The 72089-nt window shown below is 49.7% G+C and overlaps 1 pseudogene; it reads right to left on the reverse strand.

Annotated features, from left to right (window-relative positions):
• Nucleotides 1-8488: 8488 nt before the first annotated feature.
• On the reverse strand, nt 8489-16226 carry LOC140594480 (RNA-binding protein with multiple splicing-like; annotated as a pseudogene).
• Nucleotides 16227-72089: the final 55863 nt, after the last annotated feature.

Genomic DNA, 72089 nt, shown 5'->3' on the forward strand with positions numbered 1-72089 from the left:
TCCACTCCCCAGCTGCCAGGCTGTCCTCCTACCTGCCCCCAGCGGCTCAGCCTTCGCCACCCAGGCCCCATACCCCGGGCCCCCAGCATGGGCCACCACAGGGCTTGCATTAGTCACGGCAGCCGGACCCCCACCGGTAGCCAGGCCGTCCCGCCCTCAGTATGGCCTCAGTTATAAAACAGCCCAGCTTGAAAGAGGAGGAAGTGGCTGAGCTGGGGCTCAGCCTCCTCTGTCATCTGCTCTTCAGAAACCCGTCGGGCCTTGTTAGAGACTCCAAATTAAGACCAAATGGGGATGAGATTTCTTTTCAAGAAAACGTCTATTTGTTTCCATGCCTGCTTGAACACAGTTTGGTGTGGCTGCCTGGAGAAGGACTTTCATTGGTTTTGAAACAGAGCTCCATGGAATTCTAGGTTTCTCTGGAAGCACCTGTTGGGAACGTCTCAGCGGAGGGGAGATGCCCAACCCACCTGGAGCTGCTCTGCCTTCAGTGGCAGCACAGATTTGTACACCGTGACTGCATACCATTTTATTTGGGGACAAACAACAGAAGGTTTCTTCTGCTTAAAAAGGGTAACAACTATTAGATCATTTCCACCAAATGTTTAGTACCTTCAAGGGGGAAAAAAATGGCACTTTGGCCTATTCATTCTAAGCTAAACTGACAAGGAACGGACTCCTGGCTCTTCACTGCCGCCCCTCCTGGTCCAGGCAGGAGCTCCACTGCGAAGGTGACACCACCGCCAGGACCTTCTTCCTTGGACCATCCACATGGTGGTGCAGGTGTCCTGTAGGAAGGACCTCTGTCCCTGGAGGCCACACCCAGCATAAAGGTCAGTCGTTACAACAAACAAGAGTCTCCAAGGAAAAGAGATTAAGATAAAGCACACGTGCAGCAAATAATTCTGTGGGCTGCCATGCCCAAACCGAGGTCCCCGGAGGCAGTGTTGAGACACCCATCTGCCCACCTTATGACACCTTACGACAGCTGCCAGTTAGGGCCGGGCAGCAGCTTGGCCCCCTGGGAGCTCCCAATAATAAATGCCCACCTTGGCTGAGAGGGCCCGGCATGAGGGCTCTCTAAGCACTCGAGAAAATAAATGATGGATGAGAACCACAAGGTTCAGAGCAGCTTCACTTGGGGTAAAGGGTCTGAACATGGTGACTTCTCCAGCCTGAATTGGTTTCGCGGCCTCCTGTGCTGAAAGCAGGGTGGAGAGGTGGAGAACCTAGCATTGACTATCGTCTAGGCATGTGCTAGGTCCTCTGCACATGTGGACATGAGTCGTCCTTGCAAACTTTCGATGAGGCAGGCGTTAGGATTTCCATTCCCGTCCCTTTGCTTTAAGTCATTTGCAAGGCTTTAAGGCTGAGGGAGAGGTTGGAAGATTTGCCTGTGGTCTTGCAGCTAGCAGGTGGCAAAGCCAGGCTCCCTGTAGCTCTGCCTGGCTCCAAAGCCAGGGCTCACCCTGCTGCGCTCAATTCCCTGCTCTGGCTTCCCATGCTTTGTTGTCTCCAGGAAGATAAAGTGGCCAGGTAAGCGGTGCCTCCCATAAAACACGGCCCACCCAACTCCTGACCGGCTTCGACTTCCCATGTGTGGAATGGGGACTCCCAGGAGACAGAACCCAGCCAAAGCCTCAATGGTCACTCGAAACATTTGGTTTCCAACGCTGCCTAACTAGGGCCCCAGAACCAGTGAGCACTGGGAATGACAGATTTGAACCTGGCCTTTATGGTGACCTCTGTCTACACTGTCACCCCTGAAACCTGTGGCTGGCTTACATCATGGATCCCATTCTGCTCATATTGGAAACTCACAGTAGAAAGAAGTCAAGAGTTAGAGGGTCTGAAACCAAAGTCTTACTCCTTGTCACATCCCTTAAGTCACCTAGGTTAGATGGCAGCCGGCTCTGCCCATGTCACTGCTACCTTGAAGAAGCAGTAATGCATTCATTCATTTATTCGGCAAGCACTTACTATATACCAGGCAGGTACCAATCACTACACACTTACAAGATACTCAAGAAATATGATCTGAATTGATCTGAATGCACAGTGCAAATCATATTGCTATACCAATGTACTTAATTCACAAGAGTTGGCCTGGAAGGACAAAAGAAGTGGTTTACATTGGACCCATACTTTTTTATAAGACAATAAAGTACACTGGTGTCCAATATAACACTTGATAGATTATTCTTCAGCTCAAACTGAGAGCGTAAGCCTGGAAACACAAGAGGAAGCGCAGGTGACAAATGGTATTTCATGCCACTGCGAGGTCAGCCCCAGAGTTAGCCAAAGTAGGAGGGCAGAGGGCGAGGAATAGAAAGAGAAATAATGTTTTGCTACTACTTTAAATATGTCTTTAACCCTGAATGACTCTCATTTGGGGAGGCAGGCCCAGCCCGGCTAACTGACTTGTATGACATCATACACCCCAAGATGGCAAAACACTGGACTCCAAGGCCCGTCGATTTTAACTCCTACAGTTAAAGGGCCGAGCCTTTCTTAAAAGAGGAGGCCTTAGGCAAACCCCTGAATTTCCCCAAGTCTCGGTTTCTAGAAGAGCGGCACTATAGCTTTTGACAGGTGTGGCTCTGCTGGTGACCTTGGTTGAATCACAGTCTCTGGGCACTTCAGTCCTTATTTCTAAAACGGGTGTGCTACGGACTACCTGACAGCCTGTTACCATGAAACGGGACCGTACGGAGGGAATAATACCTCAACACACGGCCTGCCTCCTAGTACACGCTCGGTGCCCATCCGCCCTTCTTACCCAAGGCTGAAAGCAAAGTGTGTAAGAGCCCTGGGACGATCCTTCCTGAATTTACCAGCCCCATCACGTACTGCCTGAGGGACCCTGAACAACTTCCTTAACCCTCCGTGACTTGTTTTACTCACGCTTCAAAATGGGGATAATGAGAGGATCTGCCTTAGAGGATTATTATGAAGATTAAATAAGACATGCATATGAACTGCCTAGTGTAGTCTGGTAGGTGGTGAGTGTTCCTTAAAGAGCACACATGAGGGATCCCTGGGTGGCGCAGCGGTTTGGCGCCTGCCTTTGGCCCAGGGCACGATCCTGGAGACCCGGGATCTAATCCCACGTCAGGCTCCCGGTGCATGGAGCCTGCTTCTCCCTCTGCCTGTGTCTCTGCCCCTCTCTCTCTCTCTCTCTCTCTCTGTGACTATCATAAATAAATAAAAATTAAAAAAAAAAAAGAGCACACATGATTAACTCCAAATGGGGTCAAAGTTACTGAGAAGTTGGCCGTTAGGTCTGCACAGTGAGGGAGTGAGCTCCCTGTCGGTGGTGGTGCTCAGCCAGGGGCTAAAGACCATCTGCCGAGGGTTGGGTGGAAGGGATTCCCATACGAGGTCAACGGCGGGCCTCGCTGACCTCTGAAACCCTGCCTGTCGCTCCCATGCTGTGACTCTCAGTTTGAATTAATAGAGAAGACACCGACCCATCAGTCCCAACAAATCCAAAGTGGAGAAATCACTTCCCGGCTTAGTTTTAAAAATCAAAGCCCCCTTTTCAGCCAAAGGCAATTACAGAGTGATCCGCAGTAAGGGAGAAGCATATTTCAATTGAAAAATGGCATCTTCCTAGCTGTTGCCATATGGAGTCAGGACACCAGGTGGCCCAGGGCTGAGACCAATCACAGGGTCCAATTGGAACTAAATAAAATGACCCCCTGGAGGAAATGGCTCCAGCGAGGCCCACAAATCCCCATGACATGTCATCTTGGCATGTCCCACGTCAACCCGGACCTCGTGCTCTGCCTGACGCCGGAGGCTCCGTCCCTTCCCTCGGGTGGGACAAAGAGATGCGGGGCCTCAGCTGTGAGTGCCTCCCAGTGTAGAGGGGGAGGAGCCCCCGGGCACAGCGGAGGAGCCCTGGCCTCAGCCTGCTGCTGTCGAGAGCCCAGGGACAGCTGGGCCCACCTGGGACTCCGCTGTGGGCCACCAGCCCAGAAGGGGACCACAGGACCCAACGCTGTCATCTGCAGGACAACTCTGGGCCCGGTGAATTTCAGCTCCTTCTCAGGGACGTGAAGTCTCAGGACAACCTCTATCTCTCCGCCCTTGTATTCTGGAACAATTTGCCTCTGCCCCATTATGGGAAAGCAGGTCACGTGTTGGGTGTACAGGGTGGGACAGTAGATGCTGGAAGGAGGAGCCTTGTGCACTCTCAGAGTGTCGTGAGGGGACGTGGCTGTGCTGCCCTCGTCAGCCCCGCAAACCCAAAGCAGCAGGCGGCAGCTCTGCCTCCATCGCTAGCTTAGGAAGGTCTGAGGGCAAGAGCGGGACCCAGCTAGATTCCTCTGGCTGGCCTCCCTGCATGAAGACAGTGTGGGCCAGCGCTTGACCAAGGGTGATCGGGGTTGTGCAAAAAAGGGATATGTACCTGGTATATGATGAGTTCAGCAAGCTCACAGGTTTCCTTCTTGCAGGACTTCCAGAACTTTTAAGAAACGAAAGTGCACTGGGAATCTCCAAGAAAGCGACTGGGGCAGAGCAAGCAGGTCTCTTGCAGAGCCTTTCTCAAACTTTGTCTCAGAGTGTCTTGAGGGAAACACTAGCAGAATGCGGAGTGGCATTTGGACACTGAGTGGCCCTGGGGGTTTGAAACAGTCCGACAACCTACCAGATGCCTGGCTTACCTGCGGCTCTGTTCTACCTTGTGTAGTGGGACCAACTGTATTTACCCTGCAGATTACCAGGAGCATTTGTAGCTAAATGCGTCAATGTATATAAAACGCTTAGTGCCCGGGCTAATAATAAGTGCTCAATAAATGGTTGAGATTCCTATTGTTGATACTGGTAGGATTTCATTGTGAAAGCAAACTAAAAAAGGGTCTTTGGTTTTGTCTTTAGAGTGAGAAGCAAGGAGGACAGGGGGTGGGAGGACTTCCTGCAACTAGTCTTGGCTGTCACTTCCGGAGATGCCCCAGAGACAGGTGGCCCCTGGAGGTGGGGGTGGCAGCCTCTGAAGAAGAAGGCAGGCCACGTCCTCCGTCCTCTGTCCTTCAGCTCTGCAGCCTAACAAAGAAAGGGCTGGGATGGGGGCTCAGCCGGGCCCTTCATGGATGGTGGCTGGGAATAGCCAATCGTGTTTACCCTCTCAGTTGCTGGGAACAATTGTCCCTCTCAGACGGCCTATTGTCTCCAGTAACACAGGCACATAACTCCCATTGGCGCTGATGGGATTATGCGTTCCTATCGGGCAAGAAACAGAGCCCAGGCTTGGATAAGGGATGGGGGTGCACTGGGTCCCCCCTGCGACCTATCTCAATGTAGCCATTCGTTTGATTATCAGCTGAACACAGTGAGGCCTCTTTCAAGAGAACTATTCAACCCTGAGCATTTGTAGCCTGGCTGCTTCTTGATAACTTCTCAGGGAGTAGACTAATTGCATCAAATTTGGGATGCAGTAAAAATGCTTCAAAATGCCAATGACATTAAATCTCGAATCAAAATGGCAGCTGATAATGGCTTTCCAAATGGCTGTGTTGTGTCAGTAGTCTTCAATCTTTTTGCTCCCGTTCCCCCTACAAGAATGTTGAAAAAAAAAAGTGTGAATTATTAGACTGATTATCTAAAAGTTGTCATCATTCATGTACACAGGTTTACTTTGTGTGACTAGGAAGGAGAAAATAGGGATCCCTGAGTGGTGCAGCAGTTTGGCGCCTGCCTTTGGCCCAGGGCGCGATCCTGGAGACCCGGGATCGAATCCCACGTCGGGCTCCCGGTGCATGGAGCCTGCTTCTCCCTCTGCCTGTGTCTCTGCCTCTCTCTCTCTCTCTGTGTGTGACTATCGTAGATTTAAAAAAAAAATTCAATTAAAAAAAAAAGAAAATAGTATGTGTTTTATAAGATGAAAACAGAAGTAGGTATAATTGGAATAAGTATTTCGGGTTGTGACAAAAAAAAATAAGTTTGAATAACCCTAACAGAATAAAGCACATCAAATAGGAAAGAGATCACGTATACTTTTATCCATGGATTTTACCATTATAGCTCAAAAGAAAATGGTAGTCTTGAAAAACATCCAAGCACCTGGAGAAGATCAATACTACCAACCTGTACTGCTTTGTGTGTTCTGGATTCAAAGCATCTCAACAGAAGCTCAAAGACCTCTATTTCCAGCACTATGCTTTGCCTACAACAGGAATGTGCACAGTTCAGGGAAAGACAGGAAGCTCTGATTAACTAAGTATTGGTATTACTAATACTAATACTTAACTGTGTATTAACACACTTAACTGTGTATTAACTACTTAGTATTAGTATTACCAATGGTTTGAAATCCAAGGGCAAAACATCCTAGTAAGATTTGGGATGAGAGGGGTCCACTTTTTGTCAAGCGGGAGAAGAGCCTCCATGAACCCTTCTTGGAAGGTCTCCTTCTTGGGCAGATCAGTCTCGGAAGAATAGAAAAAACAAGCTGAGTACCTGGCAATTGATGCCCTTCAAGCGATCCGTGCATACTCACCCCTGGAAAAATCTTTACCCCAGCCTGAAGACTAACTATCACAATGAGACTCAGCACACAGAACTTAGAGAAACTTGTGACTTTTCAGAGGTAAGGCTGCCTGGGTATCACAGAGGAGACACTTAAAGACTGAGTGGAGAGAACGAACAGATGAAAAATGACACAGGGCTCTTGCGTTACATTTTTAAATTCATATAGTTAGTTAGCAAACGTTTACTAATACCCTTCCGTATGTCAGGCACGGTTCCAGATGTTGAGAATATTGTTCTGAACAAGTCAAAATCACTGATGCAATGGCCTTATTTGCTAAGGGAAAGAAAATTTTTAAAAGATTTATTTGGGAGAGCGAGCATGCACAAGCAGGAGGGGCAGAGGGAGAGGGACAGACTCTCCTCTATGCGGGGCTCAATCTCAAGACACGGAGATCATGACCTGAGCCAAAAACCAAGAGTCAGATGCTTAACCAACTGCATCACCCAGGTGCCCCAGAAAGATATTCTTTTTTTAAAAAAAGATACACAATGTCAGCATATTAGTTGTGATTTTACACTACAATTTTGCATGTTTTGAGCATTGGGGGACGCTGGATAAAGGGTAAAGAGGACCTCTCTGTATTATTTCTTAGAGCAGCATGTGAATTATTTCAAAATAACAAGTTTAAAAAAGATAGACATTAAATAAATAAAACGCTATGACATGAAGCATAAAGTATAAATAAGAAAGCTGTAATTGGAAAATAAAACAGAGGCCTGTATTAGGATGGGAACAGTGAGCTTCCAAAGATGGATTGGCCAGAGGAGACCTCTCAGGAAAGGTCACAGTTAAGCTGAAAGATAGATGAGAGCCATCCGGGCCAGGCCACTCTCGAGAAGTCTCAGCTTGGCTGGGTCACTGGACCTCACCTGGGCCCTTCCAATGTCAATGATATTTAAAGACAATGGGAACGAAAAAGCAAAGCAGGATTCTCCAACCGGCTGAGCTGCTTTCTGTATGGCATTTTCACATCAAACCCACAGCAGAGCACAAGTATTACAGAAGGTGCTATAAGGTAAGGGCCCCGGGTCCGGGTTCTGGCCCCTCCTCTGAGGAGCCTCATAACCTTGCCAAGTTGCTCCTTTCTCGGAACTCATGTGCTTTCCCAGCAAAATGCAAACCCCAGGCCAATTCTTTCACACATATTTTACCTCTCAATCCTCATAGCACCCCTGAGGGAGGTGCTCTCATTATTTCCATACTTCCATAGACAGAGAAGTAACTCGCTGAGGCCACACCAAAAAATCCTGGCAAAGCCAGGACTTGAACTCAGGATGATTTGACTTGAAAAAGGCACCTGGACTAGATCTGATACAGCTGTGAGTTTGTGTCCAGAACTCGAGAAAGTCGGCCTGGAAATGGATAGTAAAGGTGACCACATCCAGAATTCACATAAGAGCGGGAGGGAAAAGACAGAGTCTGCTCGGTGGCTGCTGACACATGGCCAATTCTAAAGCCCCATCCCTGAAACACTGAAATGTAACCGTCAGCCTCAATGGCATCGCCAACAGAAGCCAAGCGGCAGGAGGGGCAGGGTGCTGTGGAAACAAAGGACACTTGGAGCCCGCCTGGGTGGCTCAGTGGTTAAGAAGGAAGGAAGGAAGGAAGGAAGGAAGGAAGGAAGGAAGGAAGGACACTTAGGAGATGGGTGTGAGTCGGGGCTCCACTATTTATCAGGTCAGGTGCCTTGGGCAAGTCACTTACTCTCCCTGAGTCCCCCTTTCCTCAGCTGTAAAATGGGGGTGATAAATAGACCTAATTATAGACCTTCCTCATGAAGTTTTAGGAAGCTGGCTTAGAGCATCAGCTGGCCCAGAATGGGCAGTTTCCTCATGTTGGATGCTATTATTACTATTAATATTACATGTTGCTGTTATTACAGGGTCGGCAAGAAATAAATAAATACTGCATGTGGCAGCACCCATACCAGCATTCGCCTGTGGTTCTGTGGGCTTTCTTTTTTTTTTTTAACTTGAAATTTCTCATTTTATTTTTCTAGCCTTATTGAGCTAAAATGGACATACACCATTATATAAGTTTAAAGTGTATGATGTAATTATTTGATGTCCATATGTATTGCAACATGATTACCGGGATAGGTCTAGTTAGCATATCCATCACCTCAGGTGGTTATATTTTGCATGTGTGTGGTGGGAACTTTTAAGATCTACTGTCTTAGCAGCTGTCTACTATACATTATACCACATGGTTAACTGTGGTCACCACCCTGTCCATTACATCCCCAGGACTTATTCATCCTAGAACTAGAAGTTTGTACCCTTTGATCACCTTCACTCACTCCCTCCATCCATCCCCCATTTCCCACCCCCTACGTCTGCTAACTACCAATCTGTTCTCTATGCGTTTGATTTCTTCAGATGCCACACATAAGTGAGATCATACAGCATTTGTCTTTGTCTGATTTATTTTACATAATATAATGCTCTCAAGATCCATCCACAGTGTTACAAATGGCAGATTCCCTTCTCTTTTATGGCCAAATAATATTCCAGTGTGTGTTTGTGTCTGTGTGTGTGTGTCTTTATCCACTCATCCATCAATAAACACTTGGTTGTATATTGTAAATAGTGCCGTAGTGAATATGGGAGTGCAGATATCTTTTCAGGTCAATGTCTTCTATTCCCTTTGGATAAATATCCAGGAGTGGAATCACTCAATCATATGTTAGTTCTAGTTCCAACTTTTCGAGGAACTTCCATACTGTTTTCTATAGTGGCCATACCAGTTGACATCCCCATCAATAGTGCACAAGGGTTCCCTATTCTCCACATGCTTACCGGCACTTGTTATCTCTTGTCTTTTTGATAACAGCCATTTTAACAGATGTGACGTAATACCTCATTGTGCCTTTGATTTGCATTTGGCCTGATGGTTAGTGAAGTTGGTCCACTGGCTTTCTTGTTCAACACAAATGAGAAGTTGTTACTAGACCCCTAGAGACTCCTTTTATAAAAATCTCCTTTCCACTACGAACCTTGCAATTTGAAAGCCATTGTCTCCTATAATAAGTCAATTTTTGGAAGGTAATTAATATTTCCATTTTTCATTAATCAAGGATATACGATGGCCAATCCAAACTCCTGCTCTCCAGGGAATAACCTGTTTCCATGCTGGCCAGTTATAATTCTTGCCAAAAGCAAAGACATTTATCGCCCAAGTTCATGTCCCTACAATCTGACTAGGATAAAGTAGAAGATACCAGTCGGGCTTTGGGGAATGCCAGAAATGGTTTCCAGTAGCTACTGCCTTCATCCTGAAGCCCAAGGACACCAGCCTAAAAATATGGGATAATCTTAGACCTTAACTTCTAGAATCCAGTTCAGGGCCAAGGTTAGGGACCACATCTGGATTCTGACACTAACTGCATCAAAGACCTGGGAGAGGTCACCTAACTTTTCCATGTTTGTTCAGCTGGAATAACACTGACCTTGGAAGGCTCATGAGGCTTTAGTAGTAGGTACCAAACAAATATCAAATCTCTAATTTGTTTCCCAAACTTTAGTGAATATTGGAACTACCTGAGGATCTTGTAAAATGCAGATTCTTTACATGTTTGGGTTGGGGACGGAGATTCTGCATTTGTAACATGAACCCAAGTGAGCTGATGGCACTGGTCCCTGGGCCACAGCTTTGGTAGCAAGGTTCCCATATACCCTCCAGATAGGGTCTTAAAAGACAGGTCAGTGGGGTTCAGTCCAGGAGATCCTGGTTCTAATTCAGACAGCACGGTGCAGTCAACAGAGAGAGAGGTCTTTGAGATTGGACAGACCTTGATTTTAATGCCAGTAGAACTCTTGCCAGTTGGGTAACATTAGGGAAGTTGGTTAATTTCACCAAGACTTGGTTTTCTCTCCTGGAGACTGGAGACAAAACTATCTACACCTCATTAGATGGCTTGGAACAGTCCCAGGGACCATGTACATAAGGCCCTTAACATAGGACTTGGCACATACTAGATGCCCAAGGAAATGTCAGTCTCTGTTGAATCCCTAACCTTCGACTCCCTGCATTTGCAACCTGAATCAGGTTACTTAACCTTTCTTGGCCTGGGGTTGAAGCCTGTGAGCTATGCCACCAGCTTCTCTGCTTCTGTTTTCCTAGCTATGGTCCTGGGTCCTAATACACCTATGGCTACAGCCTCAGGCCTATCTCCCTAATTTAGGTACTTCCTCAAAAGGTCTGCCCCGAAGGGGCCCATGCTCTTGACCTCAGAGGCACATATGCCGTATGCTCACGGGGGCCCTACTGGGCAGCAAGAAGATGGATCTCTGCGTTGTTGGGAGCTGAGTTGAGAACCCTAATTTTCAAACCCCTAGTTTGGGCCTGTTACACCCTAAATGTCAACATGGAATGGAGTTCAGCTCAGAAATGATGAGACTCTGTGATCAAAGGAGGTGGATGAAACTACTGACATATAATTTATTAATAAGAGATAAAGAGAATGCTAATTAGGGCAGAGCTTGCAAGAAGGCGAATTCCCATAGTAAAACTTTAAGGAATGCTCAAATGATTACCATTTTAATTAAAAGCATATCACCCATGCAAACGGCAAGCCACCCCTTCTCCGGTGAGAACTGCTGGCTGCATCTTCCAGGCACGCAGAGGCCATCAGCTGCCCACATCGGGCCGAGCAGCAGTCCCCACCTGGTCCTCACCGAGGTGTCCATTAAACCGAGGTCAGACGTGGGAGCTCCTCCTCTACCCTGCGCCCTTCCTTTGAGGGGCAAAGTATGGCCATACCTCATGCCCCAGTAGATATTCCAGGTCCTAAGGGGACACATGCCCCCCTCCCCAGCCTTCCTTTCCATTCCAGCAACTTCCTAACTGTTCTCCCTGCTTCCCATCTCACCTGCTGTTCCCGTGGTTGCCTGAGCGATCTTGCTAACGTGCTAATCTAGCACATCTCTCGTCTGTCTGGAAAACCTCTAGTATCTCCTTGTTAACCACACCGGTAGGAATAGCAATGAGTTCCTGAGTACTCTCTATGAGCCAGGCACTGTACTAAGCACTCATTTCATATTCACAACAACCTAACAAGATAAATGTTAATCCCATTTCAAAAATGAGAAAATTGAGGTTAAAAGGTGTGACATTTCTGGGACAGTCATGCAGTTCGGTAGCGTCAGAGTAAGGACTTGAACCAGGATCTGAAATGAACTTCAAAGCCTACCTTCTTAACCATTAGCCTGTGCTGTCTCTGTGGCTGCTTTTTGCTATGGGGTAAAGTCACAGTTTCCTCATATGGGAGTCCAGGCCTCTCACAGTTGGCCTCACATGCTCCACACCCTCACCTCCTGTGGGTCAGACATTGCCTGGTGCTCCTGCAGCACAGAGCTGTGGGCTATGCTCCTGCCCTCTGGCCTCGGTGTCATCCATGACCCCCCATATCTCCAGGACTGTGCAGATGCTCTGCATTCCCACTTTCCCTCTAACTTCCTCCCCAGAGATCTTTCCTCACCTACCAGGCAGGTTTACCCTTTCCCTTTCCATGCTCCTATACTACCCTACCCTTGCTCCCTGCACAGCTCTCCCTCCACAAGGCACGGAGTTCCCAGGAGGCAGGGACTGTGCTATGCACCTTGGCATTCTCAGCCCCTAGCCCAGTGCCCGGTACCGAGTAGGTGCTCTGTAAGTGTTCACCAAAATTGTTCAACCAACAGTTAGCCATGCACTGCAGCTGGCACTGTGGATACAGCAAGGAACGGACTAGACCAGGTCTCTGTCCTTGGGCAGCTTACCAGACAGCGGGAGGAGGAATGCAAGAGACAAATAAGAAGATTAATGAACAAGATGATACTAGAGGATGGAAAATGCTCTGTAGGAGCTCAAGCAGAGAAATACAATAAATTGTAACCAGAGTAATAACCAAGAAGGGCCCACAAGATGGTGCAATGTAAGTAAGAGACCTGAACGATGAGAAGGAGACACACAGCTGGGGGGGATCTACAAGTGCAAACGTCCTGGGGTGGGAACACATTCGGTGGGCCTGAGGATAAGAAGAAGGTACCTGGTAGGGATAGAGAAGAGGGAGAGAAAGCACCTGTCCCAGAGAAGGTTCCACTGTGAGCTGGTTCCAGGGAACAATTATCAAGAGGATAGAGAGAACCTGGTTATATTGGAGTCCAGCTTTCACTCAGCCCTGTGGTCACATACCACACGGAGAATTCCCAGGAAGTCCCCAGGACATGCAAGGAAGCGGTTAGCTGATGACCTTCTTAGGAAGGTGAGGAAATTGTTCACACCAATGGTTCTCAAGCCTGGGGAAGGGGTTGGTTCCTCAGGGAACACTTGGCAATGTCTCGAGATATTTTTTGTTCTCTCACCTGGGGTTGTGGGTAAAGTGCAGAGATGCTGCTAAACATCCTACAACGCACAGGACAGTCCCCAGTGCCAAGAGTTACACTACAGCCTTAACTCACTGAAGGGCTCACAGCAACGGACTCTGGTCAGCTCTGTGACTAGGCCTGGGCCAATAGCCAGCTCTGTCCCATCACTCAAACTCACTCAAATTCACTTTTCCCTCCCACCTCCTGCTCAAGAAGCCTTCTCATGGCAACAGAGAAGACCAGACAACCTTTGCCAGCCCCTCTCTGATCAAGGGAACTCCATTCAGCACCACTCTGGGTGGACACCAGCCCTTGACATGCAAAAATGTGGTCTAAGAGATCACTGGACTCTGAGTCCACAGGATTGGGTATGAGTTACCTCCACACCCAAAGTCAGAGGTCTCTCTTCCTATTGACCTATCCAGGGGCCACTCCATTTCCCATAAGAGCATAGGAGACCCTGAAACAAATTATCTTCCTCGTTTATAAGGGGCAACATGATTCGTCATATTATGGGAAGGGGTTGCCCTGGGGCTCTTGAGTTCAAGAAGTTGCCTGCAGTGCTACTACTAAGTTTAGTTCAAGAATTACACATCAGTGCTAGCAGGGAGGTAGGGGGCTTGGTGGAATCCAGAGCTCTTGCCTTTATTTTTATTTTTTTAAGATTTTATTTATTTGAGAGAGAGAGAGAGAAGCAGACCCCCCACTGAGAGGGGGAGCCCTACCTGGGGCTCCATCTCAAGACCCCGGGATCATGACCTGAGCCCAAGGCAGAGGCTAAACCAAATGAGCCACCCAGGTGCCTCTGGAGCCCCGGGCTTGAGATACTTTGCTTTGCAACCTGGTGCTTCTCAACCTCAGCTACTTCATTTATGAAATGAGACTAATAATATATCCTGAACGCCCCCCCCCTTTTCTTTAGTGTAAAAGAGTAAAACATTTTTATTGTATTTTTTTTTCTTCTGAGAAAAACAGATGTGTGATAAAGGCTGTGTGTGGCAAAGTCTTGAAGGGATCAAAACTGGGCAGGGTTTTTCCAAGCCAGCATGCTCCAGTTTTGTAGAACAGCTTGAGAACAGCAGCCACCCTTGAAGATTGCATTAATACCCACCAGACAGATTGCAGCCAGCATCGCACACCTGGATCATAGCATTTCAGGCCTTCCAGCCCTGAGAGGGAGCCTCGGAGGGAGGGAGCCAGTGCATCTGGACATGCAGCGAAGCAGGATAGGGGGAAAGTGGGAGGAGAGAGAGCAAGTGCTAACTGTGATGGGGACACAGGGTAAGGGGGGCCCACGCATTGTTGGGGCTACTTGGGCGGAGTGTAGGCACTTGTAGGCTCATATGCTGCCCGGCAATGAACTGAGTGAGGTACGGTGTTGGGCAGGGGGTACTGGGGTTCGGACTCCCTGCTAGTTTGTTCTTGGCCATCTTCAAACTCCTCTTGTAGTGTTTGAGGAACTTCAGGATGGAAGAGGACGCCATTCAAAGCATTCTTGGCCACGTCTGCTTCTGAGCGACTGGAAAAACTGGCAAAACCTACAGGCTGCTTAGATGTGAGCTTTGCAAGAGGACCGCCCCAGCACTCACACAGCCTGGAAAGTAGAGAGCTCTCGAGGTGGGATACCCAGAGGGAGACCACTGACAAACAGGGTCTGGACAGGTATTTGGGTTCTTGGCCCTCTGGCCTTCCCCGAGATGACCAAATAATGGTTTATGATGATTAGCGATTATATACATCACCTCGCAGATGCACAAAGCGCTGCCGCTAGTATTATTGTCACAAAGCCTGAATGGGAAGGGGGCTTCCAAAATCCTGCCCAGTTTTGATCAAGACTTTGCCACACACAGCCTTTATCACGCATCTGCTTCTCTCAGAGGGAAAAAAAATACAATAAAAATGTTTTATTCTTTTACTCTGTCCAACAGCTTCATTTTGTTGGTGCAGGAATGGAGGCCCAGAAAAAGAAGAGACGGGCTTGTTTTCTGGGCTTGAGGAGGGTAGGGCAGATGTTATATGCATGTAGCACGGGTAAGGAAACCGAGGCCAAGCCTGACCCCAGGGGAGCCTTCCTGGATGACACCACGTCATAGCAGGTGGCAGGTGATGTCGTGTGTGGTACCGCGGGCCCTGACTCTGAGCTCCACATTCTGGGGCTGAAACCTCTCTCAGGGAGGGATGCAGTGGGATCTGCCTGTGAGGAGGAGCTTTAGCTGTGCAACTTGGCCTTTGGCTGGAAGGGGGCCACGCTCACGCCGGCTTGGAACTTTGCTGTCCAGTGGGTGGAGCCTTCATATTTCCATTTCTGGTCTCTCTGGGCTCCCTCCCTCCCTTGGTGACTCCATTCCCTCCCACCACCTTTAGTTCCACCTCTATACTGGAAACTCCCAAACTGACTATGTCCTGCTGATTCTGAGACACATTCTAATATCTTTGAAGTTGGGATGTGCCCCAGTTCAACTAGCAGCGCTCTTTCATAGGAGTCCGTAACATACTGGTGGTCTCACAGTCAGCGGCGTCTTATAGGTGATGAAATGTGGTGCATATTGACTGCAGATCGCCGTCTGCACTCCAGACTCATAAATCACGGTGGCTTTTCAACATCTCCCCTTGCATGGGGAATAAACACTTCAAACACAAATAATAAGATTGAATTCCTGACCTGCTGGCCCTGCCCATCTCAACAACCGGTAATTCCATCCCTACAGTCATTCAGGCCAAAATCTGGGAGTCACCCTTGACCTCTCACTTTCTTTCCCAATCTACCTCCAATCCATCAACAAGTCTTGCTGAGTCACTTCAAAATAAATCCTGAATCCGCCCACCTCTCACCCATTCACCACCACTGCCCTGATCAAGCCACGCCCGTCCCTTACCTGGATTCTAGCAATCGCCTCTGCCCGGGACCACGTCCAGTCTCCACTCAGTGAGCAACCAGAGGGGGCCTACGGTTAAGACAGCGCCCCCCACCCCACAACCTCCCCAGCTCTGTGCCACCTTCACCCCTGTCTCGTTACTCTGTTTAATTTTTAACATCATTAGCTGAGATTGCACAAAGTCATTGCTTTTTGCATTTACTATTTTTTCCATCAGAATGTGAGCCCCGCAAAGATGAGGATTTTGTCTCTCTTGTTTAGTGCCTAATCTCTACCCTCTGAAACAGTGCCTGGCGTGTAGCAGGTGTTCTATAAAGATTGCTTGAATGAACTGTTTCTCACAGGATGATGCTTTTGAGGGAGCACTGAAGTCAGACCAACCCGGGTTCAAATTCTGAACCTACCGCTCTGTGGCTGTGGGACTTGGGCGATTCATTCGGACTCTCTGAGCCTGTTTCTCACCTGCATGACGGGGATGAGAATACGGACCTCTCAGGGCTGACGTGAGGATTAACTGAGTTAATGTTCACAAAGCATCTGCACAGGGCCTGACGCTCAGCAGGCACCCCCTTGTCACTTATTACCAGTATTACTATTGTTATTCCAACCTCTAGAGCTGGAGCACTGGGGCTTGTCACCAAACCAGGGCACATCTTAGGGGGAGGTGAGCCCGGAGGTGTGCGTGCCCTGAGTAGGAGGGAGGGAGGGCAGGCTGGGATCCGGGTCCCCACGATGTCATACATCAGCAGCGTGACCTCGGGGGAGCTGTCTCGCCCCTCTGAGCTTCGGTGTTCTCACGCATGAAGAGGAGATAATGACCGCATCTATTTTCTCCGATTGTTACGAGCATCGCTGGTGCACGCACGCAGCACATGGCAAATTCTAAGCAAATATTAACTCACATTATTACCATCTAACCAGCTTCTCCCACAAACACAGAGCCCGCTCCCGGAACCTGATGCCCAGGGCGGGGCTCTGACCTCCCGCCAGCCTGCCTTCCTGGACCTCCCACGGTAGAAGGAGCCTGCAGTCACTTTTCTGTAGCTACAGCAATCCCCCAAGAGACAACCTCCCCGGCCCCAGGCCCCCCCCCCATACAGAGGCAGCCCCCGCACCTGCCTCCTTGCCAGGGTGGCAGGGATGCGAATGCTGGGCTCTGGTCCTCCTGCCTGCGACCTCCCCCACCATTTCCGGCAGCAGCCTGGTGAGGGTGGTCCCCCTGCGGCCACCAGCGTGCTTCGCTGGGCTCCCCGACTTCCACCGGAGGAAGGGCAGTGGGGAGCCTCTGAGTTTTCCATTCTAAATTATTCCCCATGACCTTCCAGCAACCTCTACATCCTCAGCAAAGGAGCTAAATGGCAGAAAGCAGATCCCCCCACCCCCTTCCTCTAAAGAAACACTATTGTTCCAAATTATTTTCCTCACTGGAACTCCAATGACTCAGAAACCAAGTCAGCCATTTAAAGGAGAGTGTCTCCCAACCTCCTCACCTGACCACTGGGTGATTTAAGGAGGTTGTGCACAGTGTGAGACCCAGGGCACTGGGGCCCTGCATCCCAACCCCTGTGTCCCAACCCCAGGATCCCACCCTCCCCCAACCACCCTAGGGGAGCCCCCCCCTTGGAGCCCCCCCTTCCTCTGCAAGGGAGCTCCAGCGGTGAATCAGGCAGGAAAGATTCGTGCACTCCTGGGGCTTACATTCTAGAGAGCAGGGATGGGCCACAAAGGAAGACACAAAGACATAAACAAAGAAATGTCCACGAAGGCAAGAGCTCTGATGAAAAACAACAAAGGTGACGTGTTAGAGAATGACTGGGAGTGGTGAGGGGTGAGGGGCTCAGCTGCCACTCTGCGTGGGGGGGTCTGGGAGGGCCTCCCTAAGGAGGTGACATTTCCATATCCGTCACTTAAGTGCGCACTCCCTCGAGGTCGGGGAGCCAGGTGTATCCCGCGCCGGCCCAGGGCCCAGCGAGAACCAGGCAGTCCACGCCCGCATGTTAAACATTGACGTCAGTAAATTGAGCGAGAAGCAGCTGTTTGCAAACCTGACTACACTTAACCTAGTGACGAATGTGGCAACTCCAGCTCGCGCTTTCCAAGCTTTAATCCAAGAACAGGCTCCAGGGAAGTCTTAACGTGTCGCCAACAAGATGAGAAAAGTAAGGACAGTGGTGGGAGTTTTCACACAAAAACCTAAATTCTACTTAGCGCAAAGGGCTATTGTTTGCTCTGAGACCAGGTTCCTTCCTCCTTGGTGTCCGAGCGTGTGTGTGCATGTGTACGTGTGTGTGTTCTAAGATGCCCTTTCTTATATGAAATGATGGTGCTAGGAAATGGTCATTTTTAAGGCTTCTTTTTTCTTCGATGTCCTTGGTTGGCAAAATAAGTTTCCTTCCCGTTCTTAAAAAAATTTATGGGTCTGTGAAATCCAAAGACACGGGAACCCCCGCCCTCCTAGGCCTTCTCCTTGGCAGCCTCAAGGTTAGAGGAAACAGGCTCCATTCTGGACGGCGACGGTGAAGGCTCCTGGATGCCTCTGCGCACCTGCCAGATTCGTCCCTGGCGTGGGGCCGGGCTGCTGGGGCTGCAGGCCTGTGACGGCAGCCGGTGCACGTGAGAGGTACGGTCCTCTGCGGGCTGAGCAAAGGGTGGAATAAAAGATGTGACCCTGTGCACCGCCCACTCGGCAGCACCCCTTACGCTGCAAAACACTCCTCGTCGGTCCCCAGCTCGGGGCAGGGCGACACGCCGAGTCCCCCAGGCAGATTTATAGGGGGCTCATGCCAAAGGTCTTCCTCTAAAGCACCCCCCTTCTTGTTTTCTCGTTCTGTCATTGCTTTATCACCCCCTTGCTGCTCCCTGGCCCCCTCCTAGATCAGAAAAGTGCAGCTGGGGGTGTTGGGGGGCAGGCAGTAGAGCATGCTGCGTGCTGTTTCCTTGATGCCAAAGTTACTGACCCTTCAGAGCTGCCACCATGCCACGGAGCAGCGAGTGGCCACGGTTCGCTTTCACCGAGCTCCTGCAGACACGCCCCGTCCGTGCGCCAACCATCTGTGAAGAGCAACAACTGTGGCCCGATCCTTAGGACGATGCCCAGGACAGGGATAAGGGGGTCGTCTCCTGTCCCCCAGCTGCTCGGCCTCCTCCCCCCTCAGAGGAGACTCCAGGGAGCCTGAGGACGTCTCCACTGCGGGAGTTCTGGTCCCACCGGCCCAAGCTCAGGGACTGGGGGCGCACTTCAGCCAAGACGCCAAGATGGACAAAAAGGCAGCATGTATTTTGCGCAGTGCGGTGAAGGCCAAGATGCAGACGTTCGTGGTCAGCACCTGAGGACTTCCAGAGGGTCCTGGATTCGGGGAGAGCTGCAGGGCAGGCGGAGGGCGCCCGGCCTCACGCTGGGGAAAGCAGCTGGAATGTGCTGGAGAGCCCGCAGTGTGTCCAGCGGGTGGGGACTGGAGGCTCACGGGCTGGTGCCTGATACAGGCCGTCCGAGAGAACTGAAGGCAAAAGGGGGCAGGGTTGTCAGCAGAGACAGACAGACAGACAGACAGACAGAGATGCTGCTGCTGCATGCAGCGAAACCCAACTGTCCCTCCCGCAGCGGTCAAGGACGCACGAACCTCAGGGACCAGCGAGACCGAGGGGGAGTCCCTGCAGCTCTCCTCCCATGGTGGGTGGGTACAAACCCGGCTGCGACCTCAGTAGAAAGGAGGCTTCAGGCTTGCCGTCGGGCGCCGGGCCAGCAGGGACCTCGGGGGCAGTGCAGGCCTCCTGGGCCAGGAGCACTGGAGCAGGAGCAACCCCGGGGGCAGCGAGAGCCAGCGGGCGCCCCCCGGCTGGGGGGGCTCAAGTGTGGGCCCGCGGAGGAGCTCGAGTTGCTGCCGCCCACAGCAGCTTACCTGCTTGCTCGCTTGTTTGCTTGCTCATTCATTCATTCATTCATTCATTCATTCATTCATTCATCAGAGGCACAGAGAGAAGCAGAGACACAGGCTGAGGGAGAAGCAGGCTCCCTGCAGGGAGCCCGATGTAGGACTTGATCCCAGGACCCCGGGGTCACACCCTGGGCCCAAGGCAGCCGTTCAACCGCTGAGCCCCCCAGGTACCCCCAGCCCTCGGCAGTTTAGCGAGAACTTTCCCTGCTCCTGCCCCTCCTGGAGCTGGCGGTCAGTAGACCGAGGCCGAAGGAAGAAGAGAGAGAAATGTGAGCTCCCCACGGCCCACGAGGCTGCACTGGGGGAAGGCGAGGCCTACCTGGACCCCGGGGACGGCGTGCCCCCAACGCAGGGCTATTCTTTGTGACACTCGAGGGAAGGAGAAAGGCGGGGTCGAGACAAAAATGAAGCTGCTCATCCCAAGGGCTGTGCTTGAGGAGGAGCATCTCCCCGGCTGTCCCGCGATGGCCGTGACAGTGGCCGGGCCCAGGCTGCCCTTGCGAGGTGGTCGTGTAAACCGCTACGATCGGGGACGCTGTGGGAGTCCCGGCAGGCACCTGGCAGGGCCTGGCCACCCCCTGGCTCTCCCCTGCCTGCCCTCCCCAAGCCTGGCAAGTCCACGGGCTCCCTCAAATCCTATCAATGAATTCGTTTCCTTACCGCGGCAGGAGCGCTCTCTGTGTCTGGTCATCAGGAACCCTGACCAGCGTGCCCTTCCTCCCCAGCTCCCCTACACCTGCCCCGGGAGCCGGTCTCAAGTCCTCCTCCAGCACCCCCAGCCATCTGTCTTGCTTTCCTCCAGCTGGAGACCCCAGATCTCACCTTTACCCAGGCTGGAGCTTTGGTTAGGTGACTCTGGCCCGGATCCCACCTCTGGCCCTTCCTGTCCCGGTGACCGTGTCACTCAAAGACAATGAGGCAAGAACTCTACCCCACCTGTACAATGGGCACACCAATCCTCCAAAGGATGATGTCAGGACTAGAAGGAATTATGACATTTCAAGCACAGAGCACACGGCCTGGCACACGGCATAGGCAATGAATGCGAGCGAGGAATAGCAGCAGTCGCCGTGGCAGAGCCGTGCAGTAGCGGTGGTGGTTGTAAAGGGTGACATCTCTGGGCTCTCACATCAAAGAAAAATCAACTTCTGTTCTGTTTAAACCACCGGTTTTAGGGTTTCTTTGTTAAACAAAGTAACAAAAGCTTGTTCTGAGCCCTGATAGAGCATGGAAGTGAATTTTCTAAATTTTAAAGATACAAAAAGGTCATATTTCTATTACAGTTAGAATTATGTGAAATATATACGCCTATGAAAAGACAAGAAGGACAAACTGTTACGATAAGATGGCAGGCGGGGTTATAGGAGAAATATTTTTCCCATCGAAATTTCCTCCTGTTACCTATATATTTTGATTAAAAAAACTGTCTGCCAAGAAGGAAAAAAAAAGAAAGTGTCCCTGAGACTGGATACATTTTGATCATGTTTTTGTATCCTAAGAGGGAAACATGTGCCTGAACCCTCCTTCCACTGCAGTGCCCTGGGACAAATTTTTAAGAAGAAAAAGACCAAAAAAAGAAAAAAATTAAATTAAATATAGAAAGACCAAGAGAGGGGCATCTGGCTGGCTCAGTTGGTAGGGCATGTGACTCTTGATCTCAGGGTTGTGAGTTCAAGCCCCATGCTGAGTATAGAGATGACTTAAAAAAATTTTTTTTAGGTTAAGAAAAATAAAATAAAAAATAAAAAGACAAAAATAGGAAGGACAGGTGTGTCCCGGTGACAACTGGAAATGGGGCCGTGGACACTCTTAGCATGAGTGAGAGAATGTTTCCAGGCCAGCATTCTACAATGCCCACCTAAGCCTTGGCATCCTCTGACAGGCAGGTGGGCAACATTAGCAGGAGAGGTGGGACCTGTCCATGGGTCACCGAGACCACGTGGACCTTAGCTCTAAGACATTCATCGCAGGAATCCCTTCTTCTCTGCCCTGGTGACCAGCTACACTTAAACCTCAAGATGCAGGAGGACCAAGACTCCTGCTCACAGTGACCTCGGCAGGTCATCACATAAACACCTGGGATTACAGATCACCGAGGGGGGAAGGTGAGACCTCCTACGGAGCAAGGGAAGGTTCTCTCTGGGGAGCCGGTCCGCTGGGTAAGAAGAGGCAGGTCAAGGGCAGGTTATTACACCAGTGTATTTCTCCTCCTGGCACTGAGGGGAACCAGGCCCCCATCTGCCCGCAGGCCCCCATCCAAGAGAAGTGCCAAACTGCCAAGGCTTCCCACCAGGGGACTTCTCAACCTTAGCTCACATTCTTCTCCAGCGGGGCTCCTTGTCAACACTTCTCAAAACAAGATGTGGGGTTTCTGCATGGCTAATAACAGACCACAGCCTGCCTCAGTCTACACCCTCTCCTCTTTCACTCAGACTCAGTTTGTTGACGGACCATGAAGGAAGCATAGCCTGTACCTGTTCAAGAATTTCTGCTAGAGTGGTTTGGGGTTGGCACATGGCAAAGCTTGACAGCATTTCTGATGATCTGGAACATGGTGTAGGGAAGAGGTTCCAGCCGGCCACTAGCTTGCTGGGTGCTGATGGACAAATGAATGGATCTGTCTGGATCCTAGTTGCCCCATGTGTGGGGTTTGGACAAGAAGATTTTTCTAGCTCTATCTTGGGATAGCAGGATAACACTGAGATGGATTCCAGTTCTGTGAAATCTACTGTGGTTTAGGATGTTGCACTCGGGCTTGAATTGACGACCAAGACAGCCATTTGAATGCCAATTTGATATTTCTTTCATGGAGAAATGAGTATCATTTACAAGGTAATAACCCCTGAGCCAATTCAAAGCAGGGATTAACAGGAAGAAAAAAATTCTCTCCCCATAGCCGCTTAAATATAATTGTGTTTACACAAACACAGACCTTACACGATTCTGAAACACTAAATTCTAAGTGTCTGTTAGCTTAAGCCAAGGGGCCTGGTCATTACAATTCTACATAATAATTGTAGAAAGCCCAGAAGCTTCTAAGGAATAGGAAGGGGACACCAACATCTGGAGAATTTCCTAGAGCTCCGTGGCTTAAGAAAATTTAGGGGTGCTGTGCAAGGGCTTCCAAATATGAAATTCAGATCTTAAAAAGATAAGTCCTAGGATTAGAATGGAAGCAGGACACCCTCCCTAACCTTTCCGAGTGCTAGTTCCAAGGCCTGGCCCTTTTAGGCCCAGCCCCCACCAATGCCGAGGCTGACGTCAGCTCCCTGTCTCCACAGCCGGCAGCCCTGGGAGCTCAGACTTGCTAGATCAATGAAAACATCAACCTTGCCAGACGTGTCTGCCCCACTCCAAGCCCACCGTGCAGCCAGGGGTTCAGGCACGCAGCCGGACCATCTGTCATTAGGCACTGCTGTTAATTGCCGCGCTAATGAACAAGGTTTGAATTGGAAGCACGAAATGCACATGCAGATTTAGACACAGTTCCACAGTTCTGGGTCCTGTCCCCTAACAGCCTGGCACAGTCTCCGGGATGCAAAGGCAAAAGTGGCCGAGTCACATCACAGGCACAGACGCTGTATAACTCAGTCAGCACATACTTCAAAGAGCAAGTGTTGAGAATTTTTCAGCCCGGCACTTATCCGACCATTCATCCATCGATCCACTCAACAACCACTGGCTTTACGGTGAACACTGCATCAAATGCATAGTTCTGTGACCTAGTCCCTGCCCCCAGGGGATATAGCCTAGCAGTCAAGATAGACAACTGGACAAATACAGGAAACACGTTGTGACAAATGCTAGGAGAGGTCAGCAGAGGGGCTAGGGGAATATGGAAGAGGGGTCTCTAACCAGCCTGGAATAGCAGGGAAGACTTCCTGGAGGAGGAGAGAAAGTCTGAGCCAAATCTCAAAGGAGGAGCAAAAGTTACCCTGGAAAAGGAGAGAGGAGGTTAATACAGACAGAGGGAGTAGGAGGTAGGAGAGAACACTGATGTCTGAGGAAGCACAGGCAGTTGGCCATGGTGGGGCACAGGTGTGCGATGGGGGAGTGCAGGGTGAAGACACCGGGGGTGCAGAGTGAGAGTTACTCCACAAATCCTGAGCTTAGAGAATAGAATTAGGTCAATGTTGTCCTCTGCCTTCGAGGGAGAGGATGAGCAAGGGACAGGGTGGTGGCACAGAGTGGGGTGGAAGAGGAAATGTCAACAGACAGCATTATGGCGAAGTTCTCAGTGTAGTGGATGCCAGAACCAGGCATCCAGCATTAGGCAGAACTTGGACTGGGGGGGTCAGTGTCACCATCCAGATGCTTTGCGAAAGTTGACTCATGGAATCAAGGAGGTCATGCCATGCTCCCATTTTCCAGGTGGAGAAACTCAGGTCCAGGGAGCTGAAATAGTTGGGAGCGGGGAAGCGGTAGGGCCAGAATCCCAGTCCATGGTGTGCCTGACTCTAGAGCCTGTGCCCTGCCCGTGACACCATGCTGCTTCCCAAGGACTTCCTGGTAGAGGAACAGCATGAGCAGGCTTGAGGGAAGCCGGCGGAAGGCACACGGGAGACCGACTGGTCAAGAGAAGGAAGAAAAGACTGGGGCCGTGGATGTAGGGGTGAAGGTCACGCAGAGTGACCCAGGCTTGAGCTCTGGAGTCCAACAGCCTCTGGACTTGGCCTTCCTTGGCCTCAGTCTCCTCACTGGAGAATGGGGACCTAACCTCTACTTCCTGTGGTTGTCCTTAGCATTCAGTGAGGTAACACAAGGAAAGCACTTCGGACGTTGCCTCTAGCCCCGTGAGTCCTCAAACGTGGACGATTATGTCAATCAACAGTCACCATTATTCCCCATAAGAATAATAACTGGCAGCACAAGCTCAGAGGTAGGTCGGGGTACGTGGGGAATATTGAGTGCCAGCGCCGGCACGTGGTCTTGATCCTGTTGATGTGGGGGGACCGCGGGGGAAGGTCTTTAGCACAGACATGAAACCACAAGGGTACTAGCACATTTTCTCCTCTCCTGCAGGATGACCCAGTAATCCCTGCTTCAGAAGTTCATGATTTTTCTCCAACGTGGAAAGATTGCATTTCGGTGAAGAAAGGCCCTTTTGATACCTGCAAACGCAGGCCATACGGTGCCAGCGGAGGGTTGGGTGGCTGTCTGGGTGCATACCACAGGGAGCACGAGAAGGGCTGGGGGGGCTCCTGTAGGGGTTGGGGGCTCGGGTGCCCCCAACTGGTGATAAAGGGAAGGAGGAGGCATCTCCATGCCCCTTGGCCAACTGGCCCACTCTGTGAGCCTCGTAAGGGTGTCAGGCACCCTCCCCTTGGCCACTCATCACCAAATCAGAAGCCTCCAGAGGCCACGCTCCTGTAACCATAGAAACAGGTGCTCTCGGGACCCCTCTTTATTAAAAAGGGTAAGGTGCTGTGTCCTCGGAATGGAGATGGTTGATGAAGGGCAGGCCTTTGTGAGGGGCCCTCTCTGGCTTCATGTCCAGTCTGCCCCCAGCCCTCCTCATGGCCTGCAGAGGCGGCTCTGGGGAGAACTCCAAGCTGCACAGCTGCCCCTGAGGAAAAGCTGGCATCTCTCCGGGCCCTAGCACATCTTTGAATTCTTCTGCTCCCTTGTGACCTCTCTGTGAGGCAGACCTTATCTTCACTTTACAAATAGGGAAGTGTGATCCAAAGAGGGCAAATGACTGTCTGAGCCATGTAGCTAGGAAGAGCTGGGCTGGATCCAAGCCCCCAGCTGTCTGAACTCCAAAGCCCTGGTTTAACTCCTGCTGCATTCCACCTATCAGAGCAGGGGGTGGACAGATAACGTTGGCTAGAGCTCTTCAGAAAAAGAACCAGATGATAGTGGCCCAAGAGTAAGGAAGGATCCAGCTGACCTCTGGTTCCAAGCTGGGCAGAGGGACAGTCCCGGGTTTGCACCTCCCTGAGTGACCTTGGACAGGTTACTTACCCTCCCTGATTCCTGGATCCTCATCTGGAAAATGGATCTCAGAGGACCTACCTGCAGGGTGTGGCAACGATCAGAGGTATGTTCTGCAAGCTCTGGCCTTCAAAAAGTGCTCCCTAATGGCAGCTCTGACGAATGGTTAGTAGTGCGGAGCTGCAGATAGGATGGGGGCTCCTCAAACAGCCTCACTAACATGCAACACAAGCCAAGAATGGAACTGTGAGCTGAGCAGGGCAGGAGAACCTTCTCCCCACACACACAACGGGCTCTTGGAAGCCATCCTTTATTGCTAAGCACCTAGGCACATTATGGAATTTCATCTTCGCCACAACCCAGGGAGGCGAGGATTACTCTCATGTTACAAATGACGAAACTGAGATTTGGAGACGAAGTGACCTGTCCCTCGAAGCTACCTGCTCCTGCTTGTCAGGCTCCTGAGCCTGTGCTCCTCCGAGCCCCACTGCCTGCTGCTGTGGCTCCCCGTGGCCACCCAGCACCTGGGGACTGGCCTCTGGGCCCATGGTCTCCAGAAGGGAAGTCCCTTCTCTGCCCTCGGTCCTACACTCTCCTCTGGATGGTTAGTCCAGCAGCCACACGTGACCCAGCCACTCTTCTGAGCCCAGTAGGAACCACTGACCACCCGATGTGCATGATCCAAGCTACCGATTTCACTAAGACGTGGGAGAAGCAGGATTTGGCCTGGAATCTGTGGGTCCCCACCCTCCCTGCCTCATCACCAAATGGTTACAGGACCCAGACTCAGGCCTGCAGGACCCAAATGAACCAGCCAGGCAGACACATGGGCATCTTGAAGGGATTCCCAGGCCGGCCTTCCTTCCCCCCCTCCATCAAAGCACTGCCATGGCTCCCAATGAGGGCCGGGGGAGCTGTAAAATCCCCATTTGCCACAATTAGCAGATGAGTAATGAAATGGCAGTGGCAGCTGGCAGTGGCCTCTGCTCTCCCGAGGCCCACAGCCCTGCCTCCTGTGAATGCCAGATCGTGACAGAAAGCAGCAGAATGTCTGGTACCCAGAGATACCTAGACACACACCACTGGGCCATCCTGCTCTTCCTCCTGGAAATCCAGACCATGTTTCATGGGGAACTCCTGTTCTTCGCAAGAGGCCTGCACTCAGGATCACCAAAGACAGAGTGAAAGAGGGGAGGGGAGCCCCCAAAGGAGGAGAAAGGAGGAAGCAAGGAAGAGGAAGGAACAGTGTTTGCAAGTACCCTGGGCCAGAACGGAGCCGGCATGAGAAGAGAATGCACGCAGTGTGGGTGGAGCTCCGGTTACCCTCCGGTGGGAGGATGGGGAAAGGGCTGGCTGTGTGGGGGAGGCAGTCGGGGGAGCCCACGGGCCACGGGGAGCATTTTGCCATGCCACAGGCGTCCCGTGGCTTGTTCCTTTCTGCCCTGGCAAGTCCTTTAATGCTTTTCTAGATTTCAGCAACATTTTTAACTTATAGCAACGTTTTAACTTAACATCTATAGATGGCCATGCTTGCCTGAAAACAGTATGTATGGCGTTGGCTTCTGGGCCATCGTCTGGTAAAATTGCCATGTGTGTTCACTTACAGGTGCGTGGCACATAGAGAGGTTAGAGGCATCCGTCACCCCAGTGGTCCCTAAAGCCAAGGGCTGCCTGAGCGGCAGGAGGGCCCAGCTCCAGGTGCCCCGCCAGAAACCCTCTGCCTTCTCAGGTCCAGGAAAGAAAGGACCTCAGGGCCCTCAGGCCCAAAGAGAGTTAAAGGAAGTCTCAGCCAGAGAGAAAGAGCTATTTCCTCAAAATGCTCCTGTCCAGCTCAGTTCATCAAATCTCCCTTATGTAGCACAAAATAAACACAACCCTAATTAGCAGGTTTGTATTGCAGCTGAATTTTCAAAAGTGCATCCAGCTTCCAGCCTCAGCATCCCCAGAGAAGGCGCAGCGGCTCCCCAAGAGGCTGGCCGGTGTTTGTGGAATCATCAGTCTTCTGGCGTTCACACAGTTTGCCTCATTTCCTCCAAAGAGTTATTAGCTGAAAGGCATCTCCTCCAGGTCTGAGCTCAATGAACTCCCATGCCCTGGCCACGTCTGGTTAGACAGGAGGAATAATACGGGGCGTCAACGTGCTGGGCTGGATCACTAGCAAGTGCAGGTAGAGGCAGGGAAAGCCCTGAAGGCCAGAACTGGAAAGGGGCATCCTTGCGTTCCCTCCTTCACTGAGCAAGTATTTATGGGGTGGCCACGATCTTTTAGGTGGTGGGAGGCAGCAGGGTGTACAATCACTGCTGGCGTTTCTAGAGCTACATGGTCAGAGTTCAAATCCTAATTCTATCACCCACTTATAACCAAATTACTTTCTCCCCTGGATCCTAATTGGTTTCCTCACCTGTGAAAGGTGCTGGGCATACCAGGGTGGGGGCCACGGAACCCCGACTGGGAACTACTCCTTTAGCCACTTCACCTGTTAGGTATGTCTTTGGGTCCCGTGCTACTTCTGGATAAGCCTGGTCAAGAGCCTCATCCAGCTCTGTGGCTTGACCTGGAATTTGGAATGACTCCCAGGCCTTTGGTGCTCAACCACCCCCTCCTTGTAGGTTTAAAAATAGTCACTTACTGGCAGGCAAGATAGACGTGAGCTTGGAGTGCATGATACCAAACTGAACACCAGGCACTGATGAGCCATTCGTGGGCACTGTTTTATTTCCATCTTCTAGACACTGAGACTGGAAGAGATTTGGTGATTTGCCCAAGGACATGCGAGTGCCCAGGATCAGAACCAGGAAGTGTGGAGTGAAGGAAGAGATCCTACAGAAGAGCCCCCACCAAAGACATGCTCACAGCCAGGGCCCCTCCGGGCTAGCGCTCGGGTGGCCGTGCATTTCTGCAAGATGCAAGTCTGAGATGACCATCCAACAACCGAGAAAGTGGCCTGTAGGGCCAAAGGAAAGGAATGAGCAATGATTCCTTCTGTCCCTTTCTCACCAACCCAAATTCGTTCTGCTGGGTGCCAGACACTGTGCAACGTGCCTTCTAAATATGCTCACATTTATTCTTCACACTAGCGGTCCCAGGTTTGGTGTAACTTGCCCCACTGCCACTGTGCAATTTGCCCAGAAGCACAGGGCTGGTCATGCTCAGAGCTGGTGGTCAAGCCCCAAAGTCCACGCACTTCACTGCTATTTTCTTACTCTACGAAGTCAGGAGTTTAGTGGCAGTGGAGAACCTAAGTTCCCAAGCTCCCCACTCAGTTTGTCCCATTTTAAAACAGAAGGTGGGTATGCTCGGAGGCCCCTCAACTCCTGTTTTCCGGGCCTGGCCTCAGCCTGGCACACAGCCGGGGCCAGCCAGGGCCTGCCCAGGCCACACCGCCCGCTCTGGTCCGGCTCCTGAGTCCAGAGCTTCTCCTCATAAAAGCAGCAGGTGCTGCAAGGAAGGCTTCCAGAGAGCATGGAGCTCTGCTGAGGATGGCCAACCAGCCAACCGGCCTGGGAGGCAGAGTTCGCCCCAGGCAGCCCTACCTGCTACCCAGAGTCCTCTCTTCAGTGATTCTGTCCCAGGCGGTGAATGCATAGTTGATTTAGGGAGAGTCTCCTAGGGTTAGATGTCGAGTAGACCTTCAAATCAAACATCAGCTGCTCTCTCCGAGATGAGGCAAAAGTGGACTCTGGTCCCATCAGCAGCTTCTAGGCTACGTGGGAGGGAGCCACACCTGAGGGACTCGTGTGGCCTGATGGAGAGAACTGGGGGTGGGGGTGGGGGTGACAAAGAATATCACCTAAAACGTCTTTAAAAGTAAGGTTAACAGCCTGCTTCTCCCTCTGCCTGTGTCTCTGCCTCTCTCTCTGTGTCTCTTATGAATAAATAAATAAAATCTTAAAAAAAAAAAAAAACAGCAATGTTAAGGCATCGTGGAGCTGATGAGAGAATGTAAGTTAAACCCCGGGGGACCTGAATTGTTCTAGTTCTGAGGACAACAGTCCCACCCTGGAGCTTGAAATTGAGCAAATTAACATTTCCCTGCTCCAGGCACCCACGAAACCAGCACAGCAGGGACCAGCGCAGAGCACTGCAAAAGCATCTTGAGAAAGAAAGGCCCGCAGGCCTGGGGGCCTGGATGCTGACCTCAGTGCAGGTATTAGAATTTTTAAAGAAAAAATACAGGTCAGGCTGCAAGGGTGGGGGCGAGGTGGGAGCCTGCGTATTAGTGTTCGGGGCCACTGTAACAAGGTATACTACCCGGGTGGCTTCCAGCAACGTTTATTGTCTTAACAGCTCTGGAGGCCAGAAATCCCAAAGCAAGGCGCCGGCAGGAGGTGCTCCCTCTGGGACTCTGGGTGGAATCCTCCCTTGCCTGCTCCCGGCTTCTGGCGGTGGCCAGCAGCCCTGACATTCCTTGGCTGGCAGCCGCACCACTCCGACGTCTGCCTCCATCGTCACATGGCAGTCTGCCCCCGTGTGTCTCTCCTCTTCTTATAAGGGCACAAGTCATGCTGGATCAAGGGCCCATTCTTTTTTTTTTTTTTTTTTAAGATTTTATTTATTTATTCTTGAGAGACACAGAGAGGCAGAGACACAGGCAGAGGGAGAAGCAGGCTCCCCACGAGGAGCCCGATGCGGGACTCGATCCTAGGACCAAAGGCAGACGCTCCACCGCTGAGCCACCCAAGTGCCCCAAGGGCCCATCCTATTCCAATATGACCTCATGTGAATGAATTCCATCTTGCAATGACCCTACGTCCCAATCAGGTTGCATTCTGAGGTCGTGAGAGTTAGGACTTCAACCTATCTTTGGGGGGATGTAATTCAACCCATAATAAGTGGCCACCGAAGAAATAAAATAATGGGAGCCTGAGGGCAGGGCATGTGCACAACGTGCATCGCGGTGCCCTGGCCCGTCCGCCGGAGCCCCAGGAGCCCTGGCCCAGGAATGCCCGGCCGCCCCCCTTCACGGAGACACCCCGTTGCTGCTGCTCAATGATGGGAGCGTGTGGCGGCCACCTCAGGGTGCCACCACTCACCCTCCCTAGGGGACCATGGCCCTCACCACATAGTTTTCCATACAAACAGCTGACTTGAGATGATTAGGGTCTTCCTTCCACTTGCTCTTTGACGCTGCTGGGCCCCAACTTTTTTGGGTTGAGAATAACGCCCCTTCAAATACAAAAGCTGTGGATGACACACTCCTTGTAAGGGAGAGAAAGATGTGAAGCACAGTCAGCTGAGCTGGTGATAATTGCACGGATGCTGCTGCAACACAACCAAGTCTCCCCCTTCCTGCAGAGGTGCCCTGTCATCCCCCTTGTCACGCAGGGGCTGTCACGCAGCCTGGTTCGCCTTGGCGGAGAGGAGTCCTTCGGTGCCCTTTCTGTGCTCTCCTCCGGAGGAGTGTCCAAGCCAAGTTCTCGCATTGCTCTCAAGTCACTCGTGACCACTAACTTTCCACTTCTTACTCACAGCAGGTCGCACCCCCCCTCTTCGTAGCAAGGCCCAAACCAGTGAGAACCGGTCCATGGGTCCCCTTATTGCAATCATCAGCTTCCCTTGTGGATCTGATCTACATGCGGTGGACACGCCTGCGAAGGGATGTGTCGGGCCATACACGGAGACACGCTGCTGGAAAGCCACGCAGGGCCGACAAGCAGGAGACGAGGCGAACTCCTAAACTCTTTTCCAGCAAAGCTTGAACACGGAGAAATAGTTTCTGCCTGAGTTAGCCAGCAATTCAAATGAGCCGTTCTGCCCCGTCCTAAGGAGCCGAGCGAGCCTCTACTGCGAGGCCTGCGGTCCGATGTGAGCTGTGCAGGCTGCAGCTACCCTGGGATGCGAGCCCAGCATCCGCGGAGGGGACTCGCTCTTTCCCTCTGCCCTCCGCTCCTGGCTCCCCAGACACTGGACCTCTTGGCAGTTGGCCCCTCCGACCACTTCGCATAGCTCCCTCCCCTCTCAGCCTTCCCTCCTACCTGCATCTCTAATTAAGTCCCAGGGCCTGTGCTCCACGCTGCCCAGGAGAGGAAGCTGCCAGCTATGGGTTTCAGTTACAGCGAATGAAAGAGCCTATTTTCCCCAGAGACAAAGTCAGAGGAGTCTGCAAAGGACCACCCAGCCCCTTCTCCGCGGCCTCCAGCTCTCAGCGTTGGCCGGACACCCCCACCTCCCCGCCATCCTCAGAGGAAGATGCACCTAAGGGTCCCAGCAGAACCTCCTGGGTGGAGCACTCCCCAGGGAACGGGGTGATTTCCTGATGGGAATCCAGAAAATAGAGTTTGTCTATTTCCCTTGGAATCTGTCCAGGCCGAGCAATGTCAAAGCCTGGGCTGGGGTACAAAAGGCATTAGGCAGGGCCCCAGAGGACGGCGTGCAGAATTCTGGCCATCAGACACCAGAATGTGTTGTTACTGGCTACATCCACTCCTACTTGGCAAATGCAGTTTTTGGATAGGACTTTGTTTTTCAGTCTGGGTTGGATGTGCAAAGTGCCCTGGGTCAGAAGGGAAAGGCTGGGCCAGATGGCAAGGCCTGAGGCCAGGGACAGGCTGTTGGGCTCTCCGGGGCCCCAGGCAAGGGCACAGGCCCCATGGGGTGGTCCCAGAGCACTAGGCCTGGGTGATGAGGGCAGCGATCCCCCCCAGCATCACCTCCCAGGCCTGAGCAGAAGGGTGATGGAGACTGGCAGAGAAACGGCCATTGTTCGATGAGAAGTCCACAGTGTCTGCTTCTAGAGGCTTTATGGACCCGAAGGCTGCAGGCCAATCCCACTCTCAGCCTGGCACTGCTCACCTACCTGCCCTCCTGCTCCACACCCCCAAATGCCTTCCTCGTGTTTGTTTAGATAACAGCAGCTTTACTGATAACATCACGCTCATGCAATTCATCCAATTAAGGTGTACAACTCAGTGGTTTTTAGTACATTCAGAGTTGTGTAACCATCGCCATGACCAATTTTAGAACATTTTCACCCCCTGTAAGGAAAAAACAAAACAAAACAAAACAAAACAAACCCACATCCCCTAGCAGATACTCCTGCCCCCGCCCATTCTTCCCCAACTCTGGGCCACCATGAACCTACTTTCTGTTTCTACACTTGCCTGCTCTGGGTGTTGCATGGAAGTGGAATCTGACTTCCCTCACTTTTTAAGCACCCCCCCTCCCCCCCCCGGGACTTGGTTCAAGCATCCTGGAGCCAGGGCCTGACAAGACCCACAGACCTGGAGCCAGGAAATATGGGTGCAGGGACATTGCCATTTCCTAGTTGTGAGACCCTGATAAAGCCTCCTGGACCTGCCTCTCGGCAGCAAACTAAGATCAATAAATAAATGCCCCACAGCCTCGCCTGAGGACCCACCAAGACGTGGTGTGTGAACACACACATCGTACATCACAAAGCACATCACGTCCAAATAAATGCAGCACAATCCCAGCTCCTTTTGAGTTTATAAACAAAAGTAAAGAGCTGGTTTTCCTACCCCGATCATTCTAAGTCCTCTCCGCCAGCGTCCACCTTTATTCTTCTGTGTTCTTTGCTCTGTGTGCCTAGGACACAGCTGCCAAGGAAAAGAGAGGAAAAGAAGAAGCCCACTTCTCAGTGCTCTCAGGTGAGAAAACAAAAGGATTAGTCCTCGCTGGGCAGGGGGTCACACAAAAGGTGCTGTGTGGTGACCAAGAGCAGGATAGTACTGGCCCTTAGGTCTGGGTCTGTTCTATCACCTGTGGCAGCCCAATTAATCTCCTCTCACCTGTCCCCTCACCTGTACAATCTGGAATAAAAATAGGTCCATCTGGGGCAGCCCAGGTGGCTCAGAGGTTTAGCGCCGCCTTCAGCCCAGGGCGTGATCCTGGAGACCCCAGGATCGAGTCCCACGTCGGGCTCCCTGCATGGAGCCTGCTTCTCCCTCTGCCTGTGTCTCTGCCTCTCTCTCTCTCTGTCTCTCATGAATAAATAAATAAAATCTTAAAAAAAAAAAATAGGTTCATCCTCCTGGGGTGTGTGCTAGGATTCCCTGAGATAGGACTTAGCCCAGAGCAGGGCTCATGGTCAACAGTAAATTGTGGCCACCACTGTCAGTGCCATCATGGTCGTACTCACCATTGCCATTATCAGAGGGTGAATCTAGCTATTTGGTGAAGAGCACTGGCTCCTACCTCTTTTTGCCTCAGTTTCCTCATGTTTAAAATGGACACATACAGTATCAAACTCAGTGTAACTGTGAGGGTCGGCGGGCTCATCCACACAGTGTGCTTGGAGCAGTGCCTGGCATACTGCGCTATGGGGGATTAGTTACTTACTATTACTTCCTAAAAAGGTTTTCCTCGTTCCCTCACAGGCCAACAACTCCTGGGTATCTTCCCTGTACCCCTTTCTCTAAAGTGTCCTTCCAGTATTCTCCCAACTTGTAAAATAGCCTCTGTTTTTCCAGTGTAACGGTCTGTTTGCACGACTGAAGTCAAGGAACTAAACTCACTAGATAGCTCCTCCTGGAAAATGCTAATGCCCAGAGGAAAAAACACCCCCAGAAAGGAGAAAAGGCCCTCTGACCCATTCCCTGGGATGTAAGATCCATAAGATCTAGCTCATTACATTTCTGGCTGAATGTTCTGGGCCAGATTAAAGCAATTCCAGCAAATATCAAGGGTTTAACAGTCCAGCCTCCAGAATAAAATTCCATTTCTTCCTTGGAGTTCTAGGGGCAGCAAATCAGTGGCTCACAGGGGTAAACACTGATGAAATCCAGAGAACCAGCCAAAAAAAAAAAAAAAAAAAAAAAAAAGGTGGGACAACTGAGTCTCTTCCTATCTTGCCTCTGCTGATTGCATTATCATTTATCACAGCTCAGCAGGAAAAAGCTAGGAAAAGCATCTGATGATCTTGGGTTGGCTAAATATTCCAACTATCAGGGCTGGGAATACAAGTCTGATTCAGCCAAATCTTAAATGCATTTGCCTCTCATCCCTTTAGCATCCTTCCCATGGCGTGGTATAAAAGCTGGACCAGACACTCCAGCCTTTCCAGGCTGCACAGGACATGGACACTCCCACCCGAACCTTGGGACGTCATTATCCAAGGCTGGGTGCTCCTCTGGGAGCTTGCAGGCCCGGCGCTCATGCCAGACAGTGTTCCTGTCCCAGATGATTCTGTGTCCTTACACCCTCACGCACGTACACGGATCCACATCAGGGGACTAAACCTCAGTCGGAGGAGGACCAAGTTGGAAGGGATCTTTAGGCCTGCCTCAGCCTATTCCTCCTTCGTGCTACAGGACAGGACACTGGGCTCCAGAGTAAGGACTGACTTGCCCTAATTCATGCTGTGTTCTCTCTTCTGTTTCCTCATTTGCCAAACGCAGATCATTTCCCTATATTGCCAGGGTTACGAGGCCTAAATTAGAAATGCGATCGATGCTTAGTAATTTTACCTTTCCCTTCCTTCCCATACCGACCTGCTACATGATGGATTTTGTTTTATTTGTTTCCTCTTGAACACTTAGAAGGACCATAGTCAACCTACCAGATATTAAGGAAGCTGGGAGAGCGATGACGACGTTCCCACTTCACAAGGCACAAGCTTCCTTGCCCCCCCACCCCCCCGCAGTGCAGCTATTGGGGCTTTGGACATTACTATCCATTCATCTATTTATTCAGCAAATTCAGAGCCAGCCATTGTTACAAGCATTCAGGGATACAATAGTAATAAAAGATTTATTGAGAAAGACAGATCTTAATCAAATCATTATACTCATAATTAATTAAACTTACGATAAATGCTACAAAAGGCAGACAGGTGGCTGTAGTAGTGTGACAAGAGGACTTAACAGAGCCTGGGTTGGGGGTAGTCAGGGAAGGCTTCCCTGAGGAAGTAACATTTCCCTCAGATATGAAGGATGGTTAGGAATTTGTGGAACAATGAGTGGGGCTAGGAGGGAAGGCTGGGGGGAACAGCTCAAGAAGCAAGAGCAACGTGTATAAAGGTGTTGGGGAGAGTACCTGCCATGTTTGGGGAAACAGGGTTACAGAGAAGTCCGAGAGGCTGGTTTTGTGCTTGAATATTTATTTGTTTGGAGGAAGACGAAGATCAGCAGCCCCAGAGCCCTGGGGTGGTGGTGGGGGGGGGGGAGGGGGAGAAGGACCATTAGAGGGGGAAGACAGTGAGTCAGCCCATGGATCCTAAATCTGATCCTAACCCGTAATTAGGACCAGGGTAGGAGTTGCTGCAACTCCAGAGGAACAGGTGGGACGGTCCTAGGAAGAGATGTTTGAACCCTTGGGACTGAGCAAGGCTGGTGCACAGAGCAGCCCCCACCAGTAGACGCCTATTCAAGCACCCTCCTCCCCCACTCTTGCTCACCATTGCCTTTGCTATAGAATGAGAAGTACTCCCTGGTTCCCTATTTCCTTAAGAACCAATCTTCCAGAAACAACTTGAAATCTAGAAGACTGCTTATCTTTCAGCATTTTGGGGGGTTTCATGTTCTTACTAGTCCCCATCCCAGGGGCACTGTGTTTAGCACTTAAGAGCTTGGGCTCTGTAGTTAGACTGCAGGGGTTTGAATCCTGACATTGTCATTTACCAGCTGTGTGACTTCAGGCAAGTCTCTTAACCTCTCTGTGTCCTCATCTATAAAATGAAGATAACAATTTACTTACTTATAGGGTTGCTATAAAAATGAAATGAAATAGAGGGACGCCTGGGTGGCTCAGTGGTTGAGCATCTGCCTCTGGCTCAGGGCGTGACCCTGGAGTCCTGGGATCGAGTCCCACATCGGGTTCCCCTTGAAAAGCCTGCTTCTCTCTCTCTGCCTGTGTCTCTGCCTCTCTCTCTCTCTGTCTCTCATGAGTAAATAAATAAAATCTTTTTAAAAAATTAAATGAGGGATCCCTCGGTGGCGCAGCGGTTTGGCGCCTGCCTTTGGCCCAGGGCACGATCCTGGAGACCCGGGATCGAATCCCACATCAGGCTCCCGGTGCATGGAGCCTGCTTCTCCCTCCGCCTGTGTCTCTGCCTCTCTCTCTCTCTCTGTGACTATCATAAATAAATAAAAAAAAAAATTTAAAAAAAAAATAAAAATAAATAAAAAATAAATAAAAAATTAAATGAAATAAAGATTAAATGAAATAATGCAGATATTCATTGGGAAACATTGGTGGAAATACTCAGGAAATGGAAACTTTATTATTATTATTATTAATCATTTCATTAAGATCACCACCATAACAACTATATAATACATGTCCACAATATTCCAGAAACTGAGCAAAGTATTTCATATGCTTTATTTTGAATGCTCCCATAGTTTTTGGTATAACGATCCTGATTTTCTAAACGGGCAACTGAGGCTCAGAGGAAGCTGAGAATAGCTGAAGAATAGCTGAGCCACTAGCCTATTAAGTGACAAGTGAGGATTCAGAGCCAGGCTCCCAAAGCAGCCCCCTCTCTACGTTTCTATCCCAAATTGGTCACTTCTCCTCAACACGCTGTACGATCCTGTTAATTACAACTAATGAGAATGAGGTTCTATGCACTACCTGTTCGTTGATTTGCAGATTTTTAATATCATTCCTTGCCCCAGGAGGACTCTCCAGGGGACCATCATTACCATACAATTCTTTGGGGGAAATGAAACAACAGCTGGCCCTGCCAATCACCATGGCAACACTCCTGTAAGTACATAGAATGGCATCAACAGAATAAAAATGTCTATATGTGTCTATGTTCTATATTCGCCCTTTAACGCTCTATGTTATACATTGACTTGCTGACGACACCATCAGGACTCAGGTGGAGGCATTTTCAATCAGCTCCAAAATCTCTCCCCCTCCTGGGATGTTTCCAAGACCCCATCAAGCTGACCCAGGCGGGGAGCGAGGTTGCTAGGGAAAGGAGCTCACTGCCAAGCTCTGGCCCAGCAGCACATGCTTCACCCTGACAGTGTGGAAATGCGGGGACAGGGCTGGTGTCGCGGGCGGGTGACCTACGTAGTGGGATAGGGCTCTGCGTTCAGAAGGGCCCCACAATTGCTTTAATGCTCTGCTCGTGCCATCCTCAAAATCTTAACACTTCTTTAAACAAGGGGCCCCGCGTTGTCCATTTTGCGGTGATCCCCACAAATCATGTAGCAGGTCCCATGCGAGGAATGAGCAATAGGCAGATCCTTTATGAATTTCCTTTCCGGCTGGCATTTTCTCCCTCTTTTTGCCTCTCTCTCTCAGACCTGCCGATCCGCCCAATATTCTAGTTCAAGAGTTTTTATCAAAATTCATGGGAATGCAGCCATGTGAATGTGACCAGAACTGAGCAATTCCTGACCCTACAAATAATGGTTGCTCTCTATTTCGGGCTGGCTGGGTGCCAGGCACCCAAGGGGAACTGATACGACTTCTGATCTGGAAGACGGGTGGGTGCTATCAAACCCATTTTGCAGTTGAGGACACGGAGGCTCCGAGAAGTGCAGGGACTTCCCAAAGTCACACCGCACCTGGGACATAGGTCTTATGAACGCACCCAAAGGCCTCCTCGGGGGCTGCTCCCCCTGCCTCTGCTGCTTCGGCGCCTGGTGTGGGCCCGGGCGGTTGGGCCGAGGGCAGCCCACCCCTCGTCAGTCCTAGGAGCGCGGCCCGGCCCGGCCACTCGCACTCTCCTCCCTCCCCCCTCCAAGGACGGCTTCACGGCCTCTCCATGAGGTCCCTTGTGGGAGCCGCGAGATCTCGTGTGGTGACCTGTGGTGTTTCTCCGTGGCTCTCTGTGAGGCAGTAGCCATCAAGCCACTGAGCATCCTTTCACGTCCCCTCACCTCATTTCCCTTTTGTCTGACCTTTGCCACCTGGGTGTGTGACCCCTCCCCCCTCCAAAGGAAGCATCTAAGGCTGAGTCCTTGCCTCAGGCTCTGTATTCTGGAAAGCTGGTCTAAAACACACTTGCAGGCAGACTGCCTTCTCCCTCAGCCTATGGGGTTGAGCTTGGAAGTGAGATGTGATCTGTGGCTCTGTGGTCCTGCCCTGAGCCCTGGGAATGGCCCCCCGCTAAGAGATCTGGTGCTCATCTTCCTTCTTGTCCCCCTGCCCACTCCATCCTACTTGTACTGGGACCCTCCTGCCCACCCCAAGCCATGGTTAATTGGTCCCCTGGGGACACCTGATCCAAGCCAAACCAACAAATACCTCCCTTCCTTGGGATTTTTTTTTTTAAACTTGGGACTAAATGATTCTGTATTTCTTTACACCCACTCCCCAAAACTCACACCTCCATTGTCTACAGCTGGACGTAAAAAGTCTCGGGAGTGGTTAGTGGCCATGCTTTCTGCCACCTAGATAAGGTCGGTCCTCAGGATGAAAGAATTTCGCCAACATACAGGGAGATACCAAGGCGGGAGCTACACAAAGCCCTACTGGCTGTCCCAGGCATGGCTTCCTTCCTGTGTTTCTTTAGCTCCACTGCTCTTTTATTTCCCTTGGGGTTTACTTGTTCTACGTGCTTCTCTAGTACCTTCCACCAAATGCCCCTTGTTGCCTGATGCCATCCTGAGTTTCTGTCATGTGTCACCAAAGGAAGCCCAGGTAGCACAGTATACTCCCACTGAGGGGAATGGAACACAGAAGTGGGAAGAGGCTGTGTTTTGGAACCCTATAAGCCTGGGTATGAATCTTGAACTCCATTGCAAGTAATTTAATCTCTCTGTGCCTCAGTTTCCTCCTCTAAGAAATCAGGAGAACAATACCATCTTCCTACCAAGGCAGGTGTGAGAGGTTAATCATACTTAACACAGCTCCCATTCCCCAATATCTGCTCAAAATGCTGATTCCCTTTTCCTGTCTTCCTTGTTGGTGGTGGGGACTATCTGTGGAGGCAGGTTTTGCTTCAGTCCCCAGCCCCACTGGGTATAGTCACAAAGCCCTGTGAGTCATTCCAAACTGTCCTCATTCCTGGCACTCTGGACTGAGAAAACAAGACCTAGAGGCATTCCCCAGAAATCAAAGATTCATAAACATTTCCAAAGTATGCCCCACAGGTCACATAGCTTCACCTTTCACATTGGACCACTTTGAACATCTTTAAGAAGTGATCGTTTAGCTTAGACCTGAATATCTTTAGTGACGGGACCCTCACTCCCTCACAAAGGTAGACATTCCTTTTTTACATAGCTCTGGCATGAACAAAACATTTAGCTTGCCTCCTCCGTCAGGCTTAGAATCGTTGACAGGTTGGAAGCTCCAGATTTCTATAACACAGTGGGATCTGAGCCAGGAAGCTCCTATATCTATGTTACCATCATGAGCCTAGATGAGATCTTTGAAAAAGACAACAGATAGCTCACTTCAACAAGCACCATGTTACACAGTACTTTGTATCCACACACCATGATCCTAAGACCAGAATCGGATTAAAGGTTGCAAACTTTTTGACAAACCTCTCATCCAGAGGTGAAGTCTATGTCCTAATCCCTTGAATCTGGGTGGGCTTCTATTTTCACTCTGACCAACAGAATGTTGCAGAAGTGACACTGCACTGGTTCCCAAAGCCAGAATTTAGGAAGGTGACAGCTCCCATCCTCTGCCATTTGGAACACTCTCTCTGGGAGCATCGAACTTCAAACTCTAAAGCTACCACGTTGATGCAACGACATATAAGTGCTCCAGCTGAGAGGTCCACCGAGCCCAGCTGCCGGGGCAGCTCTCCAGCCAGGCACCATACATGGGAGTGAAACCACCTTGTACTCTCCATATGAGCTCATCACTGGTTAAATTCCACAAGTGACCTTAGTCCACATGATGCCACGTGCAAGCAAAGAATCACTCACCAGAGCCCTGTCCGATTCCTGACCCACAAAGTTGTAACTTATAATAAAATGGTTGTCATTTTAAGGTACTAAATTTGGGGGTGATTTGTGTTTTATGTATATATTAATATAACTGGAACAATCATTATCCCATCCGACAGATGAGGAAACAGAGGCAGAGGTAGGTAAATGAATTATCTAGACATTTGGGCAAGACTGGAATCCAAGACTTCTCATTTGTAGTCTTATTTTTCTACTTTATCTTGATGACACTGTGAATACCAAAACCATCATGAGCAAAGAGCACTCACCATTCATTATAATCTTAGCTAAAGTAACTTTCTCTGGCACTTTCATAGCCTGGTGTCAGTAGAGCTCTTTGGCTTGGTTCTATAGGCTGTATTCCCATTTACTCATTTAATCATCACAACAACCCTATGAGCTGTTATTATAATCTCTAATCTGTAGATAGGGAAACTGAGGCACAGAATGACTAAGTGACTTGCCGAAGGTCATGTGGCCAGAGAAGAACAGAGGAGGGATTTGAACACAGATACTCCAGCTCCTGAGACCCATGTTCCTAACTAACCACTGAAAACACTGTCATTCAAAAGAGCCAGGCCATCTTAGGTCAAGTCAGAGGTGATCTGAACTCATGGCCACGATATGTGGCTCAATGCCATATTGACTTCCACCCCAAGCTCGCAATCCTAAAAGGTTTTCAGAAGCTTTTAGACTTGAGACCCACCCATTGTTCACTTACAATATGGAGCAAAGCTATTAAGGACATGGATGTTTTATATCCAGTTGGGTGAAGGGAAGCATCTTTGTGTCTGCCTGAAACCCTGACAGAGAAGCAGGGGCCACCCAATGAATGCCACAATTAATTTCCCAGTGCGCAGTATTGCCTGTGGGGAGAGGAGGCACCGGTTCATTTCTTATTCATGAAGTCACACTGCCAAGCTTCATTTGCATGAAGTAATTTCTGCTGCTGCTACCCCGCCATAAAATAAATCCGTTTCTCCTACAGGATCTGGTCTCTTTACACCAAGAGAGATGAGTAAGCAATAAATGCTGAAGGAACACACCCTTTGGACCATTTTAATCAGAAACATGTCTGCAGCTAACAATAAGTGATTTTATAGGAATATAAAATACCTTGGACTCAAAGTACTTGAATGCAACTCTGCCTCAGGATCTGTTTTGGGGAAAGTGTTTAGCATTTTTGTCTGCTTGGCCAAACACTGAGATTTTATAACCAGTAGAGATGAGGGACTATGGTTGTCTAGGAAAAAAAAAAGAAAGAAAGAAAGAAAAGAAAAGAAGAAGAGGAAAGGGAGAGAGGTTGATAACCTGCCAAAGCCTGCGGAGATGAGAGACTGGAAATGACCCTTTGTATGGCAGGCAAGACAGAGGTCCTGCAAAGGTGTCCACCTCCTAGCTTCTGGCATCTGTGAGTCTCTTACTTCACCTGCAGACAAGACTTTGCAAAATGGAAGACCTTGACACGGGGAGGGAATTCTGGATTACCAGGTGAGCCCAATGTAGTCATATGAATCCTTAAAAGTGGAGGAACTTTCTTGACTGTCGTCAGAGAGATATGACCACAGATGGATGGTCAGAGAAGTGCAACATTGCTGGCTTTGATGACGGAGGAAGGGAACCAGGAACCAAGGAACGTGGGCCAGAAAAATCAAGGGAACAGATTTACTCTTGGATCCTCCAGAAAACAAACAAACAAAAACATAGCCTTCCAGAAATCTTGATTTCAAGACCTTTTCAGACTTCTAGCCTAAAGAATAGTAAAATAATAAATTTGTGTTCTTTTAAACCACTGTTTGTGACAATTTGTTACAGCAGCCATAGAAAACGAATAGAGAACTCTTGTAATCCTACTCATTGGCTGTATGACTCTGCCCTGGGTCACCTCGCCTAACAGAAATAGGGAAAGTTTTATATGGCTTCAAGTGCATTGTGGAGGTAAGATTTTTAATATCATTAATATTATTATTCCAGCTGACTACCCTCTATGCAATAGACAGCCCTACAGGGATGTCTGGGACTTTCTAATTAAAAATCATTTAAGCAATTAATGCCAGCTTTCTCCTGACCAAATATTTTACCAGGCGTGATTTTTAAAAATGACAAGAAGTGTTTCATTATTTCTCCTGGCCACTTTTGAAGATCCATCTCAGATATTAATTAGGGAGGCTTGTGTCCCGCTATCTATTGCCACAATAATGCTATGTAATAAAATACCTGAAAAGTCTGTTGCTGTAAATGGGAAGCATTTATTTCCTTCATGAGCCTGTGGGTCTGTGATTTAGGCTGGGCGTGGCTGGGCAGTGCTGAGTGTGGCTCAGCTCACGCCCGTGACTGGTGGTCAGATGGCTGTTGGATGACCCAGTTCTTCTCTTCATGCCTCTCACCCTCCACCAGGCTACCATGAGCATCTTCTTGTGGCAATAGAATTGGAGCAAGAGAAGAGATGTGCCAGTGTCTCCTCGAGCCTCTGCATCTGTCACATTCTCACTGTAACTTCTCATTGGCCAAAGCATGTCACATGTCCAGTCTTAGAGCCAAGTAAGTGGTTCTTTATTGAAAGAAAACGCAGACACATAGCAAAGGGCATGGATATAGTGGTGTGTGTGTGTGTGTGTGTGTGTGTGTGTGTAAGTGTGTGTATGTATGCACATGCGTGTGAAGAATTGGAGCCATTGATACAGTTAACCTACCACAGAGAAGAAAGGCAAAGAGAACTGGCTCATCTTTATTTTAAAATATTTTATTTATTCATGAGAGACACACACAGAGAGAAAGAGAGAGGCAGAGACACAGGCAGAGGAAGAAGCAGGCTCCAGGCAGGGAGTCTGACGTGGGACTCGATCCCGGGTCTCCAGGATCACGCCCTAGGCTGAAGGTGGCACTAAACAGCTGAGCCACCGGGGCTGCCCGAGAGCTGGCTCACCTTATTTGAGATTAAGCACTTACTATAAGCCAGAAACTCATCTAAAAGACACAGAGGTAAACAAAACCTATTCTGTGGAGGGCACTTACATTCCCATGGACTAAGATGAGTGCTTCAGGAGCAAAAGGTCAGGCCAAGGGATGCCTGGGTGGCTCAGTGGTTGAGCAGCTGCCTTCAGCTCAGAATGTGATCCTGGGATCTGGGATCGAGTCCCACATTGGGCTTGCTGTGAGGAGCCTGCTTCCTCCTCTGCCTGTGTCTCTGCCTCTCTCTCTCTCTGTCTCTCATGAATATATATATAAAAAAAAAAACCTTAAAAAAAAAAGGCCAGGCCAATCACTGGGGACATAGCTGTGAACATTAGTTATCTCACTGACTCTACACAGTAGCTCTGAAAGGTGCTCACTATGCTCATTCCTATGAGGCATAGGCAGGGAAGTCGAAGCTGAGCAAGGTAAAGCTGTGTATACACCCAAGTTCAAGATACTGAGCTACATCTACTTCATTCTGAAATCCAGATTCATTCTACTTCACTCTGAAAAGCATTCTTTCTTTGGCTCAAAAGGTATTTATTTTACTTTAAAGATTTTATTTATTTACTCATGAGAGACACACAGAGAGAGGCAGAGACACAGGCAGAGGGAGAAGCAGGCTCCATGCAGGGAGCCCGACATGGGACTCGATCCTGGGTCTCCAGGATCAGGCCCTGGGCCGAAGGCAGGCGCTAAACCGCTGAGCCACCCAGGCCGCCCTCAACAGATATTTAAATGCCAAGTACTATTTATATCTCCTTAGAAATGACTCAGGACCCTTTTCCCTCCCAGCATCTACCAGACATCAGCAACTGCAAAGAGAATCCCTACCTTCTCTCGTCTTTACCCTGATGTGGGGTCATCATGGTTGAGAGATGCTAACTACCTCCTTTAACACACACACACACACACACACACACACACACACACACACACCAATAAAAACCTTCTAGGAGAAACAATTCATCATCATTACCGCAACCTCTGGTTCACTTCAATCTTAGGTTCCCCGCCTTTTATTTATAGTGCCTTCAAAGAGGTTCCACGTCATTAATTGCTCACCATTTAGACCAATTAGATGAGGTGAGCACTGCTAGAGAAATCACACTACCCAGGTGGCAAAGGCAGCTGTGCCTGCCTGGGGTGTTGGCTCTGCCCTCTAGGAAATATATATATAACAGCCCAGAGGTGGTCTGAGCACGTTGGCTGGACCGCATGGTTCAAATAAAATGAATGAGCTATAGACAAACGTCGACTGTGGATTTATTTCAGCAACACAGATTTGAACATGATGAGAGGTTAAACTAATGGTTTAACCATAGTACCTTGCTACTAAGTGAGGAAAAACCTTGGGGAAAAGCTACTTTAATAACAGAGCTGTCAACCTAGTGAATTAAACCTGACTGAGCAAGGCTTTGTACATCTGATCGTGATGCGACACTCAACAGCACATGCCGAGCCCAGATTAGGAACTGCTTGGGAACAAGGACCTTCGTCTTCCCATCTTTGGAAGGCAGCAGACGGTAAGAGCTACATCAGTATTGGAGTGAATGAATGTGCAGATGGGCAAATGGGTGGACAGGAGGAGGATGGCCAGGCAGATGGATGGATGAATGAATGTAACAGGATAAATCTGGGCATCAACAGGTAGGAGTAAATGTTTACAGAATAAATCAATGGGTTTTGATTTTTTTTTTTAAAGCAGAGCTCCACAATATTTATGGGGTTGGGTGGGAACAAGAAGAAAACATTTACTGAGTACCTTGTGTGTATCAACATGATATATATTTTTTCTCATTCAGTTCTAACTGCACATACGCCCCCCCACCCCCCTCCACCCTGCTCCCCGTAGATAGCTTAATAATCCTCTGTATATAGAAAAGGACACTGAGACTCAGAAAGGTGACTCAGGGACCTGGCCAAAGAAGCCAGGGTTCAAACCTAGGTCTGCCAATTTCCTAAATCCTGTGCCCTGCTCACCGGGGTTTGGGAGGACGTTGAAGGATCTGGTTTTGTAGTTGAGGAAACTGAGGCAGGGGGAGGTACAACAATTTGACCACAGCCACCAGCAGGCCAGTATCTAATAAGAACCAAGGAACTGCCTGGGTCTGATGTCCTCTTCTCCAGAGGAGCCATATGGTGCGTGGGGACAGCCTGGAGAGACTGGAGCCACCAGGGTAGCATATAGAGAGCCTGGAGTCTGGGCTCTGGAGTCAGGCTGCCCGTGTTTGAATCCCAGCTCTCTCTTCCCAAGTGTGTGTTCTTACGCAAGCTACTGAACTTCTTGCTGTCTCAGTTTCCTTATCTGTAAAATTAAGACAATGATAAAATGACCTCAGGATGACTATGAACACTGAAATGAGCCCTGATAGTATCTGGCTGAGAATAAACAAGCCACGGACATGAGCGACTTCTCTCAGAGTCAGCTGCTCCCAACCTGACAACCCCCAGCTCGATATTTGAGCAGAAAGGGCCTTGTGGGGGAATCTTCTGCTAGTTGATGTTTAGGAGCAAGACATTCTGAAAGGGAACTGCATTTTCTCTCTGTGGCTTTCAGGTCACAAGTTCATGTGATGGACTCACCTCCTGGTTAGCAAAATTCATTCACTCCCACCCCATGATTAATGACTCCTGGATGCTCAGAGCCATGTGGACCCTGGGGCCTGGGCTTGCAGCTGTTTGTCTAACTGTGGAAAAATAAGGATGAAATTTTAAACTAGGAAGAGAGCCTGGAAAATGTGAGGCTGTGAAAAGCCAAGGAATAGCAAACATGTTAGACCACTGCAAGGAGGCTCCCATCCCATATAATAAAGATGCCCACTCAACCAGGAGAATGAACCTTTTTTTTTTCCCTAGTATGTTCTGGTACGTTCACGGGGCAAAAGTCTAGATGGAGGGGAGAGAGTTACCCATTATTAAATACCTACTATACACAAAGACTATTTTCTTTCACAAATACTCATATAGCACTTAGGACGTGTCAGACACAGGGCTAGGCACTTTATAAAAATGCTCATTCAATCCTAATAAACCCGTGAAGCAGAGACCATGGTTATTGCCATTTTACAGAAGTGGAGAAGCAAAAAGAAGGTTTCTCAGAGTCAAATGGCTCATATCTGCTACCCACCAGGATTCCACCCTTTACCTTCTACACACGGGGATGGGTATTGCTCCCTGTTAGTCCTAAGAGCAACCAGGAAAGTGGCTATTATTACTCTCCCTTTGGGTAAAGTGAGGGATCCAAGGCACAGGAAGATTAAGTAATATGTCCATGCACAACAATGAAATTCTGTATTAACCCTAAATTTGGATGAACTCAAAGCCTGTCCCCCCATTTTTGTCATTAGGAGCCCACCTGTTCTGAAGCAATAATAGTTAAGCAGAATGAGATTTTAGGTTTTTTTTTTTTTTTTTTTTTAGTGATGACTTATCAGAAATTTCCTAGAAAAATACTAATTTCATGTCATTTTAAAAACCTATTTTTCTTAGTTGCCCATTTTGGGAGCCAGTCTCCAAGACGGCCCCCAGGGAGCCTTGTCTCCTTGTAGTCACACCCTTCTGTAGCTTTCTCCCACACTGAACAGGACTGAGCTGTGTAATAAATACTATGCTATAGATCTGACGTTCCATGGCTTCTGAGGCTAGATCACAAAATACGTTAGGGTTTCTGTCTTGTTCCTCCTTGAGTCACTTGCTTTGGACAAAGTCCATCGCCATGTTGTCAGGACATTCAAGCAGCCCTTTGGAGGGGTCCACCTGACACGGACCTTCTCCAACCATCAGCACCAACATGTCAGGCATGTGGCTGAATCATCTTAGAGGGGGAGCCTCTGGCCCCGGTCGAGCCTTCAGATCAACACAGCCCTGTCCAACATCCCTGCTGCAACTTCCCGAGAGTTGCTCCATTACAACCACCCAGCCAGGCAGCTCCCAGATTCCTGACCCTCAGAAAATGTGAGATAACAAATGTTTATAGTTTTAAGTCACTAAATTTTTGGGTAATTTATTGCACAGGAACAGACTACTAAGCACATATTTAAACATGAGTTTTTAACCCTTTGAAAAGCACTTTTTTTTAATCAGAAATTTTCTGATTAACATATCAATATTTTATTTGGAAAAAAAAATCACATCGTGACTCTGATTTACACACAATGCCATAGCCCCCAGTCTCTCTCTATCCCAGATCTGGGGAGAAGCTCCCTCTTCATTTTTTCTATTCCTAAAGCACCCCCCTTTGGGTCTGAGCTGTACCCACTGTGTTAGATGAGAAGTGGGGACAACGTAATCTCTAAATCCAATAGCAGACCAGCCCCCTTCGTTCTCTCTCCTCTCTCTCCTCTTCTCCTCTCTGTCTCAGTGGCCCTCCCTCTCCCCTGCTTAAATATCACCTTATCAGAGAAGCCTTGACAGCAATGTCTACCACTGCCCCTCCCCCAGCACTGTCTATTCTCCTTCCTAGGTTTACTTTTTTTTCTATGAGTCTGATTACCATCACACACACACACACACACACACACACACACACACACATATTATTTAAATGTATCATATTCCTGCATTTAAGCTTTGAGGACAGAGACACAGCTATGCCTAAAATAGTTCCTGGAACATGTGGGTTCACGTGGGTTCACCTCCTGGTTAGCAAAATTCATTCACTCCCACCCCATGATTAATGACTCCCTTTGCAAATGTTTGCAGAATGAAAAAAAGGCAGCTTGTTTATGTTTAAGTACTCCTATATGTTCTGCAATATAGATGTTATTCAGTATACCTAACAAGCTGCACGTCACTAGCCAGTGGCACCTCCTCCAGGCAGCTTCCCCTTTGCCAGTCTTAATTGCAACCCCCACCCCCACCCCCGTGTTCTTATATTTGCTTCCATTCCTCATAGCAGAAAACACAGCACATAGTGGTCTGTTTATAGTCCATCATGCCCATTTGAGTCTGTGCATCGGGACTCTGCTTCATTTCTGGCTGCTTTAAGGGATGGCCTCGTGCTCCCTTGCTAAATGAAGGAGACAGGCAAAGTGAGATAAGAAAAGAACAAACAGAGAACAAGAGAATTCAGCTGTCACGGGCTGAGCAGACAGCTGGGTTCACATTGTGACCTGGGACTGACGAGTGTTCCCCTCCCAACTCCCCAGCCACAGGGTTACCCCCAGGTCCCTGGGAGACCAGGGCCCCAGAAAGTCGGCATGAATTTCCCTGCCAGGCAGCCCAGATCCATTCCCACAACTCTCCTCTAAGGGACAAAGATGAGACTCAGCAGAAGCAGAGGGAAAATGGGGTGCAGTGGTCCTGATTAGCAGCCCCAGCACCAGTTAGCCCAGCGGTCAGCCGGGGCCTGCAGGAGGCTAACTAGGAGTGGGGAGAGAAGGACTAGAAAGGGGATGGCAGGGCCCTGAGGACCAGCTCAGCTACGTACTCCACAGTCACCATGGTCTCTTATGCTCAGGGCCTCTGAGGATAGGATCGAGTGGACTGAGCCATGCAGGGCAGAGCCACTCAGGGTTCTGGGGCTCCCTGGTGACCTTCAGCCAGGCTGCACATTACATCATGTGCAAGACAGTGATTCAGGAAACCGGGGATGGGGCCCTGCACTCTCTATAATTAACAAGCTCCTCGGGTGACTCCGACGTGTGACCCAGGCTGAGCCCTCCACATTTTGAGCACAAGCTTTGCAACCAGACACATCTGGGTTCAAACCCCGGTTCGGCTACTAATGATCTGTGTGGTATTAACTCTCTGAGCCTTACTTTCCTCATCTGGGAAATGGGGACAACCTGCAAACAACCTACATTTGCAAACATGCCAACATAGGTTGCATCCAATGTAGGAAGATGTGAGGAGTAAATGACATATTGACATTGCCTGGTAAAGAGCACGGATTTATTAAGTGTAAGTACCAGGACATGGTAGCTCAAGGAAGAATGGTTTGGGAAGAAGAGGAACCTATGAGCCAAACTGCTGCCACCTATGAGCCAGAAGATCCCAGATCCCAGAGGGCCTAGCCTGAGTCCCTGGGCAATTAAAGTGAATAACAACTTTAACAACAGGAGGCCCCCAGTCGGTGGGTGCTCCTGCCCACGGCGGCCCAGCTGGGCCCCTCCGCTGCCCTGCTTCAATCTCACTCAGCTGTGCTGTCTTCTGTTCTCCAAGGCAGTCAAACTAGGGACCTAAACACCATGGCACCTGGGTCAGCTGCTCGTCTGCCAGGGGCCCATGGCCCAGAGGCCATTCCTCGGTGGCTTTCGGCTGGGTCTGCAGGGGCCAGGCCAGCATCTGCCAGCACCGCAGCTGCAGACCCAGCCAGAGGGGAGATAAAACAATTCCCTACTAAGAGGATTTGCAAAATACCCAGCACATTAACTTAAGCATATGTAGTTAGTGGGCTAACGTCCTGTTTTCTTTCCTGCCTTTTTCTTTTTCTTTTTTCTTTTTTTTTGGCAAATAACTTTTCTTCCTCATAGAGAATAGAGAATTGAACTCCACTCTCTGGCTGGCATTCAGTAGGTGCAGGAGCCCTTCCTCCAGGTCAGAGAAGAGGCTGGAAGGGAATGCTCAGAAAGGATGATAGGGAAAGTAGCAGTTTTCCCTGGCAGCTGTACCTAGAGACCTGTCCCTCCAAGCCCTCCTGCCACCTGCCCTACCATGAAGGCTCCATCTGGCCCGAGAGGGCCAGTCAGCCACCTGGGGGCTTCCTATGCACCAGCCCCCTACAGAACCAGCTCCTCTAAGGCTTGGGATGGCTCAGGGATGCCTGGCTTTTTAATTTATTATTATTCTTTAAAGATTTTATTTATTTATTTATTCATGAGTGACACACAGAGAGAGGCAAAGACACAGGCAGAGGGAGAAGCAGGCTCCATGCAGGGAGCCTGATGTGGGACTTGATCCCAGGACCTCAGGATCTCACCCTGAGCCTTAGGCAGATGCTTAATCACTTGAGCCACCCAGGTGTCCTTCCTGGCTTTTTTTTTTTTTAATAATAGGGAAATAATAAGTTATGTTTAATGATAAATCATGCCAATATTTCATCTCCATTGTCATAATATAGACATTACAGAGAGCCTGAAAGGACAAGGGAAAATCACTAAAATCCACATCTTAGAGATGAGCACTGTGGGTGTTTCCTTCCAGACTTTTCTACAGATACATACACACTTCTAGAATCATGCTGTACAAGTATGTGTGCGATGTGCTTTCTAATTTCCAGTAAAATATCTTTTGATCATCTTTACTTTGTTAGTAGAAGTGGTGGTGGTACCAGGATCGTACCCCACTAGGGGAGAAGGGAAATGGGGGAGAGGAATAGAGGGGAGGGAGAGGAGAGAAGGACTGCTGGCTTTAACCCAGTGATTACACCAAGTTAGGCACTATGCTAATGCTCTACATAGCTTATTTTATTTTATCCTTCTGACAACATTGTAGACCCACACTCTTATTATCAGCCTGCATCATAAATCAGCAAACAACTCACAGAGGTGAAGTAGAAGTGGCTCCAGTCACAGAGCCTATAAGGGGCCAGGGTGAGGATCAGACCCAGGTCTCTAACCCCAGACTCCACACCCTTAACTCTCAGCCCCTGCTCTATTATGTACCGTGTTCCCACTAACCTCTCCTCTACCGGTGGAAATGTAGGTTGCATCCATTCCTTTTGTAATAATAAAAAAAAATAATTATTATACTGAGTATCTTTTTCCACATGGCTTTAAGCATTGTCTCATTATACCTTTTGGATAAATTCCTGGAAGACAAGGATTTTAACCCTTTTGGAAAACAGAGCTTTTCTATCTGTATCTAGCTTGGGATGAGGTTTTTTGCTCCATATAACAGAGAAGTAAACATAGAAGTGGTTTAAGTGAAGCAGGGGTTTATTCTTATATAAAGAAGTCTGAAGACAGACATTGTATGCTGGCACATGAGGGAGTCAGGCTCCTTCCACCCCACCATCTGCCCACCCGCACCCCCCACCCTGGGTATGAATTTTATCCTCATCGTCCAAAATGGCTGTGAGAGCTACAGCCATCACATCCAAATTCCAGGCAGCTGGATGACATGCCAAGAAGAGTGTGGCCCATATCTTTAAACATCTACTGGTATGTAACTTAGTAAACCTAGTAACATGTCCACGTTTTGCTGCAAAGGAAGCTGAGAAGTATAGTGTTTCCCAGGGTGGGAATATGAGCCCAGATAAATATTAAGAGTTCTGGGATTGTGGGAGGAAAAAGAATGTCTTTTCCAGTCTTCCTGCAGATCGCATGGCAGTGTCCTTCTCAGGAGACAGTGGGAAAATCGTGGACCTAGAAGTCAGGCATGAATTGGGGGAAGAAAGCTATCTTCGTAAGAAACATCATAACCGTGATAGCTAGCACTTACCCAGAACCTAGTATACGTCCCAACACTCCCCAAGAGACAGTTCTCACGTCGTTTCTGGACACAGCTGTCCAGACACAGGTTCATTCCCAGGTCCATTCCCAGGACACAGCTGAGAATCAGGCTCAGTGCTTCTCCATCATACACGGAGCGCCCACTCTGTGCATCTCATTTTAACTCCTGACATCCAGGCTGCTGCTTTGCCTCTCAGCGTGTCCTCCTGCCAGGCTGGGACTGGACTCCCGTTCACGGATGGAGACTGGAGATGCAGAGACGTAAAGGTTCCCCAGACAGCCTGCGGCTGCTGAAGCTAGGATTAAACGCCTCGGTGCTAGAAACCAGAATCTCTGACTTTTCCAGTAATGCAGAGTATTGCTTTCTTTTCAAAGAAACATATGATTAGACGTGACAGCAGAGGAAGAAAGCACCACGATTTTCAGACTATAGAATACCTTCCTTCCCCGCCCGCCCCTCCTCGGGCTTAAGACTGTCGAGTCCTTGGAGTTCGGGTGATTTGCAGGTGGCGTTTCACCTCGGGTATGGATCTCTGGGGAAGGGATGGGAGCCTTGGATCTTCCCAGCCCTAGAGAGACCACCCACCACCCTCCTCAGCTGAGACAGTTCACCCCCTCTGCTGGGGCTGGGGACATCTCTGGACAGGACCCAGGGAGAAATAGATCCTTGGAGGGCAGAAGAGATGCAGGATCCTGGGCCCAGGAAACACTTGTGTGACAGACTCCTGAGAGCATGTCCCGTAGAGAGTGGCCTGTCCAAGTGACCCAAAGCCCCCCAGAAAACTGTCTGCTTTACCCCCAAATAGAGGAGGACCAGCAGGGCCGCCCTCTAGACTGGAAGTCCTATAGGTTGGCATCTGAAATACTACACCAAGAGTTTGGCCCCAGGCCTTGCACATAGTAAACACTCAATAAACGGCTGCTATTTGTACATTAGTACGTCAATAATGGTGCAAAGGTAAATGCTAGTTTATTTGAGTCATTACTAGCACTATCCAGCTGCTAACTTCGTTCTGTGTATTATCTAATTTAATTCTTATCGCAACACTGGACGGTGAGCGTTAATGATCCCCACTTCAGAGAGGACGAAGTGACACATGGCCGAGAAGGAGCAGACCTGGGAATGTGAACCCCAGGCCGGCAGCACCGTCCTCACCCTCACCTTCACTTTGCCACCTGTATATTTGTGCCATTGAGTCCCAAATGGCCTGACTTCGTTGTTCTCAACAAGAACACCCTCCAGCCATCGTCATTCCCTGCCCAGCAACGCCTACAGGTTGAATCAGTAAAAGGGAGGACAGATCCTCAAATATACGGAAGTGCTGTTGTGACTAATAATGCTGGTCAGCAGCACTGCGGGATTTAGAGCAATCTCTTGTCATTTTTTGGTCTTTTCCATCAATGGAAATGGGAAGCAAAGTTACTAAGGTGGAGGAAGGCAAAGTTCCCTGAAATGTTGAAGTTGTGTTTCACCAAGGTCATCATGCTAACCCACCCCCGTCTTTTACACATGGAGAAACTGAGGCAGGAAAGGGGCAGTGCCATGTCTGCGATCACTTAGTGACACCATATGATGTTCTCTTGACTTCTCTGAAGTTGGAGAAGGAACTTCCCAATTTTTAGGCTCTCTCGGTTTTAGGGCTTCCATCCATGGCTCCCTAAAACTCTGGGAGCATGTATTAGTTATCTATCCTGTAACAAATTATCCCCAAACTTAGTGGCTTGAAACAATTTCCACGGGTCAGTAATCCATGCACAAATTAACAGGGTCCTCTACTGCGGTGTCTCCTACAGGCTTCAAGCCAGGGGCCAGCTGAGTGGTTGCCATGTCAGAGGTCAACTGGGGAAGGATGTACTTAGAAGTTCCCTCACATGGCTGTTGGCATGATTAGTTCCTGGAACACGATTGAACTAAGAGCCTTAGCTTCTCACTGGCAGTTGGCCAGAGGCTGCCCCCAGTTCTTGCCACTTGGACCTTTCCCATATGGTGGTTTGCTCCACCAAAGCAAGAACGCTGAGAAACCAAATAAGGGAATCCAGCAAGACAGAAGTCACAGGTTTTTGTAACCTGATATGAATGTGGTATCTCCACATCATTGTCATCTTCTATTTTCTAGAAACAAGTCACAAGGGAGGGGAACCACAACAGGCAGTGAATCCCAGAAGGCAGGGGTCACTGGGAACATGCTGGAAGCTACCCAAAGCAGAGCACCACTGTCGATCCCCATTTTGTGAAGCTGTTTCTTTTCCTTAGGAGGAAGATCTCAAATGGGGATGCCTTTCTGCATTGAATCAACGGCATCGCTTCTGGTGTCCAATCAAACAGCACCTGGCAGGTGTCAAATCTTTGCATTTTAAAACCACTATGTCAGCCTCTCCCCTGCTTTAGGATCCAGGCTCCAAGAGCAGCACAGCTGGAAGGGGTCCCAATGTCCTCTAGGCATTTTCTAGATAAAGGCACCCAGAAGGGGAAGCGATTTACCCAGGGAATGTGCTTAAGCCCTTTCCTTTGGTCTTTGAGCCCAGGACCACTCTGAGTAGGGTGCGTCCACCCTAATCCTGATCACCCTATCAGGTCCAGGAGAGAACTTGCAGCTTGCAACTAATTGATTGCAATTTTCCCTAGGCATCCTGTGGGGCCTCCAGGAGCTCTCTGGGGCTGCAGGATCCTAGAAAGTGCTTTGTTAGATTGAGGATCATTCTAGATCTGAGGAACTATGCACATTCATTCCTTCATTCACTCACTGGCAGGAGGCTTCAGAGAGAAGAGCCTGAGCTGAGTCTCGCAGGATGAGAGGCAGGGAAGGCGACTGAGACAGAAGAACTTGTATGACCTCAGGCCTAAGGATTGAGAGAATGGTGGGGAAGCCCATTAGTGGCAGCTTCGGAGATATGGGGTCCCAGGGGGAGCTCCTTTCCCCGGCCCTGCAGCCTGGCTCAGGCCTGCCATGCACAGCACAGTTCCACGGGGCCTACTGTTGGCACAATTAGGAACCAGAGCATCTCCACGCCACAGCATCGCCCCTGCCCACTCTGTGCCTTAACACTCAAACCATCCCCTGACCTGCCCACACCATTCCTTCCTCCTTTCCTCCCTCCCTCCCTTCCTTCCTCTTTCCCTCTTTCTTTTTTCTTTCTTTCTCTTTCTTTCTTTCTTTCTTTCTTTCTTTCTTTCTTTCTTTCTTTCTTTCTTTCTTTTTCTTTCTTTTCTTTCTTCTCTTTCTTTCCTTCTCTCTCTCTCTTCCAAAACAGGATAAGAATAAAATTAATTCCACCCATGTAGTCCTTCAAGAGTCTGCTTCACAAAAAAAAAAAAAAAAGAGTCTGCTTCACAGGAAACAAATTCAATCTGTTGGTAGTTAATGAGTGAGAGTGAGTTTATTCAACTCACTTCCCAAGTACCATATTTAAATGTTGGCAGGTGATTCTGGATACCACATGTCCCCCAAAGAGTGACCGTAGTTGTTGAATTAACTGGGGTGGAGGAGATACTGGAGGTGGATAGGCCTTTCGACATCTCCCAAATCAAGCCCAGTATGGCGGTAGCATTCTAGTAGTCTGATCCCAGGCAGAAGGGAGGGCAGAGACAGATGAAGTGGCCTTATTTTCCTCTACTCTCTCACTTCCCTCTTGAACTTGATCCCCAGGGGAAATCTCGAGTCGGCGAGTTCTGGCAATAAAAAGCCAGGACCAGAAAAAGCCTTGGATACCCACCTGGCCTTAAGACTCCTCCAGAAGCCCACTCATGCCCTTGGTGGATGGGAAGATCAGTAGCCAAGCCGGGGAAGTGACTTGCCTAAGGTCACATAGCAAGTGTGTAGCAAAGCGAGGATCCTGGGACTCTGGAATCCCAGGCCTGTGCCTTGTCCAACGCACCATGCTGATCTCCAGAGGGGCCCATGGGAGGTGCCTGTGATAAATTCTAAGGCAGAGCTGAAGTGGGATATCAGACAACTGGGTTTGCAGACCGGGCCTCCAGTACACAGGAAGGACTGAAGGCATCCTAAGAAGCAGGGATTTCTCCTGGCCTTGGGCGCAGAGCCGTCTCATCACCCATATGCAGGTCCCCTCCCAGCCCTGTCTGGATGGGTGCTGGGTGGGGTAGGAACATGGGCAGACAGATGAAAGCCGGGCCCCCGGGCAGCTGCCAGAGACTCAACAGTGAGCGGTCTTCCTCACACCTGCTGGCTCATCCATCAGCCCTTTGCCTGCCTGACCCCAGCAGCTGGCAGCTGTGGAGCTGGCGAGGGTGTGGGCTGCAGGGTCGATGGCTCCGGCGCTGGCAGGCCCATGAGGGAGGAGTTGGGGTCAGGATGGACAAAGCCTATTGCCGCCTCCTTCCAGAAAAGAAAAAAAGACCAGAAGCTGGAACTTCCCCCAAGGGGGCCCACCTTTGGGAACAATCACAGCCCAAGGTCTGAAAGAATAGACACTTCAGGTTCTGAAAGAATAGACACTTCAGGCTCCAAGCAAAGGCTTCTCAGGGTCAAGAGCTAGAGTGTCCCTTCCTCTACACAGAAAAACGCCAGTGGGCTGAACTGCTCATCTGGGCCAAGGTTTTCCAGGGGACTGTGATGGTTCCCTAGGGACTGATGCTTTCTAACAGCCAGGGCTTTGCAACAGTGGAAGCAGCAGGGACCTCCCCGTCATCAGAGGGATACAGAAGTGGTTGGAGCAGTATCTGAGGATCCTGAGGAGGTAACCAACCGCAAAGTACCCCTAATGTCTCGAAGTAAGGGGTCTACACAGTGTGCAAGGGAAAGAGCCAGCCTTTAGCTAATATATTCATTCTTCAAGGGAGTGTGTGTGTGTGTGTGTGTACATGAAGAGCAGTCACAAATCCAAGGTCATGCAGGGCAGGGAGGGGAGAGAGAACAGCATAACTAGACTCAGAGGCAAAAGAGGCAGTACTTTATTTAGCAACAAGGTGCTTGAAGCCCACCTCACAGTGGCCTACTGCACCCAGACAGGTGGGACCCCGTGGACAAGAGCTGCTGAGTACGAAGTCTGGGCTTCAGAATCAGGAGACTTCGGTGTGGATTCTGGCCCTCCTACTTCTTGGGCAAGTTGCTTTGCCTCTCTGTGCTTCCGCTTTTTCTTCTGAAAACCAGTTCGGATCACAGTATCGACTCACCTCCAACAGGTGGCTCAGGGGCTGGTTGGATGAGAGGGCGGCCTCAAAGGCTTGCACAACGCCCGGCACGCAGTCAGCTGGGCTCAGTAAATGGAAGCGGGTGTTTATGCGAGGCCATGGGTGCGGGGCCTAGCAGGGGCGCACGGTAGCAAAGAGAGGCATGGCGGGAACGTTAGCTGCTGCCCCTGCACCAGCCCCTCCCCAAGAAAACCCAAACACACATGCACTCGTGCACACGTACTCACACTCATGCATGTGTGCACACGTGACTCCCCGGAACACTTAGGGAGAGGCTGACGTTTATCCCACGTGCCTGAAAGACGATACTCAGTAGCCCTGTGATGAACAGCAGTAAGGTATGCTGGGTGCTGCTCAGCTGGTCCTGGCCGGGATTCCAGGTCCCCACCCGCATGGCCAGCCCAGGCTGACCCCCGAGCCTCTCAGGACCTTGCCCGGCCTATGTCAACAGCCCTGGCTTACAAAGGAGAGGACTGTGCTGAGTGGTCAGAGTGGCTCATGTCATCTAAGGGTCGATGACTCTTCCTGGTCACCGACATCAACACACCAGCTCCATTCAGAGTGAGTTTACACACGCCTGTGAGTACTGCTTCGCCCATGGCCTGACCCCTGGAAAACTGCCTCCTTATCCCACAGGCAGCAATAACCCAGGGGTCCTGAGGGCCTTCCACCCTGGTCCAGGCCGTTGAGTTTAGATGGGGACGGCTCCGTTAACAGGTTACTAACTCAGCAGCACATTCTCATGACTGGAGGCTTAATACAGAATCGAGAGGCTAACCACGGAGCAGCAGAGAGCGTGTAGAGGAAATTCATCTTGGAGCTGATTGTGGAGCCAATGTCATCCTCTTTCCAGTGACCATGTAGATGGCCCTTAGTTTCATCATCCGTAAAATGGGGATGATAATGGCACTTGCCTTCTGGGGCTATTGTGACATATCATTCGATTACAGTGAAGTTCTGGGCAGAGTGCTCATACAGAGCAGGTTTTCAATAAATGAAAAATAAATTTCAAATTACAAAGATGACATATTTTTCTTTTTCAATGATCTGTCTCTCCGGAAAGCATTAAGAATTTTCCCCCTGGGCCAGATCTTTTGATTATTTTGCCCAGGATTCTTTCTTTGAAAGCAACAGAGGGACATGCTATCAGTGATACTATGAAAGCCACCTATCACTGACCACTGACTCTTAAAGTGACCGGTGTTCAGTCAGTGCCCCTCCCCACCTTTGTGGGATGCCCCTGAGACCCAGTATTGATATTCGATAGCCTTCCAGCGCTTCAGTAGACATGCCATATTAATATAATCTACCACAAGTTGCGTCTTAAGGCATAGAATACAAAATTTATCATTAAGAGCAGCCTCAATGTATTGACCATTTACTATGTGCCAGGCACTGTTCTAGATGCTTCACATGTATTATTTCATTTAACTTTCCAAATAAGTTCATGGACAAGGCTGTTACTATGACCCCATTTCATAGATGGTAAAGCAGAGGTTTCAAGGGGTTGAGTAACTTGCCCGAGGTCACCCAATTATTAATTAGAAAAGATAGAACTTGAACCCAGGTCCTTCTGCCTCCAGAACTCCATCTCTCTTTTTTTTTTTAAGATTTATTTTTATTTATTTATGATAGACACACAGAGAGAGAGAGAGGCAGAGACACAGGCAGAGGGAGAAGCAGGCTCCATGCCGGGAGCCCGACGCGGGACTCGATCCCGGGACTCCAGGATTGCGCCCTGGGCCAAAGGCAGACGCGAAACCACTGAGCCACCCAGGGATCCCCCAGAACTCCATCTCTTAACCACTCTTCAGGTATTTAGCAAGAAATAGCTACAAGACAAAAATGAGGCTTCAGGACTCTACAGAGCGGTGGTACAGATCCACACTTGAGGTCTCACCAAGCTGTCAGAAACAGCTCTTGCAAAACTTCCTCTTTTCCATGGAGCCTTGAACTGGTTTTCAAGCCAGAGTTCATAGGTCCAGCCCAGGGGCCAGGTCCCCATCTCTCTCCTGGCTCTTCTACCGGTCAGAAGCCACTGCTGCCCTTATCTATCCAGTACAGATGCCAGGAGCTAGAGATTTTCCAGGACCCCTTGGGGAATATTTGAGAGTGTAGCTCTCTTTAGGATACGGGAGGTCCGATTCAGTAGTGGACCAACAATTGCAAACGGCCCTACGGTCCATCTCTACAAACCATCCACTGGTCACCAGTCTGCACTGCAGGAGCTGGAGACCCCCATGCCTGAGGTCTCAAGACTTGACTTCCAGGCAGCCTATCTGTTCACCCCCACACCACCGTCCCTTTTGGGTAGGCTCCATCTGCGGAGGGCAAGGCTGACCAGTGAGCAGCTCCAAAGAGGATTCTAGAGAGGGAAAGCGTGAGTGGGAAAAGAAAGACAGACAGACAAAGAGCTCAGCGGCAGCTGGTCGGGAGGCTGGATTCACACCTCTAATCTGCTTCTGCAGATTATGCTTCATGCAGTCAATAGGGGAGAAATGCCACGATTTACATGACAAGAACCAAAGGAGAGAATTATAGCAAATCAATTCTGCATGAGGAGATAAAGCCCCATATTTAATGTATGCAGTGAAAGGTAGAAATTCAATTCTCATAATGTCAGATGATACTGATTAAACCTGACATTCATTATTAGTAGGATGATTTTTCCTTCTCTTCTTGGGCTTGAAGAACAAACAGGCCACATAAAGACAGGGTTGTAGAACATCATTGCAATCGAACAGCTGAATGAAGAAGAGGCTGCTCTGGCCACCACCGCTGACGACCCCCTCAGGAGAAGGAGCCCCTGGAACTGCACCAATCAGTCTGACCGAAGCTGCCAAAGGGCGAACGGTACAGCACAGCCTTGGGAAACTCTTGGGATGGAAATCAGGTCCTGGCGCAGACACCCACAAGCTGCGTGCCTTTGGGCCACTTCTTCTCTCCGAGCCCCTCTTTTCCTTGACCAAATGACAGATCAGTCTCCAGCAGCGTTTCCCAAAGCTCAAGGATGCCTCGTGGAAAGGGGGTCCTCTAGTCAAATAGGTCAGGACTTGCTACATCCTGTGTAGTATATGGCCTTCTCTTGGACCTTCGCAACGTCTGATGGGCCGTGCAACAAAGAAACCTACTTAATTTTGCATCACCCTGGGTTCCTCGCGTCAGGGTAGACAAACTTTGTGAACAGGGTCAGACAGTAAATGTTTTAGGCTCGGCAGGCCATCCCGACTGTAATAACTCTTCAACTCTGCTGTTACAGTGGGAAGCAGCCATAGACAATACGTAAACAAAAAGGTGTGCCCGCGTTCCAATAAAACTTTATTTAAAATACAGCTGGTGGGTCGGTCTGCTAATCTTTGCCCTAGAACATGAACTACCCCAGCCTCAGCCTTCTTTTCTAGGCAAGACCTACTAGAAGGTCAAATAACACAGCAGGTGAGGGTTTAGGTCCAAATCCCAGTTTCTGCCAGTTAGTGATTCTGAATCTCTGGTGAATGACTTAGGTCTGTGACAGCTCCGGGCATACAGATGGGAAGTCAACGTGACAGTTTATTGAAAGACTATAAAGCACTTGGCATAGCCACTGGCACGTAAGTGCTCACTGATTTATTCATGTCGTTGGTGACAGCTTTAGTTGTTATTATTAATATTATTGCCCAGCAGTGGAGTGTTCTTTGAAACACCCAGAAGAAACAATCTCCAAAGAGGCCCCCTGGGTGCTCGCATTCTGTTAGAAGGTGAGGAGCGGGGAGGACTAGCTACCAGTATGCCACCAGAACCGTGGAGGCAAAGCCCTCTCGTGGAGTTTCCAGACTCTCATCATTAATTTCCCATCAGAGTTCATCCTTTCTGACCTCCCTGTCAGAGAAGTTTCTTTAGCCTCCTTTCAGCTCAGTTAATTATACCCGACACAGTGACCCGGCCACCAAATGAACTACGGCTTGCCTCACAGCTGCCCTCTAGACTCAGCCCCACCCAGTTGGCTGGGACAACCTGGTGAAAAAGCCCACCCACCTCTGGAGGCCCAGTCCAGACCGCCAACGTCACGGGCCACCTCTGGAAGCTGGGAACTATGCTACAAATGTACACCTGTCTCAGGTGATGGAAAACAGTTCTTCCTCCTTTGCCTGGCAAAGCCTCCTTTTTAATTATCCCATTATGGGATAAGCCTTGTTTCCTAAGTAGACATTGTATGTGCATCAGAATTTCAGACCTGATAAGTGAGGGGCCTTGCCTTGGGGCAGAGGAGGGATGCCTGGTAATGTTTCTGGAAGCCAGCAGGAATGGGAGATGGGGATGCATGTGCAATGTGCATGCATGAGTGTGAGCGTGCACATGTGCATGCGTAGAGCAGAGGGGCCAGGGCAGCAGGCAAGACCACGGCTCTCCTCTTGGGTGGTGGGGGCGTGCATTGGGCCCTGTCATCTTGTACTATCTCAGTCCTGGCAGCAGTGAGTACCAAGCCCGACACACAGTAGGTGCTTAATAGATTTTTGTTGACTGATTGACTGAAATATTTGATTATTAATTAGTTAATAAGCGGGATCCCTGGGTGGCGCAGCGGTTTGGCGCCTGCCTTTGGCCCAGGGTGCGATCCTGGAGACCTGGGATCGAATCCCACGTTGGGCTCCTGGTGCATGGAGCCTGCTTCTCCCTCTGCCTATGTCTCTGCCTCTCTCTCTGTGTGTGTGACTATCATAAAAAATAAAAATAAATAAATAAAAAATAATTAGTTAATAAGCCCCTCTTTTTCTCTTCTACTTTGGTCTGCGAGGCCCTGGCTGTTTTCCTCCTCAGTGAACTCCCAACCCGTCTGCTCTTCCATCGCCTTGACATTGACTCCTGCAAACCGCCACCCATTCCTCTCCATCCCCTCACACTGAAAGCTCTCCATCAGCGGTTCTAGCAGGCACCTGGCTCCGGATGTGGCTGTCCAGTCACCCTGAATGACCCAGACTCCTCTTTGCTTTGCTAATGCAGAGCTTTGTTCTCATGGTTTCCTCTGCCCTTCCCCCGTGCTGTGCCCCCATGGGAACCTCACCTCCCGGAGGGGGCTCTCGCTCCTGTGCCTACCCTCTCCCCGCCCCTGACACGCACACACCCTCTCTAGTTGATCTTGACCACTTTCTACCTGATAAAACTCTTTGTAATGAACACAGGTTATTATCCCTACAAAGGCTATTCGAGGTCAGGGCTCTAGGACGCCTTCCTAGGAAAGATCCTTGCTCATAGCAATACATGCGTAGTCTGGCACGACAACAGTACACCAGCCTGTGTGCTAAATGGTGTTTGCATCTGGCAGAGCACTGTCACACGGCAGTGGGTGCTGTGCTAGGGCCACCCAGACTGTAGAATAGAAGGTCTGACCTTTAAATCTTGGTTTCCCACTATCCTCTTGGCTGAGAAACCTCTGGCAAGGACTTAGACCTCTCTGAGTTTCCGTTTCCTCATTTGTAAAACGCAGATGGTCCCGATCCTGGCCTCCCCTACCTCAGGGAGAATGCAGTAAGATGATGTACATGAAAGAAGCCTCTAGCAAACCTTCGGGCATCATGACAACCGCAATCTCCTCTAGCCTGCTACGTGCCAGGCTCTGTGCTGGGAATCCTAGAGAAGGCTGCGACGGTGCCAGTGCGATCCCCCATTTGACAGATGCGAAAACTGAGGCTCAGAGAGAAGTGATGGGATGAGACTCTGATTGCAGAGGCTGCAGCTTCCACCCTGCCAAGCGGTGGGCATTTTGCTATTTGTGACTCGAAGGTGGGAGCCTACACCTGAGGGGCCGGCCACCCCACTCAACACATCCTTCTTGATTAGCTGTTTGAATGCACAGGCACAATTTGCAACATAAATAATGCAAATAAAATCAATGCAGCTCCCTGCCCTCCAGGACTTCTGGTGTAACGCAAGCAGCCAACATGGTAGGAGACAGAGAACAGCAGAGTCCAACAGAAAGGGCCACAAACGAGACGAGTTTTACATGCTTTGCAATTTTTTCGTACCAATGCCCTCACCAGTGTTCATCTGCCAACATCAGTGAAGGGCCGTGTGGGCGCCCGATTCACCTTGGGAAACGTCTAAATAGCCTTATCCAAGAGGGTCGTCCAGCTTCACCCAAGACTGTCCACTTTTATCCTACTGTGGCGCAGAGTGGGAGCGAAGGCCCCTGAGGAACGCGGCGTGATGGGAGGGTGAGGATTTCTACCTTCCAGACTCCCTGATGGCCACTGGGAAACCAGGAGCAGGACGATGGAAGCTACGCGGCCTGCTGGTCCCTGGCAGGGTGTCCTGATGTTGGCCGAGGCCCGGGCGAGCCAAACCCGGGCACCGAGCCTCCCTGCCCGGCAGGCCCTTGGCCATCCTCCTTCCCATGGCTAGGCTCCAAGCCACAGAACTCTCATGACCCAGGGTGCTCCAAGCACCCAAGGGTGCTTCCGAGGTCAGTTCATTTGGGAAACTGATTCACATCACGGCATTCAGAGCTCTGGAAAGGCCCGTGTCTGGGGACTCACTGAACTTACTTTGTCTAACAGCACTTCCCAGCACACTGGGTCACGGAACCCTACTTATGTCCCACAGAGCTAATGCTACTTGGAAGGCAGTTCCATCCAGTTTGGGATGCTCTTTCTTTTTACATATGGGGACACTGGAACCCAAAGTGGGGGAGCAGAGAGGCTGCTTGCCTCCGATCAGCTGGTGAAGAACTGAGCCCGATGTCCAGGCCTAGCGGCTTCCGCAGTAGCTCAGTACCCCTCGGGCAACACAAGCACCCATGGGGTAAAGCGGGGATGAGACAAAGGCCTCCGGACGGTCTAACTCACACCACCTCACATTTTAGCATGCCATGGGCTTGCTGAAATAAATATTTGGGGCAACAATGATAAATCATCGCACAAGAGTGATATGCTCGGAATGGCAGCTGGCATTCGCCTGAGGGCTGGGGAGTAAACGGGAGTGGTAGAGACTGCGGCTAACACGAATGCCCTGGCCTCAGGTACAGCCACGCTTGGGCTCCTGTGATACGGCCACGCGAGAGCGCGGGTCAACTATTGGTGCTGTCCTGATTTCTCAAGAGAACCAGGATTGACAGACTTACACGGTATGATTTCCTTTGCAGGCTGATTTTTTTTTTTTGCCCATCGGTCCCCAGTTTGTCTGAGCTGGAGCCTTCTCCTCCCATCTCCGTCCCTGTCGCCCCGCAGACAGCCATCCCTAGCACTCGGGCAGCGTGGGCAGAGCCAGGCGGGTCAGCAGGAGGCAAAGGGTTCCCTTGCCAGCTTGCTTTGCTTGGAGGGATTCCCCACGGAGATAAACGGGGACAACAGTACCCGGCAAACAGCAGTTTTCAACATAAATATTGCCAGGTTTGAGCTAATGTAATATCGGCCCGGCCTGTAATCCAAACAAAATAGATCATTGTCCTGTGATTATTTTTCCTGGGGACAAAAGGCTCTGAGCACTTGGTTTCCCATTTTGTAACCTCTGTATTTATGGGCCATGTTAATTTAATTCAGCAGCTCCGCCTTCAACACGGTTCAAAAGCAGCCAGAATTTGCATTTCATGATTTCAAAGCCTTTCTGGTCTGCTGGGCTTTGCTGAGAGGGAGGCTTTGTCCTCTTCGTTCTGAGAAAGAAGAGCACAGAAAAACCACCCGAACCCTTTGACATAATACAAAATACATCCTCGGCAGCTACACAAGCCGCTGCTCGTACCCCAGAAACCGAGGCCCAGTCCCAGAACACCTGGAGCATTCTGGAACAGTCTGTGGCGGCTGCGAGCAGGGAAGGCAGCCCTCCCGGTGCCCGTGGCTGCTGCCCCAGGGCCCAGCGGAACGTCGTCTACGCCGCTGGCCACTGGCCACTCGGGCTGGGCCAGCCCGTTGTGCATTTGGCCAGCCTGACCCTCTGTCAAGAACGGCCAGGCCAGGCTGCTCTCTCCAGACGCAGGGCGCTCCCTGCTTGAAGTCTGTTGGCTCCTTCCTCACGGTGTGCACTAACCACTTCCTAAATACCACCTTCCTCGACCTTGCAACCTAGGAGAGGAGGCTTGTGGCTGCCGTTTCACAGATGGGGAAACTGAGGCTACAGAGGTACAGTGATTTACCCACCGTCTCAAGGCCTCTTGAAATGAAAATAAAGGATTTTCTTTGGAAAGCAAAGCTGGCTTTTTCTCATCCGTCCTCAGGAGATGACTTGGACTGTGATCCTCATGAGTGAGGATGGATTTCTTTTTTTTTTTATATGAATTTCTTTTTTAAAAAATTTTTTTAAAGATTTTATTTATTTATTCATGAGAGACACAGAGAGAGAGGCAGAGGCACAGGCAGAGGGAGACGCAGGCTCCATGCAAAGAGCCCGACGTGGAACTCGATCCCGGGTCTCCAGGATCACGCCCTGGGCTAAAGGCAGACGCTCAACTGCTGAGCCACCCAGGCGCCCCTAAATATGAATTTCTAACAAAACCGGAGCACCTGGGTGGCTCAGATGGCTTTGGCTCAGGTCGTGATCCCGGGGTCCTGGGATTGAGCCCTGCATCGGGCTCCCAGCTCAGCAGGCAGTCAGCTTGGCCCTCGCCCGCTGCCCACCCCCCTTCACTTGTGCTCTCTCACTCGCTATCTTTCTCTCAAATAAACAGAATCTTTAAAATATTCTAATGAAATAAATAAGCCATGTATGTATGCTAATGTATTCTTTTTACAAAACACTACAGATAAAGCTTAAAGCTCCTTACGTCACCCTTCTCCATCTCCTCACCCCACCCCTACACTCACACACGCGACTGTCTCCTCTCCTTCCCAAAGTCAACCACTCCGAGAAGCTTCTACGGTAATCTTCCACTGTTTTTCTGAACATTTATATTTCCACAGCTACACATTTGTGTAGTGTGTGTCATTTTTTAATAAAATGATAATCATATTGTGTGTATATATTTCCACAATTTACTTCTTATACTCAATAAACTCTTGGGGAATATAGAATGCAGGAAATCTAGAACTTTCTCAGTCTCCTTAACACGCTCCATAGTACAGCTATGCCGGGATTCGTTAGCTGTTCACTGATTTTGCTCTCACCAACCACACTGTGTTGCTTCCTGGGGCTCATTTGCAAGTGTTTTTTTTTTTCAGAGCTGATGTGAGAAGTGGGATTGTAGCAGGTGACAAGGACTACTTGCTGCTGGCATCCTTCCACCTCTCATACGGTTTAAAACACAGATTTCTTAATTTGGGTTCCCTGAAACTGTCTCTGGTGTAGGTTACTGCCCTGGGATGTGCTCTAGGGAGGACCATCTGTAGGAAGTGAGGAGGGTGAGACTGGGCCTGCGGTGCCCTTTCAACTGGACCCCTGTGGACCCCGACAGGACCTCTGGAGCTGGAAGGAAGGACCCTCCAGAGTTATCAAGGAGGCCAGAAACTTTTATGCCTGCATAATCAAATTATTGGCAAAATAGCCTCCCTTTTTCGAAGGGGTACAATCTTGGGCAAGATGGTTCCCTGCAACTCTGGGCAATGACCAGAGAGACATCACTGGGTACCATCAGTCCCCGACACTCGCAGCAGCTGGGGAAGGCTATGTCAGCCCTGGCAAGGGGCCCCAGGCCATAGAACGTCCACCGTGCCCACTTGTAGAACAGCAATTCCATTTCAGGTCTGTGCACAGCTAAGTGCAAGCGACCAGGTTCTGGCAAAGAGGACCCAGCAGGTCCACCCATAAAGCGATCATTTCAGACTTTTGTAGAAAAGTGAACATGAGTGCTATTTAGATCCATTTTATTTGAAGTTTCTCTGAAAAACAGCTTAAAGTATATATTAAGGTACAAAGTCATTGGGTGGGCACTTTTAAACAAGTTTAAAATAAGTTTAATAGCTATAGTACTATTTGGCCGCACCCCCTTCACCCATGCCAATTTATACACCTCTCTGCAGAGTATGAGCATGTCCACTTCACAGAAAAGACTTTCAGCTGAGCTCTCTGTACCCTCCAACCTGGGCCCATTTCTGACCTATCTGCAAGAATTCTAGCAATGGTTAAAGATTCGGTCAGATGCATAAACAAAGCAAGCCTAACTTGGCAGGAAATAGACCCACCAAGCCACATTAGCTTGCAGATTCAGCTGGCTCTGATCTAAAAAAACATAGCCCGGAGAATCAGGACCAAAGATGCAAATATGGGTCTGAGCCAGAACACCAAACTCTGAAAGCTTGGCTCCAATCCCAGCTAGGATGCTCCCTCGGGAGCCCTGGGAAGATTTCCATGAGTCCTCAGTCTTCTCATCTGGAAAATGGAGGCTACAGCCCTGCAGCACAAAGGGCGGGCCCTGCACCCAGATCTGGAAAGCCTCCGGTTATCCGTGGTGCTTGTGTGAGCCACACAGACGAGCTGCTGGGGGGCCCCACATCAGGGAGCCCCAGGCTCGGCTGCCTCAAGGATAGTTTCACCATTGAAACTTCAGGCAGAGCTTCAACAGCCCTGCAGGAACTACTGAGTCAATGAACACCACAGCCTCAGCTGACCGAGAAGCAAGGGCCTTGGAGAAAGAGCATCATGGGAGGGAGGTGGCAGTACTGTCTGAAGCCCTATTATGGGCCAGACACTCACAAATAACATCCTATTTACTCTTCCTGACACTCTGTGAGACCTAGGTCTGACCATGGATAGGGATATCGGGTTCCAGAGTGATTGATGAGTTTGCTGGGGCTGACAGAGTGAGGCTCCAGGTCAGTCCTATGTGGCCCTGGACTCAACAATAACAGTGGTATTACGACTACTAACATCAATAGCTCACACTTACATGCCGCTTCTATGTTAGGTATTAGGTATTATAGGTATTATATTAAGCACTTTGCATATATCAGCTACTGAATTTTCAGGATGACACTATAAGGTAAATGTTCCAATTACCCCCCACTTTACAGATGAGGAAACTAAGCACTGAGAGCACAGAGCAAGTACAGTTGGAGCTGAGATCTGACTCAAGAGCCTGGCTTTGGAATCTGTGTGCTTATCCACTATGCCATCTGGCCTCACCGCCTCCCATTTCCCCTCCACACTCTCAGCTTGCCATAGAATGTTGGAGCTGAAGGGGCTAGCACAGAACATAGGCCAATGCCCCCATTCTATAGACAGACAAATCGAGAACCAGAGATGAAAAGAGACTTGCTCACCACACATGGATGAGAACCACACCGGGAGCAGAGCCAAGATCTAGGAAAGGGGGAGGAATTCAAAATTAAGTTTAAAAGCAAAGCACTCTTTACCCCTTGAACTTCGTTTTTTTTTTATTTCAACAGATACAGCAATCTGGCAGGTGTAACTGGTATTCAGTGAAGGTACCTGTAGGAGGGAGGATCTGAGGACAGCACCTATGGGAAGAGAAGCAGAATGAAGGTGGCAGTGGAAAAGCTTCTAGTAGCTCTAGAAGCCAGATAGACGGGTGCCAGGGCAGCCCCCACCAGGCACAGCAAAGGCTAGAATACTACCAGGTTCATTCACTGAGCTTAGCAATGCCCTCCTCATGCTGTTTGCTAATTGAAAAATCAAAGGTGAATACCTAGTGAGGATGAGGATGGTTATGTATTCACTATTGAGAAGCAGCAGAGGGTAAGGGTGTTTTGTTTTGTTTTGTTTTGTTTTAATTCATGAGAAACATCAAGAGAGGCAGAGACGTAGGCAGAGGGAGAAGCAGGTGAGCCTGATGCAGGACTCAATCCCAGGACCCTGGGATCACGACCTGAGCTGAAGGCAGACACTCAACCACTGCACCACCCAGGCGCCCTCAGGGTAAGGGTTATAAGAATAAAGTCCTGAGGTCAGCTCTCTCATTTCCTCTCAGCAGGACTACGGACAGCTGCTTAATCTCTACCCCTCACGTCCTGCATGGATGAAGTCGTGATGGAAAGAGGCCCTCGTCCACCAGAGAGAGCTCAATCCACAGAGGGTCCTCAAGTCCATAGCATATGCCCAGTACAGAGTAAGTGCTCAAGAAATAGTTGTTGCTGTTGCCGACTATTAATGCTGCTACTTGACAGGCACTGACCACATGCCAGGCACTGGCTGAGGGCATTATAAACATTTCCTCATCCCAACCACCTGCAGCGGAAGGTAGTACTATCTCCAATCTACAGACAAACGGCGACTTGGAAAGGTTAAGTGACTTGCACAGAGGAACCAACTGACTCCTTGGTGTGAGTCGTGATGAGTCGTGAGGCTTTGCACGGAGCCCTCTCGCTCCCGTAGAGCAGTGTTCAAAAGGACACTGATATCCCGAGGAGGCAGCCATGGGTGCTAGGAAAGTCATCCAGAGAAAGGCCAAGGGGAAAGAGAGATACGAGGCAAGTTTCAAAGCAAGGGCAAATGACATTCATTAAAACCAGAGACTTTGGGGTGAGGGGTGGTGGCTGATTTTCTCCTTTGCCCCGCCACCCCCACCCGATCCAGTCTGCACCTGCCTAGTTTGGTGGTTCAGGAGACTGCAGACTGCCTTACCCAGTCTCCCTCGCCCTCTAGGTCAGTGAGAAGCACCGACTAACATGAGAAGAGGGAGAGAAGAGACCAAGGAGTAATTCCCCAGCTCCCTCCTTGCCAAGCTGTCTCCTACTCCTGCCCAAGGCTAGGGACGCTCTGGGGCAGCCCCTGCCCAGGGCTAGAGCTCTCTCCCTTCAATTCCCTCCTAGAGGCTAGAGTAGCTCCTGCTTTTTTGGTTCCTGTTGGTTCCCTTATCCCTGCTCAGGCCTTTGTAAACAGCCCCTCAGTTAAGCCCCCTCTAATCACTCCTTCCCAGTGTGCCGCCCCCTTCCTACAGGAACCCTCATTGATGCTTCCAAGACTGCAGGGAGTTTATAGCACAGAAACATCACTGGAGTCATTCCGACTTTCCTGGAGGCTGTCTAGGGGACAGTCCAGAAACCTCCAGGGGGTCATCACAGCAACCAAGAGCTCTTAGAAGTGTCCCCCTACACTGATTCATTGGCCCCTCTGGGTCTCTCACCGTTACCTCCACTCTAGGGGGACAGGAAATGTCTGCAGAAACAAACCCCCATAAACCCCTGTAAGGGCTGCCTGGTATGGCCTGGGCTGACCCTCTAGCCAGAGGCAAGCTCAGTTTCAAGCTACCTCGAGGTCACCTGGCAACCCTCCTCTCTTAGCGTTAATAAAGATACTGAGGTGACAGACAAGGCACGGGGCCTGCCTTATTTTGCATTCGTGCCTCCTTCTAAGAAGACAGAGAACCAAAGTAAGAGCCTCTCAGAGGGCTTTAGCACAGCTGGCCAGAGTTGCCTAGTTGGAAAAATTCAATATGGCAAGAAAAAAAATATAACTAAAAGTGGTCTAATAAGAAGGTATAGAATAGGTTGAAATGCAGGACAGCCAGAAACAAATGTGGCCGGATCAGGAAAATAGCTTTTGGATCTCCACGGTTTTCTTCCTTTTTTCACCTATTCTTTCTAGTGCCTGCCAAGTGTGTCAAGGAAAAGCCGGCCAGGATCCTGCAAGCAGGTGGCAGTCCACCCGGTAAGGTGAGATGAGAGGTGCTGGAGATGAGAGAACACAGGAACCAACACCACTGGCCACATGAGGTTGACCAGATGGCTTTATTAGCAGGGTCAGTGGAACTGGGCCCTAGGAATGGTGGGTCTTTCCTGCCCAGTCTGGAAGGGACAGCAGCGAACACTCAGTCCTCTGGAAGCCAGAGGCCAATCTTTTAAGCCCTGTGCTATCTTTCACCCCACCCTCACGAAGTTGATAGAAAAAGCCCTAGACCATATTCTGAAGAGAAGGCCTCCCCACCTCTTTTGCCTCATCCCGGATATTGAGGGGCCTGCCTCAGCTTTTTCTGGACTCACATTCACTCACAGGCATCCTTGGGACCAAAACCAGAACCAGAGCCAGGGGAACAGTCACCAATTTTGGGGGATGCAGTAGGTTCCCTGGAAAGGGTGAAAGTTGGACATTGCACTTGTCTGGGGTGTGTGGTCCCAGCTCTGCCACTTGAACAAAATGACTTACCAGCCTTTGAGTACTTTCCACATGCCAGGGACTACGCTAGGAGCATTACATGAAGTTCTCTCATTTGAGCCTCAGGGGAACTCATGACCAGCCTACAGTCAAGTTTGATCATCCCTGTTATGCTGCTCCAAGGTCACTGACATCGTATGTGAAAATTCAAACTGCAGTTCTTTGCCTCCTCAATCTCTGCACCCAACCATTACAGGATCTGTATTTCACATCACCTCTTTGCACCTCAATTTCCTCTTAAAAAAGGGGGGACAAATAGCTACCCCAAAATGCAATAACAACAGAGATAGGCCTAGCTACATGGCAACAGGAATCACAGCTTCCAATGATGGCTTCCAATTTTTTCGATTTACTGCAGCCTGCCCCTGGACTATGAGTTTTATGTCAACTCAGTCCTCCTAACCAACCTGTAATGGGTTAAATTGTGTCCCCAAAAAAGACGTGTTGAGGAGAGAATATATGACTTCTGTGTTAAACCTCTAGAAGTGAGCACTTTTCCATAAAATATATTATGAAATGTGTTCCTCTACTTATTTTGGATAATAGGTAGAGAATCCCAAACACAGAAAACACCTGTCATTGCTAAAATACCATGAGGTCCTAAACCTCAGTATCTCAGAATATGACCTTATTTGGAAATAGGGTCATTGTAGCTATAATCAGTTAAGATGCGGGTATATTGGAGGTGGATGAGCCCTCAGTGGATGGTGGCTTTCTAAGAAGAGGAGAGAGAGATCCAGAGAGGAAAGGGACATGTGAAGACACAGGGCCAGAGAGAGGGCAGAGGCAGATCGGAGTTATGCTGTCACAGGCCATGAAGGGCCTGGAATCCCAGAAACTGGAAGAGGCAAGGAAAGATCCTCCCTGAGAGGCTTCAGAGGGAGCATGGTCCTACCAACTCCTTGATGTGGGACCTCCAGTCTCCAGAATGAATTTCCATTGTTTTGAGTCGCTGAGCTAATTGTTACAGCAGTCCTGGGAAACTAATGTACAACCCTAGGCAACTTTTTTCCCCTATTTTTTAGAAAAGATTTTATTTATTTATTCATGAAAGACACACAGAGAGAGGCAGAGACACAGGCAGAGGGAGAAGCAGGCTCCCTGTGGGGATCCTGGTGTGGGAC

Source organism: Vulpes vulpes, chromosome 11 (assembly GCF_048418805.1).
Source record: "Vulpes vulpes isolate BD-2025 chromosome 11, VulVul3, whole genome shotgun sequence".
Taxonomy (NCBI): domain Eukaryota; kingdom Metazoa; phylum Chordata; class Mammalia; order Carnivora; family Canidae; genus Vulpes; species Vulpes vulpes.